A 72,089-nucleotide genomic window follows, 5' to 3' on the forward strand; every position below is an offset into this window, starting at 1 on the left:
TTTGGAGAAAAGTCTCCAGCCATTGCCCTGTGCCACACAGCCTCAATCAACAATGGGAAAATATCCGCCTGGTGCCAGGCATTGCAAATTGCCATGATTGACATCCCCCTTTAATGACAGCTACCAAGGAAGGTCAACATGGGCCATGGGCCGGAGCCGTTAATTAGTGCTCCCACCCAAGGAGCAGCACTGCTTTACTCAGTTGAATTCCTGCAGCTGTGCAGGACTTTGGATCCTGCGTGAGCTTTCTCGGGTTGTACAGGGTGCTCTTCTTGACAAGGAGGAATTTCACATCACTCCTGTGATCTAGCGTAAGCTCCCACGGGCAAGCTCAAAGACACCCAGCAAACAATCGGTGGGCTTTTCCCACCCCTAGCAGCCACACAAGCTCCATAATGGACAGACCTACCGGAGCAGCATGCTGGGCTCTTCTCAGTCGCTCTCCAGCAGGTCCCGGGACTGAAGACGGGGGTCAGAGTGATGGGGACCAAAACTCCCAGCCGTCCATCACTTCTGTTGTGCCGTAACGGAGGGTTAGGACTGAGTGTGTTGTGTTCCAGTGCGTTGCTTTCTGATTTGTCTCTGCACCGCTTTGGCTGAGCTGGTAACGGAAGAGTTAGACCTGAAGCCATATTGATTTCCTGGAGTCTACATAAATCATCGCAACAAAAGCAATTTCTGCATAGCAGGAAAACCCCCAAACAGATCCTGCACTTCTCCTGACAGTCTTTGCCCTGCAGAATACGGCATTCTGCTGCATAATAAAAACCCATTAAGTGACTTGTTAGCAAGGCCTGTAGGAACTTTCTTCGGGCTCACTTTAGAGTAATAATGAATCAGGAATGAAGCAAAGTAGTGATGTTTATTTGCTATGAGCTCAGACAGTGCTAGGTGTTCTGGAAGGGCTCGCAGTTCAGTCTGTAACGCTGCCCGCTGAAGGGCCAGGGACAGCGTTTCGTGGCAGCAGTAGGACATGTGGTGGCTTTTCCTGCTGAGTCCTTGTGCAGAGCCGACAGTGTCTGTACAACACCCTGCACCAGGTTCTGCTGTCTCTCGTTGCTCTGCACTCCTCAGGAGCAACGGCACCGGGGCGGCCCCAGAGCGTACCGAGCTGTGTATGCTGGAGCGACAGTATGGCTCCTGGCCCTGTGTGATGGGACGTCTCCAGGGTGTGGGGCTGCCAAGAATCGTGGGCACTGGGCACATCGCTGCTGAGGCCACTTCTGGCTTTCGCCATGGAGCCCACTAGTACGGGGGGGGCGGGAGGGGGGACTGGCTAGTGCTTATCACATGACCATGACCCAATTAGAAGGTTTCTAGCCCTCAGAGGAGTGAGGTTCTGCAGCAGCCTCCCAGTAGGAGAAGTGAGGGCAACAAAGGAACTCCGGAGTTCATCGCTGGGTTGACACGCACGGGGCACCGTCAGAAGCAGGGGACTCAACTGCATGTCCCGGGACGTACCGTTCACACCTACGCCCTGTTCCCTCGCTGCCTGCCCGGACCTGCTGCACACAGACCTGATGACAAGCAGTGGCGGTGTGCGTGCTTCACGCCGGATGAGCTGGGATGAGCCCAGCCCGTTCGATACTGGAAACAAAGGGGCCTTCACATGCCTCGCAGCGTAACACGGCAGTCCCTGAATGCTGCTCTCACATTCAGAGAGGTTCACAGAAGTGGAGAGGAAGAGCCGTGGAGTGAGTTTCCCGTCAGTCAGCTGAGTGCTCCCATTGACCAGTCTCGGCCTGGGCAAGCGGGCACTGAGCTGGGTTCCCATGAACTCACCTAGGAGCCCCCTCGAGGGGGAGGAATTGCGAACCTCTTTTCAATTCTTTTCTAGCCTTTAGTTTTTCTTCAAGGATACTACGGTGTATAAACAGTATTTCCAGGGAACGGGAATTCTGAAATATTCTGAGTGGGAGAGAGAGGGCAGACCGTGTACCAGGTTGTGTGAATATTTTTCTCTGCTCCACTTTTCACAAGCTCCCCCTGTTGGTTTTTGCACCTCCACGACTTTATTTTTCACCCTCTTGTTTCACTGGAACTTTTCACTCTGCTCCTACCCCACCCTCTGCAAAGTCCCTTGAAAAGCTTAAAACTCAAGTGGAATTTCTAAGACATGGAGCCAGATTCAGCCCCCTCACTTGCTCTGAGCAGAGCCCAATCCCATTCCATAGGAATGTGGCAGGAGGGGAGGGGGACAGGATCTGCCCCATGGTATCCCACTGGATTAAAAAATGAGGCAAAGCAGTCCACCCATCCAAGAGCCGGTTCAATTCAACACACGTTAGCAGAGGAGAGTAGGGGAGTCAGCTCCCACGTGGCCACAGCATGCGGTTCGGAAGAAAAGTCTATATTTCTTTCACTGGGATGAATCAAGCATTATAGGTTTTTCTTTCCCAATCAAAGATAAGAACAGAGCTTTAAAACAATGGCATTTGATGAATTCTCCGAATATTTCCTTGTATTTTTCTTCATCCAGATGTAAAGCCTGGGTTGGCTTCTTTTTTTATGTTATGCCATTTTTCAGCTTTATTTTTCCTCACACTTCTCCTTGATCATTTCAGGGCAAAGAACTGACCCCTAAATTATGTCTTTGTCGCTTCAGTGTTTAAATTCCTGATACAGATAAAGAGAGAAGCAATGATGGAAAAGAGCTATTTTTGTCCCATATGACTGCTTCATTCTTACTTTACTTACTGTAGGAATTACTACTAGTAAATTAGTGTCATAGATCAGGGTGTATTAATATAGCAGAACAGGAAAAATATAGTGGAACTGGAAAAGGTTCAGAGAAAGGCAATAAAGATGATCAAGGATATAGAATGGCTTCCATATGAGGAGAGACTACAAAGATTAAGACTGTTCAGATTACAAAAGAGATGACTAAACTGGGAGGAGTGGTAGATACGCTGGAGGGGAGGGATAGGATACAGAAGGACCTAGACAAATTGGAGGATTGGGCGAAAAGAAATCTGATGAGGTTCAGTAAGGATAAGTGCAGGGTCCTGCACTTAGGACGGAAGAACCCAATGCACAGCTACAGACTAGGGACCGAATGGCTAGGCAGCAGTTCTGCAGAAAAGGACCTAGGGGTGACAGTGGACGAGAAGCTGGATATGAGTCAGCAGTGTGCCCTTGTTGCCAAGAAGGCCAATGGCATTTTGGGATGTATAAGTAGGGGCATAGCGAGGAGATCGAGGGACGTGATCGTTCCCCTCTATTCGACATTGGTGAGGCCTCATCTGGAGTACTGTGTCCAGTTTTGGGCCCCACACTTCAAGAAGGATGTGGATAAATTGGAGAGAGTCCAGCGAAGGGCAACAAAAATGATTAGGGGTCTGGAACACATGAGTTATGAGGAGAGGCTGAGGGAGCTGGGATTGTTTAGCCTGCAGAAGAGAAGAATGAGGGGGGATTTGATAGCTGCTTTCAACTACCTGAAAGGGGGTTCCAAAGAGGATGGCTCTAGACTGTTCTCAATGGTAGCAGATGACAGAACGAGGAGTAATGGTCTCAAGTTGCAGTGGGGGAGGTTTAGATTGGATATTAGGAAAAACTTTTTCACTAAGAGGGTGGTGAAACACTGGAATGCGTTACCTAGGGAGGTGGTAGAATCTCCTTCCTTAGAGGTTTTTAAGGTCAGGCTTGACAAAGCCCTGGCTGGGATGATTTAACTGGGAATTGGTCCTGCTTCGAGCAGGGGGTTGGACTAGATGACCTTCTGGGGTCCCTTCCAACCCTTATATTCTATGATTCTATGATTCTATGACTAAGGGAGGATATGATAGAGGACTATAAAATCAGGAATCGTGTGGGAAAAGTCAATAGAGAAGTGGTATTTACCTGTTCACACACTACAAAAACCAGGGATCACCTGGTGAAATCAACTGGCAGCAGGTTTCTTATATACAAGAGGAAGTGCTTCTTCACAAAATGCACAAATAACTTGTGGAACTCATTACCATGGGAATGTTGTGATTGCCAAAAGTAAAACTGGGTTCAAAAAAGAATTAGATAGCCATTGATGGACCTATCCTCCATCAACCTATTAGCCAAGAGAGTCAGGGACTCACCTTCATGTTCGGGGTGACTCTAAGCTCTGACTACCCAAAGCTGGGAGTGGAAGATAGAGGTTGATCACTCCATAATTTCCCTGTTCTGTATATTACTCCTGAAGCTCTGATACAGGTCATTGTTGGAGACAGGATACTGGGGTAGATGTATCATGGTCTGTCCCAGGATGGCTGCTCTTATGTTCTAACTAGTGAGGATTCTAATAGACAAATGGATTTGTACGGAATGGTACATGAACAAATTACTTGCTGATGAATGGCCCTCTGCTTCCTAGGCTGCATATATTGTGTGCTCAGTGTATGGACCTGACTGCTGGGTGAATGGGTGTGTTCTTCATTCTTCAGATGCTGAGTACAGTTGATGTTCCAGAACACCTTATGTCAGCATGCTTCACAAGGATACTAACTGACCCATAGGTAATAAGGTTCTTTAATTCAGTCATTCTTCTTCATATATATACAGCAAGAGATTACTGCTGCCAAAAAGATATGAGCAGCATGCAAAGAAAAGAATTCTTTAAAGGATTTTAAAATGATAACCTGGGGAAATTATGATGAGAAAACTATAAACCAGCCCCAACAATGCTATGATGCACATTGTCAATAACCCAACAATATTTGGGATGGTTTTAAAAAGCTACCATGAACAATAGTAATGGAGAAGTTCCATCAGACCTCTGGTATGGGCACTTCTTACAATGTTGTCTTGTCTCAAAGAGGGGGTTTACAAGAAACGATCTGTATCTTCCTGGAACTAGGTGAATGCTGACTTGCTCTTTATAGGGACAGTGTTCTAGACATTACAACCCAAAGGCCTAAATGAAGATCTAGGGCCTGTGCTAGCTCGAAGGGTGGCCGAAAGATGTGTTGGGACCAGGTTGTGGAGCTTCACTTATTTGGTGGCTTGGCTTACAGTAGTTACTGGGAGAAAATGGGGATGTGGCCAGGAAATGGTTGAAGCAATCACCCTCCACGTTGCCCAGGATGTGCGCCCTGTTAATCGGTGTGTCTCTTGCAAGCACGTACAATCTGCTTTCATGCCAGCTGCAGTTTCATCCTTCTCTGCAGAGAATCCCTCCCCATTGAAACCAATGGGTTTGAGTCCCATCTTTGGCTGAGGCAAACATTGCTCATCTTGTGCAACTGTTAATCTCCCATTGCAACTACCCATGGAGGAAACTAAACCTGACAATAAGCACCAAGACCACAACAGAAGACATAGACATAAATGGTCCCTTTCAGGGCCTCAGCCAAAGACAACACTCAGAACCATCAGTTTCAACATGGAGGGATTCTTTGCAGAGAAGGGTGAAATTTTGTCTTGCATGAAAGCAGATATTATGTGCTTGCAAGAGACAATAGCACCAAATATCCCTGTCATGCATATGGCTATAAACGTCAAAAGTAACATCTGTGGTAGCATGATACTTGTACATGACTAAAGACGGCTGTGAAACACCATGGTACAATGGAAGATGTTATCATGGTGGAACTCAATCAACTAACAGTAGTTTCTATTTAAAAACCACCGGGTGAACAGTTTGCATGGGCAACTTAATTTCCCCTGTCAGAAAAACCATGACTTCTCAAAGCTGATTTCAACAGTCACAACACCATCTGGGGATACCCCAACAATGACAGCAATAGGGAAGAAGTAGAGACATGGATGGCAACAAACAACTTGACCTTGATCTATGATTTCAAGGACAAATAGACCTTCCAAAGCACACAGTGGAACTAGGGGTACTAAATTCAGGCAACGTCAGAAGGGAGGCCATGGCAGTGATCCCAAGTGACAGTGACAACAGAGGCTTCAGTAAAACCCAGGAAAACAAAGTATCTGATGAGATTCAACTTCAGAAAGGCTGCCTGGGAAGGATTTACTTCTGAATTTGGTGAAACTATCTGTAATATTTCTCTAACACAAAGCACTAAGGAGAATTTGTCTCCCTGGTGTGGCAGACTGCCCAAAAGCACATCCCTAGGGAAGGTCGAACACCGTATGTACCTGGGCTTTCAGAACAGACACACTAACAACATAAGAGATATTCAGAACTGCTAGAAGCAGATCCTTTTAGTGAAAAACCCTCTGGGCTTAGGGAAAGGCTTATGAGAGACATCAGAATGGAGTGACATGACTGCTGGAAGGAGCTGATTGAAACAACAAACCTGTGCCATAATAGCAAAAAAAAAAAAAAAAAGCATATTCACAACCCTGGTGGACAACAGCCAAAGCGCACCACTGCACCATGTCCCAACTAAGTTGCACACCAACTCTTCCTAAATAGTAAAACAACCATGCAGCAAAGAGCAGGAAGAAACAAGGGAAACAGGAAATTTGCTCACTCCTCAGAGGCAGCAAAATCCACAACGAGCAACTCAACACTCAGGAATGACAATAGACGTGAAAACCCTGAGATGTGGAAAGGCAACTGGACTTGATGATCTATCTAATGAACTGTTACTGCACTTCAAAACAAGCATACCAAAGTGACTGCTTGACTTCTTTAACTCTTGCATGGAGACAATCAGACAATTCCTAGGTTGTGGAGACAGGCCGAAATGGTTGCACTACTCAAATCACCTAAAGAACCTAACTCTGCAAAGAGTTACCACCCAATATTCTTACTGTGCGTAGCCTGTTCCCTATATGAATAGATGGTAAATGGTAGAATAGCACGAATAGTGGAAGGGCAGCTGCCTGATGACCACCCAGGATGTTCATACTCGGACTGTGTTGAAAACATAACTCAGTTCAATGACCATGGCTTTGAACCTGCAAAATGACAGGCGTGTGCTGCTCTGTCGCTGCTTGCAACACTGCGAACCATTGTGCACTTCTTCAGGAACTGGCAAGATTTCCATCTTCCATCTATGAATCTACTCCCCTAAGAAAATAGGCCACACGTGGTGGTTTTAATATAAACCAGAGATCATTGTTCAAGAAGTTCAATGAGTTCACTAGGTTGTGTCAGCACAGATGAGTAACCATTCTGCAGAGAAATACAATGAGATATCCCGACACCGCTTTCCACCTACAGCCCTGTTAACTTTGGGGATGCATGGGTACAAGTGAGGGCAGCATTAGCCTTGTATCTTCAGTAAAACATATTCATACAAGCAATAACAGGTAGAGACTGAAACAATGTTCTACTGCCTTTGAGATTCATTGATGTGGCCAAAAGCCAGCTACTCACCCACCCTGTACACATGGAATAGGCTCCATATTCTAGTCTTTCAAGCCGCTAACCTCTCTTTGCTCAGATACCCCCAAAGACTCACCATTGCTGCAATTCCCACCAGAAATGATCAGCAATAGCATGAATAATCATTTATATCTAGCTATTCCTGCCCGGTAATCTCGGCAGATCAGAGATTGTCTACACAGTGCCAAGTATTCTATTCTGCTCTGTCCTAGCTAGGTTCTTGTATTGTGCACCTCTCCATAGCACCTGAGTGCCTTCCAGATGTGCATGAAGCAGCATGACCAACATCTGTCACGTCTCTGTTCTCTCAGCCCCCTGCCCCACAAGGGCACAAAGTGTGTACAGGGGAGTGTCTTCTTTGGCACACTTTTATTATATTATTTTATTTTAAAGTATCTTGTTGGTGCTTTCCAGACAATAATCCTGATCTCTCTAAGCCACTCTCTCCACCTACAACATGCTGTCTGGTATGATGCCATAATTATTGTTTTCCCTGGGTTTTGTTTGCCATTGTCTTCATTTCTTATTTTACGTACCTGCAGGAGCAACCACTTCTGACACCATCTTCTTTGTGCAAGCCTAAAAAAGAGAGCCTAGCCAGTGCAACGTTCAGGCTTTGTTCTCTCCTCCACATGCACCTCCTTTATTCCTCAGGCACTTCCGGAAAGTAAAATTATCCATGTTCCTAGATGTGACTTTATTCCTCATCACACCTGGCCCCTCCTTCCCGTAGTCACAACACGGCTTGGTGTCTGCCACAAAGTCAGCAGAGTAGCATGATAGCACCAGACACAGGTCTTTAAATGAAGCTGGTTCTGACTGAGCCTTGCACCAGTAGCTAAGAGAAGCTCTAAATCAGCTACGTGAATCCCTTCCAGGCACCCAGCTCTCCCAGATGACCAGAAGTTGGATGTCATGGGCCTGCTGAGCACAAGCAGAGCATAAAGGCAATGGTGTAAAGGCAATGCAAGCACCACCCCGAGCTTCCCTCAGCCCCGTAGGTGGCTAGAACAAGTAAATATCTGTGTCTGTTGCATTCTGCGGGGTGGGACCCCACCCGGTTACACATGTCTGTGTTTAAACCTGAGCCTCGTGTGAACTTTCTCTCTCTAGCTGCTCCCTGGCTGTCCATCAGCACATTTGTTTTTACACTGAAACAACCATTGATAAATTGGGCTTTAGGTATGTGATGCATGCAAGAGACTAAATATCTACACAGAAACAAACTGCCTTGCTCAGTATCTTTCCTTTTCCATTTCTGCATGCTGATACAGTTGTTTTAGTGACTGCCAAGTACCTCCTATGATATCCAATTCTGTGATTAGGGAAGATTGTTCTGCAACATTGTTATTTACGAAGCCTTGCTTCAAACCAGCAATCTGTATATACATTGCTGAAGAAGGCTACGGTGACTCCATGACTAGGGTAAGCTTCAGAAGCTGATAGAAAAATCTATGTATGTCAGATTTAATTCAATAAATCTTGTGCCAATTGGTTGCTGATGCCAGCATGAGGTCTTGGCCTCTTGGTGACCACTGAAGATGTAAGTTATCCTGATTCATCAAAGGGGTGGAAAGGTAGCTGTGTTTCTGACATTTCCATTCCAGGCCAGGCCACCAGTTCAGCTAAATGAGAGAGGAGTCAAACTTTCCCCCAGATGACTGGCCCAACCCTAAAGTGAAGCTGTTGACCAATGTTTCCTATTATTTTTTAATTTTTATATGGCCTGCACAACTTGGTTCCAGGCCAGGATCAGAATGAACATGTGTCATAAATATAAAGGGAAGGGTAAACCCCTTTGAAATCCCTCCTGGCCAGGAGAAAGCTCCTCTCACCTGTAAAGGGTTAAGAAGCTAAAGGTAACCTCGCTGGCACCTGACCAAAATGACCAATGAGGAGACAAGATACTTTCAAAAGCTGGGAGGAGGGAGAGAAACAAAGGGTCTGTGTGTCTGTCTATATTCTGTCTTGGCCGGGGACAGACCAGGAATGGAGTCTTAGAACTTTTAGTAAGTAATCTAGCTAGGTATGTGTTAGATTATGATTTCTTTAAATGGCTGAGAAAAGGATTGTGCTGAATAGAATAACTATTTCTGTCTGTGTATCTTTTTTGTAACTTAAGGTTTTGCCTAGAGGGGTTCTCTATGTTTTTTTTAATCTAATTACCCTGTAAGATATCTACCATCCTGATTTTACAGGGGGGATTTCTTTATTTCTATTTACTTCTATTTTTATTAAAAGTCTTCTTGTAAGAAACTGAATGCTTTTTCATTGTTCTCAGATCCAAGGGTTTGGGTCTGTGGTCACCTATGCAAATTGGTGAGGCTTTTTATCCAACATTTCCCAGGAAAGGGGGGGTGCAAGTGTTGGGAGGATTGTTCATTGTTCTTAAGATCCAAGGGTCTGGGTCTGTAGTCACCTAGGCAAATTGGTGAGGCGTTTTACCAAACCTTGTCCAGGAAGTGGGGTGCAAGGTTTTGGGAAGTATTTTGGGGGGAAGGACGCGTCCAAACAGCTCTTCCCCAGTAACCAGTATTAGTTTGGTGGTGGTAGCGGCCAGTCCAAGGACAACGGGTGGAATATTTTGTACCTTGGGGAAGTTTTGACCTAAGCTGGTAAAGATAAGCTTAGGAGGTTTTTCATGCAGGTCCCCACATCTGTACCCTAGAGTTCAGAGTGGGGGAGGAACCTTGACAACATGCCAAAGCACAATGCTAGCAGATGTTACAGTGGTTCCCGAGGCTTTCCTCTGGAAGCAGTCGTATGGTAGGAATCCCATAATAAAGCAGCCTGCTGTCATAACGCCAGTCTCATCTTGCAGATCCAAATGGTTTGGTGGTTTGGATGTGCGTCTGATAAGCCCATCAACACTTGGATAATTATTGAAATTAAAATGAACTTTTAAAATGCGTTGAGATTCAGCCATCCCTCAGAATGAAAGGTGAAAGCTAGCAGCTGGGCAGTGAGACAGGTCTATGAATTACTATGTGTAAACAATCTCATTTAATTTTTTTTTAAAGATGAAAAAATGGGAAATTAGTTGGTTCAGCAAAAAAAAAAAAAAAAAAAACAACCACCAAACCCACCCCAGAAACAAACAAAACCAAAAAACCACCCCAAGTAGCGGAACACTTGTGGGAAGGAGAAACCTCTCAGTGTGCTAGGATTGCAATGGAACCTGCCCCCCCTTGCAGCCAGTGTGAGCAATGGCTATCACTGATGCTCTAGAGAGCTGCACTCATACATTTTCACCTGGCAGTAAGTGTGGAGATAGTAAGACAAAGATCTGGAAACACAAATCAAACCTCTTCTCTCTGTCCCCATCTCACATCTCCTCACATAGCACACGCCACGTCCCAGGGTCAGTGACACGCTGAAATTGAAAGTCTGATGAGGCCAATTCATCCAGCTTTTAGACTAGCTCACCCTAAAATCAATAAATATGAATAAATGCACTTGTAGCCCACTAACCACTGATTACACAAGTACCCACTAAAATTTCAAAGTAAGCGGGATCAGTCAGTTCTGAGAGCGGAACTGTCCCCTGTGGATAAGAACACAGAAGATACGTAGGTAAATGTGGACAGCGTGCGTGCCCTACCCTGCGTTGCTCCAGGCTGCTTTTAGTCTGAGCAGCTTTACTACATTGTGGTGCCTTTATTCCAAAGAAACCCAGAAAAACTCTTTATGTTTATAAGAAGACAAACTAAGGGTTAACTAAGGGGCCTTATAAATCTAAATGCAATCTTCTCATTACAGGCCACATGTTAATATCACCTCACCATCCTGAGCTGAACACGCAGGGAGTGCCCAGTTCTCTGCAGAGGCTGGTATCCTTCTCTTTGGGGCTACCTTCTTGCTGCAGCTGGGAAAAGCAGGCCCGTGAGCATCAGTCCTCAGGGCAGAGACCCTCACCTGCCCTCCGGTGCGGCTCTCTCCCTCTGGGGCTGGCTGAACTAACTCACTGAAGAGTTTTGAGCAGCAGCTCCCCCATCTCTCATATAAAACATACATCACAACCACTCATAATGCGATATTCCTGAACAGTCGACAACAGCAGCTGCTCACAGGGAACATATCACACCAACAATCCCTAGCTAAGCATGGCTGCAGCACACCCTGCAGTAAGTGAAAGCAGGCCTGGTATCCTCACCAGCCCTCCCTTCTCCCTCTGGGGCTGGCTGAACTAACTGACGAGTTTGGTGCCTTTTTCCCCACTTGGGAGTGGAATTGGCCCCACCTTTGGAGATGCCCTACTGAGCATGCTCCAGGGGTTCTCCCCCGCCCCACCCTCCGCTAGTCCCGGACTAGCAGAAGTTAATGGAGGCTGCTCCATTCTTCTGGCAAAAAACCGGACTCCTACTACTTAGAGGAGCAAGTGGCAGAGGCATGGGCTAGACTCTGATGAGCCAATGTCCTCTGAACTGCATGTTGGGCCCAGAAGGTAAATATCTGACACAAACTGTCCTATACCCACTGTGCTTTGCTAATCCAATGCACTGTTCAGAGGTGTGTCTCCCTGACTCCACTGAATCAATCCCAGCATTGCAGTATGGCCTTTTGTTGGTGATAGACCGTCCTAACATCCGGAGCTTGAAGCGATGGGGGTGACAGGGCATGAGTGGCAGGACTTTCCTGAGCGCCATGCAACTGAGGTTCTCCTATGTCCTTCGCATGACTGGGTGAGCACTGTGCAGTACAGTAGAGAAATGTCAGTGTTCAACTTCCAGGCTAGACCCTGAGTAGAAGTGAAGTGGAGCCAGTTCACACCTCTTCAGGCTGTATTTTCAGGCTGCCAGAATACTGCACAGCTCTCACTCGAGTCATTTACACCCATTTCACATTTTGAAGTTACCCTTCCAACCTTAATGCTAAAGACTTATTTTTAAATTGAAAGCTTAGGTTAGGGCGGTAGGATTTGAGCCTCCAGAAAAGGCATGGATTTGCTCAGCCAGCCCTGTCTGACTCTTGGAGATTCTATTTTTCCAGCACCGGCTACCTGGCTTCAGACACAGTGCTCCAAGCCTACCAGAAGACACGTGATTTGATGTGTTTCTGAAGATGGTGGCATGCCTGTGAAGTGATACAGTGCAATACAGTAGCATTTGATGCAATTAGCCATTGCTACAAGATTCTACAGTTCCATGCCACTTCATGTACAGGAGAAAGAATCTGAAAGACAGTCCTTGAAGTAACATATCTTCTGTGCCTTGCCCTATGTGGAACTAAATGCTGCAACAGACAGAAAGTGGACCAGCCAGTGACATCCACCAGAAGGAAAGAGAACTTCAAAGAAAACCTTTTAGTATTTCTTAAATGTGTTTTATGTCATTGAAAACCTCAGGCCCAGGTTACGATGTGCAGTTATGCCATTCTAACACTGCAGGAGAGTTTTCAGCAGGTCTTAGAAAGATTTCATTCAGAAATTGTTTTATATGTTCCCTGTATGAATGGAACAACAGTGAACAAAATTAATGTAGTTGAACGTGGAAGCTGGTTGAACCTTCCTTGTTCTTATTTTTCGCATAGACCATGGCAGTCAATCTATAACCATGGTGTATGCTGGACAACTAGTGTGAAAGGCACTGCGTGCTGGCCAGCCACTGACTGCTGTAAATAAATGTAGAAACCAAATCAAAATTCCATTCAGCTCTAATTCCTATGTGCTGTATAACAATAGTAATATGCGCTTGGATCTCAAGGAAATCAAATGTCTTTGTTTTCAACTCTTGGCCTGGTTTGCCGCTGTCTTACTCCAGTTTTATAAGGGCATAACTCCACTGAAAAGTCAGCATTAAACTGGAGTAGAACAGTAGTGAGTCAGGCCCCTTATTTTTGGCCATACATATTCCAGAGCACAACATTTCCATTCCTCTGTGTGTGAACTACGTGCATGCTATTTTGAGCTAGTTGCTAACACTGTTTGATACTGAGGCTACGTCGTCGCTTTCACACTTTTCAGTTGCAATACTCCATTGTGACCTTTCGAGAAGGCCTTTAGAAACTTGAAGAAATGAAGGAATAACTACTTTCCAGGAGCAATAATTATATTTTTCTTTTATAGTTTTCCCCCTAACCTTTAGAACGCTGCAGGTACATTCTCAGTGACACTCAGGCTAAATTCATATTTGCTCTGTCCATCTGCTTAAGCCCAGGTTTGTCCTGTAATTAATTGAATGGCACACACAGTCGTGCTGGCCACCTGAAGCCTTCTGAGGGCTGCTGGTCTATTGATCTGGCACGACAGCAGGAGGAAGGCTATTATAACCACTGGGAGAGTCATATCTATGCACCCAGGCCTTTCTGCACTCAACAGCTCATTTCTTTGTCTGGTGGCTTGAATGGAAATGGAAGAACATGAGCTGAATATTTCCTGCTGTGATAGAATGTATAATTCATGATCAAACTCTTCAGAAAGGAAGAGATAAGGAGCAGTGAGAGCTTTAAATGAAGTATTTTCTATAGTTAGCAGAGAGAATGCTGAAATATCATTTACCCCTTTTCTCCTGGTATTATAAAGAGAATTAGAAAATAGCATGAGATAGCAGTAAAAACAGAAATATTCCAAGCGGATTTGGGAAATTCTTTGTTCACACGCAGTGTAGACAGATGCAATTCATTGTTTATACATGTTGCTCTGAAGGAACGCTGTTCCTCCGATGTTTCACCCACACCTCACACCCTTCCTTGAAAACAAGATGTGTTGGCCTCATCTTGTAAATAGCCCCATACCTTGTCCATTTCTTCTGTTCTGTGCACAGCCCAGTAAGTCCCAGGGCTATTTAAGAGTAAAGCCCTCACAGAAATAGGCTCTCCTCCATTGAAAGCTATGTGATCGTTCCTGCAGGACTGTGCTGTTCATAGGATAATATTCCATAGGTTGGGAAAGCAGCCACACTTCCCAGTGCTTCCTACAGCCAGCACATTGCACAGCACAGCCTGGCCACCATACCGTGTGGCACAATGCTGCAGCATAGATGGGGGGGATACGGATTAGGCTCCATCTCCCAAGAAGTCTGCATCATCTAACTTACCATTTCTGTTGGGGTCAGTCTACACGGGGAAATTTTCCAGCAGAACGATAGGGCTACAGTGATGTGCCCTCCCCCCCTCCCGCCCCCCCAGGTGACCACTCCTATTCATCAGGCAAAGCACCGTGTTGTGGGTTAGTTTACACAGTTTGCAGAGCAACAGGGGAGTTGTACCAACGCCAGCGTACAAAGCTGGTGCAGTTCTGCTGGCATATTTCCCTGTGTAGGCAAGTCCTTAGTCATCTATCCCTACTGAAGAGCAAAGCGCCATTAAGTCTGTCTCCCGCCATGCACTCTCGTGGTCGTTATTGAACAGTAATGCTGCAGAGACACCCAGTTGACACTGATGGCTCCCTGCATTGCCACAGGCCCAAAGCACAGGGACACGCCCCGAGGAGAGAGCAAGCAGAGCACTGCCTGGTGGGGCTGAGAGCTTGGGGCAGGCACAATGGCCCCCCGGGGCAGGATGGCTCCCACCTGCCCCTTGGCTGCAGGCCCCAGCTTGCTCTGAGCACTTCCAGGGCAGAAGCAGGAATCAGACAAGTGCCTGTGACTGATAGTGAATTCTCTGGCATCTCCCCACTGGGGAGGTGGACGGGGGAGGACCCTCACTTGGCTGTTGATGTGGCAGAAATCCTCCAGGAGCCCTCTCCCCGCTCTCGATGGGGATGTGGAGTTTGCTTTTATTTCATTTTCAAGCAATGGCAAGTCCAAGGCCCTTGTCTCTGGCTGCAGTTGAGAGGAGGAAAAGGGATTTTATCCCTTATTGTCGATTATCAGCCTGCGAGCGGAAGAACATATGTTCTCCATTTGCTATGAACTTTTGGCCATTTTCTCTCCGTTCAGCAGTTTCATCCTATGCCTGAGAATGGCTCTTCCAACCACACTTCCCCTATTATTGGAAAAGTTGCCATCCTCACCAAGGGCCAAACTGGTGACAGAGGCTGAGGACAGGAAGCTTTACTCAATGCTATATGTCACAGCAGGGAGCTTGAAATAAACACGTGTTCATTGCAGCAGGGACTGGAAGGCAGCTGTGCCCCCCCCCCCCCGGGGTGAGTGTCCTAACCACTAGGCAATCGAGTCATTCTCACTTGCTCTTCAAGAACTAAAATGGAGATATTGAGCGAGCCCGACTCCAGAATACCCCGCAGCCCAGTGCTCAGGGCACTTGTGTGGGAGGTGGGAGACCCTGGTTCACATCCGTGCTTGGACTCAGGTCCAGTGGGGACTTGATCCTGGATCTCCTGCATCCCTGTCCCTGGTGAGTGTGCTGACCACAGGGCTAGCAGGTATAAAGGGGCACCACCATCACTCATTTTGCAGAGAAAATGGAAAATCTTTTTCTGTTCAACCAGCAAACTGAAAAATCAATGATTTGAACAGCTCTACTGGGAATGAAAGAACAGAAATCCCGGCAACGCGCTCTGCTGTTACACAATGTCTGGCCTTATGGGGAGCAGAAATTACCAGAAACCTCTGGAAAAAAATTCTGTTTCATCAGACTCCCAGGCAACGTATGCAACAAGAAGTGATTCAGAAAATTGCTTTCAGCTTCAAAGCAGAGGGGGGCTATCCAAACTTCGGCGAGGTTCATCGAACTTTTGCACTGCCACTAGTCCCAGAGCTGGGTCTTAATGCGTAAACGCAGCCCCACAGCTCCCAGGTGGTTTGTGTGAAGTGAGAGCAGACTCAGGCCATTGTCTTGTCTGGATAATGCTACAACAGTGTAACTCAGCTGGAGAGCGTTTGTGTCTCACTGAACCATGGCATCCGCCGCCTGAGGGCCCGGGGTTGTTTATCTGCATTTCATGTCCACCCTGTTCGGCGGTAAGCGGGAAGGGTGAGCTAAGGACAGAACAGCAGCTACAACTCCTGCTTCCCCAGCCTCTCGCTGCTTTGTTCCGAACTTTTAACAATTTATATTCTTAACTTTCCCTCTCTCGCATCGAGGTCCCAAGAGGCTGCTTCTGGCAGATCCTGGGGCTTATCTCGACTAGGGAAATAACTTCATCTCTGTAGGAGGGAACAGTGCTGCAGTTACAATGGGGAGACCCCCCAGCATCGACACCCTGACGCCAGATGGCTCATCTCCAAGGGGACTTGCACCTGTTTAGCTAGATCTGTGTTCCCCAGCTCCTGGCCGGATGGCTGCAGGTGTCTCTATCTGAACTGCAGGGCATCCTTCTTATCTGCAGTGGCCGTGGTTCCCATACTGGGTTCACCTCCGGAGCAGCGTGCAGGCCTGATAGAGGAGAGCAGCTGGAGGCTCACTGAAAATCCATTGGAGCAATGAGCATCCCTGGCAAGCTGGCTCCATCTCCTCCTGGAGGGCCCTGCCCACTCCTTTGGGCTGAGCTGGCTGACTCCAGGCCCCAAGAGAGCAGTGGTTGCAAGAGGGCAGCAGTGTGCCAGCAGCTCCGGGACTCAGCCTGCTGCAATTAGCGTCATTACTGTGCCTGCTCACCCAGGTACCCCGCTGCCCTCTGCGCGTGTGTGTGTTGGGGGTGGAGGTACAGGAACTGGAGTCCCTGGGAAGGAGAGGGACAGGGACACTCTGAAGGGGGGCCCAGCCGCACACACAAAACTGGAGGCCCAGTTGTGTGAAGGGCTGAACAGCGCCTGGGACATGCCAAGTGCCACCAGCCCCACGAGAGCGAAAGGCAGTTGAGGGCACTCAGCACGACAGAGGATCAAGCCGAATGCATCAGTGTATCACTCGTAATGGCTGAAAAACGTAGGGATGCCCTTTGCTTTCCGAAGAGCCGGAGTCCAACTAGTCATGGGGGGTTGGTTCAACCACAAACAGGGTAACCATATTTTCCCAAAACGGGACACCGCACAAGGCCTGCCCGAGGCCCCCCGTCCTCTGCCCGCCCCCCGCGTGGGGCTGGCCCGGTCCTGCCCTGCCCAAGCCGCTCTCCCTTCCGCTCATGGCTGGCATTGCTGCTTTCCCGCTCCGCCCACACATTCCTCCGTGCCCCACTAGGGGTCGCACCTCACTTTGTGATAAAGCTGGGCATTTGTCCTGTTTGCTCTTGCCCACTGATCAACACATGCCCAGTTTTGCCAAAAAAGTCGGGATGTCTGGGACAGGGCTTAAAAAAGGGACCATCCCAGCCAAAATGGGACATAATGTCACCCTTGCTACAAAGCTTCATGCAATCCCTTGGCTTTCTTGTCGCTACCATCGGGGCAGAGCAGAGATCATGGAGAAGCTATCTCCTGCTTTTAAACTCGGGAGTCAACCAACTTCCAGATTCGTGAGACTTCTGACACACTTCTCTGGAGAAAGTCTCAATGGGGTCAATTTACTTTTGGAAAATTGGAAATATACCTATAAGAATTTGAGCTTCCGCTCCCCTTCCACCCCAAGCACACAGGGCTGGAGCCATGCTCACATTCTTAAATACTCTGTATACCCTGACTCTTGTTTGGCTTAACAAAAGAGCGTTGTTTGGGGGGGTGGGGAGTGTTATTATAAAAGAGCCAATTTGTCCACTAGTGTCCTTATTTCTAGCTGCGTGAGAAGCAAGTTAATGCTGCACTCCATCCAGTCTCACAGAAAATAATTACAGCTCTCTGACAACCCAGCATTCATCAATTTCTTTTTTTTTCCTTTGGGCTTTCTTTGGAGAAATCTGTACCAAAAAAAAATCAACATAACTGTCATATACAGTTAATCAGTCCCGTAAAACATGATCAAAGTTTTAAAAATTGAAGGGGTTTAGCTAGTTCCTGCTTTGAGCAGGGGGTTGGACGAGATGTCCTCCTGAGGTCCCTCCCAACCCTGATATTCTATGATTCTGTGATTCTATGATAGTTTGGCTTTGATTGTGCTACCATGGTAACAGACGTGTGCAGCATACTGTAAATAACAAATTACAGGGCAGCCTTTGTCAATGCACAAAATAAGGGAGAGCATCCGTGATGAATTCACTGACTAGGGTGCATTTATCTAAGCTACTAAACAGTGAACTATGTGAAACTTGAAAGCAAAACCTTAGAAATGGGGTTTGTATCTCTTCCCACAAAGTCATTTGGATGGGTGACATTTCTTATTGTGACAGGATCCCTGGGGTACAACCTGGAACTGGAGTACCGCCATGCCCCCTTAACTCTCCAGCCTGGGCTGTCTCTCTCAGTGCTTTGCTAGTGAGCAAACCCTTCCAGGCACGGTTATCCAAGAAGGAGGAGTGCTAGGCAGAGAAGGGCTCCACCTAATGAAGAGAGGGAAGAGCATCTTCACAAGCAGGCGGGCTAACCTAGTGAGGAGGGCTTTAAACTAGGTTCACCGGGGGAAGGAGACCAAAGCCCTGAGGTAAGTGGGGAAGTGGGATACCGGGAGGAAGCATGAGCAGGAGAGCGCAAGAGGGGAGGACTCCTGCCTTATACTGAGAATTATAAATCCCTTGATTACAATGCCCCCGCTGACTAACAGTTGCTGAACACCCTCCTGGGTGGGGTACTTTATATGTACTAGCAAATTTACAGCATATTTCAGTAACAACCATACAGCAAAATCCTTTAACTTGATATACACCAACAGTATACATATTTTAACAGAAAGACAGGTTTCAGCAGCTCATGACCTTTCATATGATATCTTATTGCTTGCTCTGTATGAAATATATCATAATTATATGACAGTGATGCTTCGGGGTGCTGCTTTGAGGTACAGAGTGCCACATACCCCCCAAAATTCACTGCAATAGGGTTAGTCACTGACTAACTTGACAGCAATGTGTGTTATGGTACTTTCAAGTTTTAACAACATAATTTCCAATTGTTGCTAGAAAGCCTCTCCTTGCACTTTTGCATCACTGTTAACACTTATGCTTTCCTAACTGGTGTTAACTCAGTGTAGAAGTGCAGTCAGGAATATAGCTGAAATACTTTCCACATGGACTGTATTTTCTACCTGGACAACCTATTTCATTCTCAATTACTGAAGGACAATCTCCACTCCTTGATAGATTTTGCTTTCCACAACCAAATCTCTGTACAACTTGTCATGAGTGATGTACCCGAGTATTCGGATTCTAATATCTAAACTGTATTGTTAAATTTATTCATCTAAATGTGGGTTATTGCTGATTATGTACTCTATGTATGACTTTTAAAAGCTAACTTTACATTTGTGGATAATCTGAGCAATATACCCAGATGTACAGACACTCTTTTCCCAACCTATGTATTATATATAATATATTTTTTTAACATTAGCTTTATTAAAGATTTCCAGTGTGTAGGTATCTTGGCATCCAGCCATAAAAGCCAAGAAAGAGTGTGCCTCAGTTTCTCCTTCCACACAGTAGTCCACATTCATTATGGTTTCTCTACTGTGATAAGCTTTAAGTCTCTTTACAGGTAAGAGCTGAGAAGCAGGATTATCTGAAGGTTTTTTAACATAACATGTGATCCCAATTACCACTCCTAGCATGTTCAAAGGCTTTTCCCCCAAATTGTGCATAATCTATTTAATCACAAGATTTCACGTTAGTATCAAAATCCTTATCACAAGGTTTAACAGTAACTGCAGATCTTTCATACCATGCCTTCTGTTTAGACAGTCTGGCCTGAATTCCTCATTTTATTTATTGATTTTTTTTCATACATGAGAATGACATTAAATGGATGCCATCATTGCTCGCTCTGGCTTTGAGAGACCAATCCATTGGCTTTATTTATCCAAAGAGTGGTTATGTTCCATGAGCCAAGATTGTAGGTCATTTAGTCTCTTACCTGGCAAAAATATGCCCTGTTTAGTTTACATTGGTCTTGTGGTAGTGAAGCTACAGGGAAGTTGAAGGATGTGTTAAGGTACGATCAAAGACTCCAGCCTGGCATGGTGTAACATTAATTCCCCGCTTCACCCCCTCACCCCCCATCAGTGTTCTGTATTAAAATACCTAAGTGTGTATTCTACAATATGTCTATCTTGAGTACCTATGTAGTCTCTAAATGCTTCACAACACCCCTGGGGGTAGGCCAGGACTCTCATCCCTGTTTTACAGATAGGGAGCTGAGACACAGAAAGGCTAAATGACTTGCCCAAGGTCACACAGAATCTGTGTGCTGGGACAAGGATTAAGCCCAGGTCCCCAAGTCCCAGATGCAGTGGGGTGGAAAAGGGGTTTCCCATCACAGGAACGTTTTTGAGATTTAAAAAAAAAAAATCCATTCTGAATCAAGACAAAAAGTTAAAATCTCAAACATTTTCATGGACCAACAATCCCTGCCCTCCACCCCCAAATTTCAGTTGAGGTCAATTGAAACATTTCCTTTCCACTTAGACCTTTAACATTTGTAAATATAGTTAGCTGAAATTCTTAATGAAAATTCAAATCAAAATCCGGATTGTTTTGAAAATATTGAAACTGATCATGGATGCAAAAACATCTCATGGAAGAATTCCCAACCCACTCTCATCCCAGGCCAGTGGCCAAGCCAGGGAGTCATACCCCTTCTTTGTCATCTGTTGTGCCAGCCACTCGTAACTTCTACATACCTCATTAGCTCACATCCCATGTCAGTACTGAAGAAATGGCTGTGGTATTTGTTCCTTTCAGTTAAGTAACCTTTATACACAGCTGGGATTCCCGCCGTCAGTGGTAACATGCCCTGCCGACGTGCAGTGAGCGGTGAGCTGGAAGAAATGCCCACACTTCCCATCATCTTACCATAAGGCAGCATGACACTGTAGGCAAAAGAACGAAGGGACCACTCCAGGGTTCTGTGTGGGCGGAAAGACCCAGCTGGCGCCCCATTGCCATCTCTCAGCTAGAGATGGGGCACTGCGGTGGGGCACTAGCTGCATGGGGTGCACATTGACGAACGGGTGCGAAGTCACTGGGCATCAAGTTTGTTCAACAGGACACTGCATCAGGAAGGTGATTGGGACAAGCCCTGATGGCATGTGAGAGCAGACTGCACTGAACACTCTAACACACATACTGAGGTAATGAAAATGGTGGCATAAGTAACACCATGCTGGTAACTTTTCCAGTTTTATCATGAGTCTCAGGATATTTGGTGTTTTTTTCTTAAGGCCCCAGCACCTGGAGTCATGTGATTATGAGAGAATCTCAGCTTTAATTTTTTTACATACTTAAGTTCCTAGCTCCTGCTGCTAATGAACTGAGGTGCAGAGAAAAGCTTCAAAATGTGAATCTAAAGTCTCAAAACCCAGAAGTGCAAGCACAAGGATCCCCAGGCAGAGTACGTTTGACCATCCCATGACTTGGGGGACTGGCCCATGGTTTGTGATGCAGGATTGCCATGCTGGTAACATCCCAGTAATGGGCTGGACCAAGGTGTAACACATGGGCTCTTGTTCTTCTGTAATGACAGTACAAGTGGCTGCTCTAATAGGGGATGTGGAAAATTCCTGTACCAAGAGGCACCTTTGCTGGCCATGCCCGCTGGAGCCTCCAGCAGCTCCTTTTCCTGTAGCTGTCTCCTGCCTCCATCATTTGTCTCCCCTGCCCACCGAGGGCTTGTCTCTTGCCTGAAGCTCATTGCCCACCCCCTGTGCTGGTGTGGCCACATTGCGGGGACATATCTGATCATCCTTCCTGCCCTCCCCCCACCCTGAGCAGAGAACCCAGAGCTCTTCACTGATGGCACTAGGACAACCCAGCCCGCCAAGTGAACACCTTTGATGCGGCTAAGGATATGTGGTGTGACGGGGCAAGGCCAGATGGCTATAGTAAAGTAACAGGAGACAGACATATTAGCCACAGACTAAACAAATCCCTGTTACCAGGATAAGGAAATGGCAGCTGCTCCAGGTCAGTTAAGACACCTGGGGCCAATTAAGATCTTTCCAGAAGGCAGGGAAGATAGCTGGATTGATTGGGACACCTGAAGCCAATCAGGGGCTGGCTGAAACTAGTTAAAAGCCTCCCAGTTAGCCAGGTGAGCGTGCAAGTCAGGAGCTATAGGAGGAAGCTATGCTGTTGGAGAGACTGAGCAGTACTCACCATATCAGAGACAAGGAAGGAGGCCCTGAGATAACAGTGAAGTAGATATTGAGGAACTGAGGGCTGCTGTGGGAAAGTAGCCCAGGGAATTGTACGTGTCCTGTTTCTAAAAGGTCAGCTACCATAGTTGATACTATTAGGGTCCCTGGGCTGGAGTCTAGAGTAGAAGGAGGGTCTGGGGTTCCCCCTTCCCCCCCTGATTAATCATTGAGACTGGGAGACAACAGAGACTGTGCAAGGGAGGATACATTCTCCTCACCTCCCTTGCTGGCTTATGATGAAAATGGCTCAGTAAGCTGTGACCCTTGCCTCTAGAGATAGAAGGGCTACGTGGAGGGTCACAGTGAGCCTCTGAGGCTAGCAAAATCTGCCAGGAAACGTGGGACCCACAGAGAGAAGGACAGAACTTTGTCACAGTGGGAACTGGAAAATGAGAACTTTTGTGCATAGCGAGCCCATAACTCTGTGTCTGACTCTCAGAACAGCATATTGCTTCCCTTTAATAAGTGTCTCAAGCTTAGGGGTTCTGCCCCTCAGTATTCACCCCTCCCCGAGGTGCTGGTGGGAGTTATGGACATGCACTGAGGGTAGATTCTCCACCACACCTGCATGCTACACAGCGCCAGCCAGGGTTTAATGAATGTGCTTTTATAAGATTCTGGATTAAGGGGGAATGGTGCACCAGTTGATTGCAGATCCCAGTGAACTGCATCTAGCTGGCAGCATACAAAAATGAGCCTCAAGTGGCTCAAGCCAGCACAAAATGTTAATATTTTCTCCTAAAGCCACAGCTCTATGGTGGTGGGGGATTTGCTAATGTTAATAAATATTTATATTGCAGTATTGCCAAAGTCCCAATGTGGATTGGGACCCCACTAAGGGTCAGGCACTGTACAAGCACAGCTAAGTACACAGCCCATGCCCAGGACATCTTACAATCTACAAAGACAACTAAGATTTCTGCGTAAACTTAAAAAAACAATGCTCTCTCCAGAAGCTGATGCTAAAGGGTATTTTAATTTTGATATGAAACTAGGTTTAGCAGAGCACTAGAAACTACACCCAGAGAAAAATCCTGCTTTCTAGGGATGGCAAGATGTCCTGCTAAGCCTCTTGTGTTCTGGACATCTCTCAGGCTTGGTCTACAGTTGCAACTTATGTCAGTATAACTTCTCCCATCGACATAGCTACCGTCTCTCGGGGAGGTGGAGTCCATACACTGGTGGGAGAAGCTCTCCTGTCGGTGTCAGTAGCATCTTCATTGAAGTGCACCCCTGCAGTATTGTAAGTGTAGACAAGCAGTCAGTCTGATTCCTGAGCAGCACTGTGATATAGGCAGAGTCTTTGCATGTTTTGAGAAACCCACATTTCAATTGTTTCTAAAGAGCAGCTGGTGAAAATGTTTTCAAGATGTGTTTTTCACGTTTCCTGTAACTAGTTATCATTCATCCTCTAAGGCCAAGAGTTTCCCTTCATTTCATTTGTTTCCTCCAAGGTATCAGAATTACAAACATGCTTTCTGTAAATATTCATGCTCAGTGATTATATTTGCATAATATAACTAATATATTGTAAGTGTGAAGTGAATGCACTTGATTCAGCTAGTAAAGCTGGAATTGCACTGGATCTGACCATAAAACCTTCCTTACAATGGAGACAAATATGCATCTGTTATAATGGCATTAAGCTGTTGTTGTGTAGATAGAATTAGAGGACTCCAAGGTTTACAACGTGGGTGGTTCAGCAGTCTCCGCTTCTCCACGGTCATTGCAATATGAGCGTCACAGGCATGAATTCATTCTGGATCATCTAATGCTTTCATTCCTCACCATGAGACTATCCGAATGGGAACGGTAATGGCTAGTGTGGCAAGCAGCCGCACTCTGTGTCTGCATGGCCAATGCACAGCACCTTGCGTTCCAGCGAGGCCAAGCGTGATGAGGCGTTAACAGTCTAGTGCTGCCTCCTGAGACAGAGCCTGTGACTGGAACAGACACTGACAGGACCGAAATCCAATCGCAGCGTGACAAAGGTGGTAATGAAAAAGAGAGCTAATAAAAACGTCAGCTATCACCATTGGAAACACAAGGCCGTCCCAGAGACCCTGGTACTTGGATGTCCCACTTCTCCCGGGCTGGGCTCCTTAGGGAACTTATTAAAATATGAAATCTCTGGGCAGCCATTTTCTTAATCATCAAATATAACCCAGCATGGTCAATGCGCTCTGAGTACATGTCTCACGCCCATGCATAAGGACACCCCTTTGTAGGTGCTTAACCTTGTCAGGTGGGCAAAATTCCCTCCAAAATACAAGTAGACTGGAGTCTATGCAGCGCGGGAGCGGTGTCCTGGGCACTGTGGGACTGAGGACGGCGGGAGGCGCAGCAGCGGCAGGAGGCAGGGGGTGGAGGATGGCGTGAGGTGCAGCGGGGGCGGGGGGCAGCGTGAGGTGCAGCGGGGGCGGGGGATGGGGGGCAGCGTGAGGTGCAGTGGGGGCAGTGGGGGCAGGGAACGGGGCACGGCGTGAGGTGCAGTGGGGGCGGGGGGCGGGGGGGGCGGCGTGAGGTGCAGTGGGGGCGGGGGATGGGGGGCAGCGTGAGGTGCAGCGGGGGTGGGGGGTGGCGTGAGGTGGAGTGGGGGCGGGGGGCGGGGGGCAGTGAGGTGCTGCGGGGGCAGTGGGGGATGGGGGGCAGGGGGCGGCGTGAGGTGCAGCGGGGGCGGGGGGCAGTGAGGTGCAGCGGGGGCGGGGGCAGTGGGGGCGGGGGGCGGCGTGAGGTGCAGCGGGGGCGGGGGGCAGTGAGGTGCTGCGGGGGCAGTGGGGGATGGGGGGCGGGGGGCAGTGAGGTGCTGCGGGGGCAGTGGGGGATGGGGGGCAGGGGGCGGCGTGAGGTGCAGCGGGGGCGGGGGGCAGTGAGGTGCAGCGGGGGCAGTGGGGGATGGGGGGCGGGGGGCAGTGAGGTGCAGCGGGGGCGGGGGCAGTGGGGGCGGGGGGCGGCGTGAGGTGCAGCGGGGGCGGGGGGCAGTGAGGTGCTGCGGGGGCAGTGGGGGATGGGGGGCGGGGGGCAGTGAGGTGGGGCGGGGGGCAGTGAGGTGCTGCGGGGGCAGTGGGGGATGGGGGGCGGGGGGCAGTGAGGTGCTGCGGGGGCAGTGGGGGATGGGGGGCGGGGGGCAGTGAGGTGCTGCGGGGGCAGTGGGGTGGGGCGGGGGGCAGTGAGGTGCTGCGGGGGCAGTGGGGGATGGGGGCGGGGGGCGGCGTGAGGTGCAGTGGGGGCGGGGGGCAGTGAGGTGCTGTGGGGGCAGTGGGGGATGGGGGGCAGGGAGCAGTGAGGTGCTGCGGGGGCAGTGAGGTGGGGCGGGGGGCAGTGAGGGGCTGCGGGGGCAGTGGGGGATGGGGGGCAGGGAGCAGTGAGGTGCTGCGGGGGCAGTGGGGGATGGGGGGCGGGGGGCAGTGAGGTGGGGCGGGGGGCAGTGAGGTGCTGCGGCGGCAGTGGGGGATGGGGGGCAGGGAGCAGTGAGGTGCTGCGGGGGCAGTGGGGGATGGGGGGCGGGGGGCAGTGAGGTGCTGCGGGGGCAGTGGGGGATGGGGGGCGGAGTGAGGTGCAGCAGGGGCGGGGGGCAGTGAGGTGCTGCGGGGGCAGTGGGGGATGGGGGGCGGGGGGCAGTGAGGTGCAGCGGGGGCGGGGGCAGTGGGGGCAGGGGCGGCGTGAGGTGCAGCGGGGGCGGGGGGCAGTGAGGTGCTGCGGGGGCAGTGGGGGATGGGGGGCGGCGTGAGGTGCAGCGGGGGCGGGGGGCAGTGAGGTGCTGCGGGGGCAGTGGGGGATGGGGGGCGGGGGGCGGTGTGAGGTGCAGCGGGGGCGGGGGCAGTGGGGGCGGGGGGGCGGCGTGAGGTGCAGTGGGGGCGGGGGATGGGGGGCAGCGTGAGGTGCAGCGGGGGCAGTGGGGGTGGGGGTGGCGTGAGGTGGAGTGGGGGCGGGGGGCGTGGGGCAGTGAGGTGCTGCGGGGGCAGTGGGGGATGGGGGGCGGGGGGCAGTGAGGTGCTGCGGGGGCAGTGGGGGATGGGGGCGGGGGGCAGTGAGGTGCTGCGGGGGCAGTGGGGGATGGGGGGCAGGGGGCGGCGTGAGGTGCAGCGGGGGCGGGGGGCAGTGAGGTGCAGCGGGGGCGGGGGCAGTGGGGGCGGGGGGCGGTGTGAGGTGCAGCGGGGGTGGGGGGCGGGGGGGCGGCGTGAGGTGCAGCGGGGGCAGTGGGGGTGGGGGTGGCGTGAGGTGGAGTGGGGGCGGGGGGCGTGGGGCAGTGAGGTGCTGCGGGGGCAGTGGGGGATGGGGGGCGGGGGGCAGTGAGGTGCTGCGGGGGCAGTGGGGATGGGGGGTGGGGGGCAGTGAGGTGGGGCGGGGGGCAGTGGGGTGCTGCGGGGGCAGTGAGGTGGGGTGGGGGGCAGTGAGGTGCTGCGGGGGCAGTGGGGGATGGGGGGCGGCGTGAGGTGCAGCGGGGGCAGTGGGGGATGGGGGGCGGGGGGCAGTGAGGTGCTGCGGAGGCAGTGGGGATGGGGGGCGGGGGGCAGTGAGGTGCTGCGGGGGCAGTGAGGTGGGGCGGGGGGCAGTGGGGTGCTGCGGGGGCAGTGGGGTGGGGCGGGGGGCAGTGAGGTGCTGCGGGGGCAGTGGGGGATGGGGGCGGGGGGCAGTGGGGTGGGGCGGGGGGCAGTGAGGTGCTGCGGGGGCAGTGGGAGATGGGGGCGGGGGGCAGTGAGGTGCTGCGGGGGCAGTGGGGGATGGGGGGCGGGGGGCGGCGTGAGGTGCAGCGGGGGCGGGGGGCAGTGAGGTGCTGCGGGGCAGTGGGGGATGGGGGGCAGGGAGCAGTGAGGTGCTGCGGGGGCAGTGGGGGATGGGGGGCAGTGGGGCGGCGTGAGGTGCAGCGGGGGCGGGGGGCAGTGAGGTGCTGCGGGGGCAGTGGGGGATGGGGGGCGGGGGGCGGCGTGAGGTGCAGCGGGGGCGGGGGGCAGTGAGGTGCTGCGGGGTCAGTGGGGGATGGGGGGCAGGGAGCAGTGAGGTGCTGCGGGGGCAGTGGGGTGGGGCGGGGGGCAGTGAGGTGCTGCGGGGGCAGTGAGGTGGGGCGGGGGGCAGTGAGGTGCTGCGGGGGCAGTGGGGGATGGGGGGCGGGGGGAGTGAGGTGGGGCGGGGGGCAGTGAGGTGCTGCGGGGGCAGTGGGGTGGGGCGGGGGGCAGTGAGGTGCTGCGGGGCAGTGGGGGATGGGGGGCGGGGGGCAGTGAGGTGCTGCGGGGGCAGTGGGGTGGGGTGGGGGGCAGTGAGGTGCTGCGGGGGCAGTGGGGGATGGGGGATGGGGGGCAGTGAGGTGGGGCGGGGGGCAGTGAGGTGCTGTGGGGGCAGTGGGGGATGGGGGGCGGGGGGCGGCGTGAGGTGCAGCGGGGGCGGGGGGCAGTGAGGTGCTGCGGGGGCAGTGGGGGATGGGGGGCGGGGGGCAGTGGGGTGGGGCGGGGGGCAGTGAGGTGCTGCGGGGGCAGTGGGGGATGGGGGGCGGGGGGCAGTGAGGTGGGGCGTGGGGCAGTGAGGTGCTGCGGGGGCAGTGGGGGATGGGGGGCAGTGGGGCGGCGTGAGGTGCAGCGGGGGCGGGGGGCAGTGAGGTGCTGCGGGGGCGGGGGGCGGGGGGGCGGCGTGAGGTGCAGTGGGGGCGGGGGATGGGGGGCAGCGTGAGGTGCAGCGGGGGCAGTGGGGGTGGGGGGCGGCGTGAGGTGGAGTGGGGGCGGAGGGCGTGGGGCAGTGAGGTGCTGCGGGGGCAGTGGGGGATGGGGGGCGGAGTGAGGTGCAGCAGGGGCGGGGGGCAGTGAGGTGCTGCGGGGGCAGTGGGGGATGGGGGGCAGGGGGCGGCGTGAGGTGCAGCGGGGGCGGGGGCAGTGGGGGCAGGGGGCGGCGTGAGGTGCAGCGGGGGCGGGGGGCAGTGAGGTGCTGCGGGGGCAGTGGGGGATGGGGGGCGGGGGGCAGTGGGGTGGGGTGGGGGGCAGTGAGGTGCTGCGGGGGCAGTGGGGTGGGGTGGGGGGCAGTGAGGTGCTGCGGGGGCAGTGGGGTGGGGCGGGGGGCAGTGAGGTGCTGCGGGGGCAGTGGGGGATGGGGGGCAGTGGGGCGGCGTGAGGTGCAGCGGGGGCGGGGGGCAGTGAGGTGCTGCGGGGGCAGTGGGGGATGGGGGGCGGCGTGAGGTGCAGCGGGGGCGGGGGGCAGTGAGGTGCTGCGGGGGCAGTGGGGGATGGGGGGCGGGGGGCAGTGGGGTGGGGTGGGGGCAGTGAGGTGCTGCGGGGGCAGTGGGGGATGGGGGGCGGGGGGCAGTGAGGTGGGGCGGGGGGCAGTGAGGTGCTGCGGGGGCAGTGGGGGATGGGGGGCAGTGGGGCGGCGTGAGGTGCAGCGGGGGCGGGGGGCAGTGAGGTGCTGCGGGGGCAGTGGGGTGGGGCGGGGGGCAGTGAGGTGCTGCGGGGGCAGTGGGGGATGGGGGGCGGGGGGCAGTGAGGTGGGGCGGGGGGCAGTGAGGTGCTGCGGGGGCAGTGGGGGATGGGGGGCGGGGGGCGGCGTGAGGTGCAGCGGGGGCGGGGGGCAGTGAGGTGCTGCGGGGCAGTGGGGGATGGGGGGCGGCGTGAGGTGCAGCGGGGGCGGGGGGCAGTGAGGTGCAGCGGGGGCGGGGGCAGTGGGGGCAGGGGGCGGCGTGAGGTGCAGCGGGGGCGGGGGGCAGTGAGGTGCTGCGGGGGCAGTGGGGGGCGGGGGGCAGTGGGGTGGGGTGGGGGGCAGTGAGGTGCTGCGGGGGCAGTGGGGGGCGGGGGGCAGTGGGGTGGGGTGGGGGGCAGTGAGGTGCTGCGGGGGGCAGTGGGGTGGGGCGGGGGGCAGTGAGGTGCTGCGGGGGCAGTGGGGGATGGGGGGCAGTGGGGCGGCGTGAGGTGCAGCGGGGGCGGGGGGCAGTGAGGTGCTGCGGGGGCAGTGGGGGATGGGGGGCGGGGGGCGGCGTGAGGTGCTGCGGGGGCAGTGGGGGATGGGGGATGGGGGGCAGTGAGGTGGGGCGGGGGGCAGTGAGGTGCTGTGGGGGCAGTGGGGGATGGGGGGCGGGGGGCGGCGTGAGGTGCAGCGGGGGCGGGGGGCAGTGAGGTGCTGCGGGGGCAGTGGGGGATGGGGGGCGGGGGGCAGTGGGGTGGGGCGGGGGGCAGTGAGGTGCTGCGGGGGCAGTGGGAGATGGGGGGCGGGGGGCAGTGAGGTGGGGCGGGGGGCAGTGAGGTGCTGCGGGGGCAGTGGGGTGGGGTGGGGGGCAGTGAGGTGCTGCGGGGGCAGTGGGGGATGGGGGGCGGGGGGCAGTGAGGTGGGGCGGGGGCAGTGGGGGATGGGGGGCGGGGGGCAGTGAGGTGCTGCGGGGGGCAGTGGGGTGGGGCGGGGGGCAGTGAGGTGCTGCGGGGGCAGTGGGGGATGGGGGGCAGTGGGGCGGCGTGAGGTGCAGCGGGGGCGGGGGGCAGTGAGGTGCTGCGGGGGCAGTGGGGGATGGGGGGCGGGGGGCGGCGTGAGGTGCAGCGGGGGCGGGGGGCAGTGAGGTGCTGCGGGGCAGTGGGGGATGGGGGGCGGCGTGAGGTGCTGTGGGGGGGGCGGGGGGCTGCAGCTGTGTATCCCACACCAGTTCCCGTGTCGGGGAGCGAGCAGCGTTGGCACTTTTCTCATGGCCCAAACCGAACAGCCTGGCCCTGCCCCTTTCTTGAGGCCCCTCCCCCTTCCCCACCCCCACTCTCTACATTCGCCCGCCCTCGGTGGCTCGCTCTCCCCAGCCCTCACTCACTTTCCCTGGGCTAGGGTCGGGGTTCGGTGCATGGGGGGGTGCGGGCTCTAACTCGGGTGCGGGCTCTGAGGTGGGGCCAGGAATGAGGGGTTCAGGGTGCAGGAGGGGGCTCTGGGCTGGGGCAGGGGGTTGGGGTGAGGGCTCCGGCTGGGGATGAGGGGTTTGGGGTGCGGCATGCAACCTAGTGTCCCCTTTGTAAATCCTCTTAGCAGCCGTGTGCAGTCATTGGGCGCACAATGGATAAAATGAGCTGGGACGATGCTCCAGTAGTTACAGGTGTTCGAAAAGGATCGTTTGGCAACAGCCAGCAATGGGCTAATTGTCTGCAGACGCTGTGTCCTGTGACTATGGCTGTTACAGGAAAATGGCTGCTATGCTACAAATATCCCAGTAAAGGTCTTGGCAGGTGGATAGTCCTCACCCATGGCTTGCTACAGCTCAGACAGCACTGGTGACAGAGCGGAGTTATACGCAGGGCAGGCTGGGTGTCTCTCAATAACCATTCTCCATGCTGGAATATATGGGGACAGTGCTGGGTCTCAGAGAGGATATGATTTCAGGAGCTTCATGGACAACTAGTATCTTGTGAATTAACGAATGTAAAGCAGATGAACTCTGGCTTTTCAGGGGAAGTCTCCTTACGAGTGTATTCCTCAAGCTTTTGTTATAGTGTGAGAGCTAAAGACAATTTCTATAATATTGTCCTTGAGGAGGACTTCCCCTCTTGGTGAATTCAATGTGGTGGTGGGTTTTCCAGTGAAGAACTGCTGGTTGCAAAGCAGTTCCCATGGAAAGTTTGAAGCTTGTTGGTGAGTACGCACCCAGGGCCTGTTCTGCTTTACACATAACATTAATGCTGTTTGATTGTGAGTGGACGTGAAAGGATCCTTGTCCTGCAGATCTATTAAAAACAGTGCAAATCAGCACTGAAGGGAGGTGCAGCAGGTCAGCACCTTTGAAAAGCCAGACCCCTTTGTTTTAGTGACCTAATGATGGATTCAGATGGATTGAGAATAGCCCCCGTCCCTCTGTTTAGCACCACTAGGAATGAAACATCCCAGCAGCGGCAGGCCCAGTCAGGGAAGATTTATCATAAGGGTCTGAGCAACCTCCCTCCTGGCTGGGCAGAGGGAATGTGCTCCCCCCCCACCCCCAGCAGCACTCCTTGAACTCCCTTGGGAGATTTGATTTGGGGCTCCCACAGAACGTGCACTGGTTTGAACACCAGGTGCTTTCACATAAAGACAGATGTGGACTAGCGGCCCAACTCTGCTCCTTTATCATTTGATGCTCATGGCCTTGGGAATGTTCTAACTTACGCAAGGGGGTGTGTCAGTGCTCGGGTGACCCCAAGACTGGGGCAGATGATGAAGATGGCCTTTGCCACACCTCTGCCTGAGCTGGGCTGAGGTCTGTCAACAATCTAGCCTGAGATTTCTAAAGCACATTACACAGAGAACTTCCGATTTACATTAAGAACATCATCTCACGGCATCATGCAGGGTCTAATACTTCTATTAAATTGGTTCTGCCCAAAGTTGTGGATGTTTTCGCTGGCAGAAATTCTATTGCCTTTTCCACAGCACTGAGTCGATGGAACAAATCTCAAAAGGCCGTAAAGTTAACCTTCCGACTGGTGTCATCTAAACTTTAAATTATGGACTGAGTCATGCATTGGAGGATGCCCCCACTGTAGTTATTCATGACATTATGTTATTGCAGGGATGTTTTCCCTATTTGGTTTGAAGTAGGGTGATTTCCCTGAATAGCGGATTGTTCTATGTGCCTCAAGGAGGCACACCACCAAGGCTTTGACACGGCCCGTCAGCGGACCTGTGCACTCAGCAGAATAGGCAACAGACATATCCCACATAGGAACACACAGTCTCCCTGTATCTGCAGCTGCAAACAAAGGCACCAGCCCCTCTTTCTTCCCAAATAAAGAAACTAAATGCGTTTATTAATACAAGGCATTAATGCAATACCAGTGCTGACATCTTAAAAACCCAAGCCAGGGCCCTTGAAGAAAGGATGTGAGTGCCATCCCCTGTGTCCTGATAAGGGCATGTATCTGAGTGTAGAATGTTATATACAAAAGGGACCACTTTCACACTGCAGTTGTTATATCTGAGTTGATATAGACAAGGGCCCACTTCCGTGCCCATCCATTGGATTCAATGGATCTGTGCCATTTTACACCAGCAGAGAGGATGGCCCATGATCCTGTCACTATGTAAAACCTGCTACTGCTCATGTAGTATTCACATGTCATTTCATGTACTAAAGTTTGGGCCTTTCATAGGATAATCCTCATCCCATAACTCAACATCACTGCACAGACAAATTGCTCTTTATAACAATGACGCAAACCACTGTCTATGTGTATATGCCATGCAGTGAGTTCCCGTAATGACTGAACTGCAACTTTAAATCTCTTAAATGTATGTGTTTAAAAACTCAGCCATAATGTTACTTAAAGTTTTTTTCCCCCACTCTATATATTTTAGTTCTCAGAATACACTAGAAATGTGTATTTTGGTTACATTATATCTGTGATAATATAAGAGGATGAGAAAGTTGTTAATAATTTACTATTTATTACACACTTCTTTATTAGATTTAGCTCTCTATTTCTGTGCTTTCTGACTTTGAACCAATTAGCCAGTCAATTCTGAAAATTGTCTATGCATGTCTTTCAAAACTGAGAACAAAAAATTCCCCTTATCAAGTTAAGCAAACAAGATGTATTCTATATTCAAATATGAATTGCTCTGCCCTTGTCTCCAACTCTGGCGACCTGGCCTCACATTTGCCTAAGATTATAGGGTAAATGAATTTTGTCATCTTATTTGAGTCCCAAACACACATTTTCATACATCTCAAAGCCTCCATATATATATATATTTGTAATTTACTTCTGGAAAAGCCCAGAACTAAAATACCAGGGGACTGAGAGTGTTGATCCACCCGGGACTTGTTAGTTTCTTACATCTATAAATACTGAAGTACATAGTTTGTCAAAAACATTGAAATAAATATTAAGAGCATAATTTTTGAAAGGGCCTGTCAAGGGTTCCCTCGCCACTCTGAACTCTAGGGTACAGATGTGGGGACCCACATGAAAGACCCCCTAAGCCTATTTCTACCAGCTTAGGTTAAAAACTTCCCCAAAGCACAAATCCTTCCTTGTCTTTGGATGAGTACCTCTGCGATCACCAAGTGAGTTAGACAAAGATTCAGGAAAAGGACCACTTGGAGTTCCTGTTTCTCAAATATTCCCTCAAGCGCCTTCACCCCCTTTCCTGGGGAGGCTTGAGAGTAAACAAGGCGAGCACAGACCAGCCCCTTGGGTTTTTAGGACACTAAAAAACAATCAGGTTCTTAAAAGCAGAACTTTATTATAAAGAAAAAGTAAAAGAAGCACCTCTGTAAAATAAGAATGGAAGGTAATTTTACAGGGTAATAACATTCAAAACAGAGAGGATTCCCCTCTAGGCAAAACTTTAAAGTTACAAAAAAGAAAAACAGGAATAAACCTGCTTCTTAGCCTAGGGAAAATTCACAGGCTAAAACGAAAGATAATCTAACACATTCCCTTGCTGTTACTTACTACTTCTGTAATTTTAGATGGATCATTCAGTAGGAGCTGGATTACTTGCTTGGCCTCTCTTTTTGTCTCCGGAGAGAACACAAAGAAACACAAAACAAAACCTTCCCCCACAGATTTGAAAGAATCTTCTCCCCTTATTGGTCCTTTTGGTCAGGTGACAACCAGGTTATCTGAGCTTCTTAACGCTTTACATGTAAAGGAGGGATTTTATGCTACCCTTAGCTGTATGTTTATGACAAGGCCACACTCTGAGTAAACTGTGCAATGGGTCCCTAGGCACATTTACAACCCCCTATTTTCCTCTATTCCAGCAGCAGTTTGTACAGGCAGATTTGGTGATTGCACATGGAAATACCTCTTAGATGCGATTATCATGCATTACTGTGGCCAAATGTTGGGTTTGGCAGGAACAGTGGAACCTTAACTTTAAGGGCTCTAAAACACAAAGGTGTATGCTTTGTTCCCTTCAGGATACACACAGTTTGTACTGAGAACAGCTGCCCTGTCTATAACAATCCCATTTTTCACCTCATCCTGTATAACTCAATTAAGGCTTGTGGGGGATTCTTTCAGTTTTGAAGTTGGCTCCAGACCTTTGATGCTTCATAGAGTGATTCCATAACTGGCTCATGCTCTTAGTTATTCACTGAACTTGCCCCTTTTCAGGTTAAGAAATGCGGAGAGCTGGTGTAACCCGCTCAGTACATTTTGGGACCATCAAGACCCCCTGGGCCATATCACGAGGCTGGGGGAGGGTGAAGGGTTGTCAGGGAGAGCCACTCCACAGCAGTGCATTGTCTCCATGTGCTGTCACTCTCCGAGAAACGGGCCACTGCACATAGCCCTTCCCAGGGCTTGCTTCGCTCTCATGGAAACAACGATATTCGTAAGTGAAAATAAAGGTTTGCAATCCACTCAAGGGCTGCAGGAGACGCCGATAGCACGTTTGCCAGATCTCCTGGGGATGAAATAGGGGGCACTTGTTCACAATGTGCTCAGTGGTTTGGAGGTCTCCACATTCACAGGGTAGCAAATCCTTGATTCTCCATCTGTGCCTGGGGTGCACACATCTCCCGCGTAGCACCCTAATACCACTGATGGTCATCAGCAGAGCAAGAAATCAGGCAGTTTGACGGTGGGACCATGTATGAGGTACTTGTTCACAGCAGAGTCTGCCCGTTGTATCTGCTCGGGGTCTGGTGGGTTGAAGGTGGATGACAGAACAGCTTGTCCAGCCCCCCAGAATGGTCGGCAGGACTTAAGGCGAGTGCAAGGCAGGTGAGCGAGTTTCTCATGGAGCAGGAACTGTTGGCTAGTGAGAGCTTTCTTGTACTCGTGCAATGTAGCCATCTCTCACTGCATGGTTGGGAAGGATGTTTGCGAGGATGGGAAGCCAAGGCAGTAGAGTGAACATCAGGGTGCTAGTTACAAGTCTCATAGCCACTTTTAGCTGGATATCAGAGTTCTGTGTGCGAGATTCTTCCCCAGACAGGTGTGTAATACTTTGACGTGGAACAAACTAAAGCCCAGCATTGCTCTTCGTAGCGTTCGAGCAACCCAAGCCCAGTGAGAACCTGCTTGTTTTTGGATGTGACTGATGCATTTCTTCCCTTTGTGGCTCGCCTGCTTCGGTTGTTGTTGACAGGTTGAGGCTGCACTGAGAGAGACCCCCAGGTAGCGGGGCTTAGGGTTGTGAGCGGCTGCCTTGCCTTGCGACAGACGTTTGTTTAGCATCCTCTTTGCTTCAGAACTGCTGAGACGAGGAGCTGGCAGCACCGGTTTTGATGGATTGGGTTTGAACTACCAGTACCAAAACTAGGTTTCCGTTCTCTTCAGACCAGAGCTAAGGGTTTCTTCCGCTTCCTGGAGTGTCACGGCTCGGGTCATTAGTGCCCGTTGTCGGCATAAATGAACTGCCATTTTGGGCACGTCACTGACATATACGTATAACAGGTCTGGCGCTGATATGGATCCCTGCGGGAGGCCATCGTGCACATTCTGCTTTTGGCTACACTGATTTCTGAGATGGGCATGGAGGGTTTGGTCTGAAAGCGCTTGTAACCCACACACCGCCTGGCTGCGGGCTTCTGTCCCAGCTACTGGAACTGAGACCACTGAGCGAGATTAGGGAGTCTGCTCGGCAGCCTTCACTAAGGGCCAGGTGGCTTTTAGCTCCTGCATTTAGCTCCAGCGGTCCTAGGTTTGATCCCACCCATCGACAACCAGTCTGTCAGTGTTACAAGTGGGGGCTCATCTGGGATTTCAACTGGGAAGTCTCTGAAGCCCAGGACGTACTTCCTCAGCTAGGGGAAATATGTCACCCACACACCTTCTGGGTGTGGTGTTGGGGCCCATATAGTGGCACTGAGAGAGATTGCTGAGTCTGCTCTACAGCCTTAGCTAACAGCCGCGTGGCTTTAAAAAGTCACGTGACTTTTAGCTCATGCAGTAGAGTCTGATGCACTTAGCTCCAGAGGTCCCAGGTTCGACCCCGCCTGCCGACAACCAGGGTCTGTCAGGGTGACACACTGACCTAATGAGTGGAAGACATCTGGCTGCATTGAAACAGGTTGGATGGATTTAGCAGGAGGCGTCATAGGCTGACAACAAGGCAATAAAAGCTGAAGCCATTTAAAGCTGCCAATGTGTGCAGGCCGTGCAAGCACTTGGTCTCTGGAGTGATGGTGGCAACCGTCACACGGGCCACCCTGTTATGTGCACTTTACTCTATTGTACAAACAAATGCACCCAGGTCGGAGACCGAAGATCATTTGTTGACCTCCTGGTCAAAATAGCAACTTTCCCTTGGTTTGGAACTCCCGTTCCATTTAGCAAAATGGGGTGGCGGGGGAACACACATAGCAGGAAGGAGATTTTGCTCAAATACTGTTCTACTGAGAAACTACCCAAGTCCAGAATGATTCCTCTGATAGCAAAGCGGGGCTGTGATCCTGATGCCCCTGGACTGATGAATGAGTAGCCCACCACCTTGTAAGGTAAGGTCCTTGAGGCTCCATCTGTTGAGAGATTTCTCCCAATGTAACTCAAGTGAGAGGTAAATCACACGCCCGGCTGTCTGCTGTGCCTGCCTGTCAGGATGCCAGTGTAATCTCTGTGTCCAGCGAGCTGAGTCCTTGATGCTGAGCTTGTTTTGCCTTAGCGTTTCAGAGTTAGCCCTTGGGGATCTAGGGAGAAAAGCTGTTCGGCACTTTTCATGTCTCTTTGTAAAAGAGTGCTCAACAATGGCGAAAGGGTTTAGATTTAAGGCTGGGTCATCGGTCCCCTCACCCCCACCCAGAGAATTGGGCCTAGGAGAGCAGGAAAAAGAGCAGGAAGGCCCACAGCTTCCCCTGGCACAGTGTCTGATGAACTGTCCCCTCAGGTGTGACTCTGAGACAGCCCCGGTTTCAGACCCACCCTCGTTAGCTCAAGCCGTAGAGACTTCTGCTTTTAGTGCACTACCTGGTAAGGTGGCCAGGATGGTGCCTGTCACATATACACAGGATCAGTCCCACATGAGTGACAAAATTAGAGCATCATTCGTCTAGAGAATAATTAGTATGCGAAGAGCAAATGACAGCAACTCTAGTGAGGAGATATATCTATAGAGAGAGATAGAGATATCTCCTTCCTAGTGTTCTGATATATATCAGAACTCAAGCGTGCTGGTTTTTAAAGAGCACAGGAGAAGATGGAGATCACTTCTCAGTTATAAATTCAACTTCCTAATATAAATTGTGTAGCAAAAGCGTTCTGTATGGTACTAGACTAGCAGAGCCAATAAAGAGGCAAAATTTAAAAGCAGTTTATCTTTAATACCAAGAGTTGATCATATAGTAACTATTGCTAATTTTATGAGCTTTAATAACCTATATACAGAGAGAAGCTACGGAAAGCATAAACATTTAATAATCAAGATACGGAGGGGCTAATAGCAGAAGCAAAATTTGCATCTTTTACCTGAAGCTAGACAGGAAGTTATAATATCAAAAAGTAATGTCAGGTTTGACTTAAAATAATGCTCTCTAATGGTTTTTGGTCCATTCAGTTCAAGTTTCATATGTTAGTCTGAAATATATAATGATTTTTATATAAATATAAACTCTATTGATTTACACCAACAAAGAATTTGCCTCATGGTGTTTCATGGTATATTGTGGATTATCATCAATCAGATACAATAGTATAAATGCATTGTAACATTGCTGGCTTTGGAGGGACACTTCTGAGAGTATCAATTCAGGACAAATTGCTTAGAGCAGGGCACTTACAGCACAAGGCTGGGTTTTTTCCACTTTTAAGGCAAACCAAACCAGCCAGACAGAGAGGACTTTGGTTTTACCCCACTGACTAACCATAAGTCATACAGGCAATTCCTTTAGACATTTCAGTTTCCCAGTATCACACCAGTGCAACTCGTTATGGGGACAAATGGTCATGAAAACCAATACCCCAGGTTCTCGTGATCCCAAAAGACCAAGCCCCAGACCCAGGTCAATACACAAGTCACATCTTACCCACAAATCACGCTGTTGCCAATCCTTTGGAATTTAAAATCTAAAGATTTATTCATAAAAGGAAAAGATATAGATGAGAGCTAGAATTGATTAAATGGAATCAATTACATACAGTAATGGCAAAGTCCTTGGTTCAGGCTTGTAGCAGTGATGGAATAAACTTCAGGTTTAAATCAAGTCTCTGGAGTACATCCCCAGCTGGGATGGTCATTCAGTCCTTTGTTCAGAGCTTCAGTTTGCAGCAAGGTTCTTCCAGAAGTAAGAAGCAGGACTGAAGACAAAATGGAGGGGTTTCCAGGGCCTTTTATATTCTCTGCCCTGTGGAAGATCACAGCAGCAAGATGGCATTTGGAGTCACATGGGCAAGTCACATGTCTATGCATGACTCAGTTCTTTACAGGCTGGGACGCCATTGTTTACATGTTAGCTTGAATGTTCCCAGGAAAGCTCAGATGTGGATTGGCTCTCAAAGTCCATTGTCAGTTAAGTGTTTTTTGATTGGGCACTGACTGAGAAGATGCATCCGATGAAGTGGGTTTTAGTCCATGAAAGCTTATGCCAAAATAAATGTGTTAGTCTTTAAGGTGCCACAAGTACTCCTTGTTTTTTTTACTGAGAATAGTCCTTTCTCAAGAAGCTGACCAAATGCTTCACTGAGGCTCCTTAGAATCGAAACACATTGCGATACAAGTATATAGCCAATATTCATAACTTCAACTACACAAATGATGCACACATACAGATAGCATAATCATAACCAGCAACTCATAACCTTTCCATGACAACCTTCATACAATATTTGCTGCAAATATATAACAGTGGTTGCAACCATGATCTATATTGTCACAGGTTATGTCAGTAATGTCACATGCATATAACTGACTTTCCTGTACTTGGAGCAGGAGGAATATAAAAGGAATGGGGAAGTGCTGGCAGTTTTCTTTACTAAGATTGCAAGTCTTGGTTTTGCCTATTTTAAGAAGAAAATACAGATACTCTTTTACTGAGGAAAAATGGAGAAAACAGTATATGAATGAGAATGGAAGCTATTTTATGTCACCTTAATTAATATATTATATGAAACAAGATTTGTCAAGCCTGACCTTAAAAACCTCTAAGGATGGAGATTCCACCACCTCCCTAGGTAACGCATTCCAGTGCTTCACCATCTGGCATTGCTGGCAGATAAATGGGACTTTTGGACTCTTTTGAAGGCCAATAGGTAGTCTTTGAGAGCTCTGGTCCCTTTGGAAATATACAAAGTATGCTTCCTACTTTTCTATGGGGAAAGGAACTATTTTCAAACTTTCAGCACAGAGAAAATGCAATGTCCTGTTGAATTGAATGTCAATGACAGCTTTTAGCCCATTGATTTACAGTTACCACAGTATGCTAGCTGCTCCAGAGTCTATCTGCTTGTCAGGATGGGTAGCTGGCATGTCCGTACACAGCGCCTTTTCATTATGCATTTGTACAGCTACGGGTAGGGCATGACCAGATACCCATTAAGTCCCATTGACCGCCAACCACTGTTGAATGATGGTGAGATCCCAGCTGTGTTAAAGTCAATGTCAAAACTCCCATTGACTTCACTCGGGCTATCATTTCACCAAGAATGTTGGTCTCACTTTTGCTTCAGGCTAATTGGGGTCCAACCTTGTTATGGCAGGACAGCTCACCCCAGTAATGCAGGCTGGTGGAGACAGTGGCCAGCACCCTCCTAATGGACGTCCTGCCACGTCTGCTCTTCTGCCCCCTCATGCTTTCTCTGTACTGAGCAAGCAGCCAAGCAAGCGTCTCTAAGTCCGCCCCCCAGCACCCGTGGGCCCCTCTGATCTGCCACCCAGGCTGGATGGTTATGCTTGTGTTACCGTGTCAGGGTCTGTGACAGCATGTCTAACAGGAAAGCTGGCAGCCTCTGAAATTGTGCTTTATGTTTGAAAGTGGTGCTAGACCAACACAATTCATGCTGCACTATCAGTTTTGCCACGGTAACCTGCCATTGTGCCATGTGGTTGTGATTGCTACAGCTTTCATTAACGAGCCATCATTGTCAGAGAGCATCAGTGTGCTCCTGTGGCCAGTAGGGATTTGCTGAGAGAGTTTTGCACTGTATCACATGATCATTATGAAGTATGGTGCCTAGAGGGGATTCAAGGCTAGGGCCCAGTTCTCCTCTCCCACAGGTTTTACACTGGTCTGACTCCATTTACACCATGTGACTGAGGTGAGACTCATGCCTAGAAACTGTATAATGGCAACTAAGGGTGGTGACCCAGTTCTGACCTCACTGAACCTCCTCTCATTTCCCAACAGAAGAGGTCCCTGTCCCGCACCAGAGTTTAGGAACGGTATGGGGAAGAAGAACCCCACAGTGCACCAGCTGCCTACCAATTCCCAGTTGTCTCCAGAGACTTTGCCAAGACCCCAACACACTGTTGGCTTCCCCATGGCTCATAGAACCAAGCTTGTAGAGCCAGAAGGGACCAGTGTCATCATCTAGTCTGACTCCAACATAGCACCGGCCAGAGAACCTCACCCTCATTCCTGTACTTTGGGGTGAGGTAGAATAGACCTGTTAATCCAATCTGGACTTACACTTCAAGTGATACAGAATCCCCTGCATCCTGTTCCAGTGATTAATTACCCTCTTTGCTCCCTCAAAGATAGGCAGATCCTTTCCTCTAGCACCCATAACACCCTGCTGACTGACATTGGAAGAGGCATGGTCTTGTTTGATCACAGGACTTTGAGTCAGGATCCCCAAAAGCTAATTTCAGCTCTGACCTGATTGCTCTCCTCTGGCACAGCCCTGATTCACTTTCTGACTAGAGGCAAGTCACTACTCTGTCTCTCTCCACTGGTCAACAGATAGTTAATGATTGCAGAGCACCCCGAGGATGTCAAATGACAAATGGTGCTGCTATTTCAGGGACCCAGATGCTTCTTTTCTGGATCCCGAGTACGTCCCCTTTAAGTGCCTGACTCTGACTCATGCCAGGGTATCAGGGGCCAGTGGATGCACCGAGCTCATCCATGCCTGGGAAAGTCTGACTTGGGAGCAAACGGTGCAGCAGGAAGGGAGAACTGGAGGCCCAGGCCCTGTGGTGAAAGCAGGCGACAGCCCCATATTGAAGGAAGATGAAAGTACGCAAGGGGCTGTAAACAATGGAAGACCAGTGGCCACAGTTCTGGTGGCTGTGAGAGAAGAGGGACCTGTTAAGACCTGGCACCCAAAGGTTTACAACTGTGGATGTCTAGGGGCAGATCCTCATCTGAGGTAAAGAGTCACAGCTCCACTGACTGCAGGTAGCTATGACAATTAACACCAGCTGAGGATCTGCCCCTAAATTCTTACCCCGCATGGACTTCTGAGCCTCCCTTGTTGGTGTATCCCTGAGGATCTAGTTTGCCATGGCCTGGGGCTGGGAGGAGAGGGGTAATTTCCACTGATGAGTCCTGCTCTGGGGGCACGGCCTGGAACACAGTGGGCAGCATTCGCCATTACTCAGTGCTGGTCCCACAAGTGACATACCAGTGATCCGTCACTCCCAGAGCACAGCTGGCCTGAGAGTCATGCTCCAGGGAACTTGGACAGGGTGCCTCCCTCACCTTTAATGGAAGATGTGTCTAAATCCTCCAAGCTGCTCTGGACATCTCAACCCAGGAAGAGAGCATGTGATTTGGAGAGTCACCATGGTCCATACTGAACATTCCTGCTATGGCACCTGCTACACTGACTGCCCCATGCCTCTTCCCAAGGCTGTTTGGAAAGCAGGGGAAATTAACCAGTGACAGCTCAGAGAAAGGGTCCTAGAAACAGTTACCCCCTACTTTTATTTGGGTCATTTGTCTATGAACTCAACGGCTGCACAAGAACAGTTCAGAAGATTTTCTGTTTCTTTTCCAACAAAACGGCTTCAAAAATATCCGTTGTGCACTTGAAAGAACACTTTCAATTGTGATTGCCTTTTGGCCTGTTCAGCTGATAACTATACCACCGCTGGCTTCAGAACGAAGCTAGACAATTGTAGCTTCAGTACCTCCTGAGTTAGGCCGTGGCTTAGTATTTGTGATGGGAGCTCTCGGAGTCTAGTACAGTTTCTCCTAAACTTACCGTGTAACTCCTAGTTACTGGCATTGGGATACTCCCTTTGTGAAGAAGGAGAAGAAGAAGAAGAAGAAGCACCTGTATCCGGAGGGGACAGGCAGGCTGGGGATTTCCTGACTGCTCCTGTGGGAGCACTGCACTGACTCTGCATTACCTTCCCGCTCGCCTGGTCTCCCGTTGGAGGTTCACTGTTTGCTCTCCTCTGGCACAGCCAGTACATGGTCTCCGAGGGGTGTCCCAGGTGACTTCTTGGTTGGCAGCAACACCACTGCTCAGTCGGCCTGAAACAAGCCTTGAGACAAAGGGGAAAGACAACCTGCAGGGCTTGTCCTGGAAGCCATGCTGATGGCAGAAATCCCACTACAAGAGCTCTGAATGGCTCAGCTGGGTCGCAGGTGCAAACATATACAGGAGCGTGGCCATCCCTGACAAAGGACTTGATATTGGACGTTCCATTCTTCTATTTCACAGATTCTCAGGCTAAAGGGGCCCAGCAGCGGCAGCAGCTGGTGTGACCTCCTGCCTAGCACAGGCCAGAGAACCTACCCTGGTAAACAGAACAGGGATGTGAACTTTCTCCTGCAGGACCCAGTGTGTAGCGCCCCGGCTGATGGTTGCCCATTAACAACTGCATGCTAAGATCTATCACTTAGCCAGTTCCAGTCCATTTAATACATACCATTACTGTATGTACGTACTCTGCTCCTTTTTAATTGAAACATCATACGGTAGGGATTTATTAACTGTAGGGTGGTAGGACCTAAAGGTCCCAAGTCAGGTCCGGGCCCCGTTGTGCTAGGCACTGTTCAGAGACAGTCCCTGCCCCGGGTGCTTATGACAGCTTTACAAACAGAGAGTGGGGCAGCGCAGCATTACTGCCTTCGCTCTCTCGTCATGTGCAGAGCTGAACATTGGCTTGAACTCCCAACCGGGCTCATCCCTGCGTGTTGCACTCCTTCGTTTTGCTTTTCCATAAACATGCAAATGGAGTTTTGTTCTGGGGAACGCCTCTTCTGCAGGCAAATCCCCATTTGTCTTATGTCCGGTCTATGCTTTGCTCACTACTAGTGCTGGAATTGCTCCTCTGCTCTGCTTACGGTGCTTCAGTGGCCCTGTCAGAGCATGCTGAGGAAATAATATCCATGGATAATAAATAGTCAGAGCCAAAATCAGACCACATGAATACTATGAGGAAAACCCTTTGCCTCAAATACGTTCACACAAGTGTTAAACAAACGAGTTAATACAAATTAAATGGTGTGTATGAATAATGTCTGAATAGAAAAAAGCAGGAAATCAGCCAGAAAAATCTTTTCATGAAAGGAGTAGAAAAACGCATAGAATCCATTATAGGGGAATTGCCAGGTGACCCCATACAGCAATGTGATGAGATTATAAGTCTATGTGCCGTGTTACAGGTTGTTTTTCCTTTTTTTATTCCGATGTAAATGATTAATCAAAGTCACTTTCCCTGGCACTCTAAGTCAAGAACCTAAAATCTATGCTCAGATATTCCAGTGATGGGCACCAACATCAGAACGTGGAATAATGGACAGAAATTGTATGACAGTGCCTGGAGCTTCGGGTGCAGAGCTGAGGAACATATTGGATGCCTCTTATAATAATTACCTACAGCTTCTGGAGTGTCAGCTAAGACACTCCCAGCTCAGATCACTTTCAGCCTATAACCCCCACGACATGAAATGCAGAGATTATTAACTTTGCTCAATGATCTTTGATGCACAGTCACCTTTCTCCTGTGCTCAAACAGCTCTCCTGGATAACATTAACAAGTGCTGTCTACATGGTTTTTCCAGTGTCCTCATTGACCTTTGCTGCTGACTTTAATAAATATAGGGCTGAAGCTCTCCCTGATATTGAGTAACTTTCTGCAGCCAAGGGGAGTAGTGCATTAGAGCAGTCAGACTGTGAAATGGACATCACTCTTCATTTCATTATAAACAAAAATCTGATTTCATTTCCAGACATGAACAAGTTTAAAATATTTCAGTTCAGACAGACAGGTTTAGTTTTCACCTCTGGGCTCCTAAGTGTAACAAGAGAAAACATAGTCAGTTGTTTTTCAAACCCAGCTTGCTGAAAAGGTGGCGTGGCTGAATTGTACTGCTGGGTTCTCATAGACTCATTGATTTAAGGTCAGAAGGGACCATCCAGATCATCTTATCTGACCTCCTGCGCATTGCAGGCCACAGAACCTCACCCACTCTCTTTATTTGCTGTCTTCTAAACAAAATAGAAACTAGAAGAACTACTGCGACAAGAGAAAGAAGTCCTTGTTGGTGCTTCACATCCTTCTGTGGTAGGAAATGAGGCCTCTGGACTTTTATGGGTTTTATTAGCAGGACCTGAACTGAAAATACAGATCTGTATGGCAATTTTCCCAAAGTTTGGGGGCCAGCAGAAGTGGGGTGGGATCAGTTGTTTCATTTTTGGCAGGTGTGCTTCTCTTGGTATGCCAACACCCATGCTATAGGAAGAGAACCGATCAGCCCACCGTCAGAGCTAGAACTAATCCACTGGACAGATGCCATCCTACATGGTCTACCTAGTAAGCCCCAGGCAGAATGAGCTGTGATCCCCTAATCTAGAGATGAGCAAAGCCTGGCTCTCTGTGGTTAGGACAGTGATTATCCAGGTCACTTTCCTAGCTTGTTAATAAAGTTCCAACCCATTTAAAATGCAAACAGAATGTACATCTTGACGGCCTTTTGAGGCAGTGAGTAACACCAGGGAAAGAGGCCTATCTAAAACCAATGGCACACTCATCAAACCTGTATGCATTCAGTGCGGGCCCGGGCACCATCCCAGCATCGTTACGTTATGGCTCATCCTAAAAAACATTGCATGTTGAGCTGCCTCATGGGGCGTGCCCCCCGACAGGCAGTGAAAGGCTTCCTGTGGGCCTGAGGCCAGTTACTTCCCCTGACGGCAGCAGGAGGGGGGGCCAAACTGACTTAGAGATGGCGTCCAGCTGGTGGAGGAGGTGGCTGGTGACTACGAAGGCTGGAAGTGTGGAACAGAAGGGGGCTGCAGGGAGCAGAGGAACAAACTCTCTGGGACTGGAATGGAGAGACTGGGAGGGTCAAGGAGGAAGTTGGCCCTGGTAGCCTCTCTTAGACAGGGAAGTCTGGCCAAAGGCCTGGAAAGATTCACAGGCACCACGGGGTGAAGCAGGCTCTAGCGGTGAGGGGCTCTGATAACAGAGCAGGATCTGGACTTCCAGGGAGAGAGCCCTCGGAGGGTCTAACTGAGGAACAGAAGGGAACGAAAGGCCAAGTCCAAGGAGGGCAGAAGGAGGTTTACATTTGTACTCTGAGTTGGGATTTTTATTTTTTTTTTTTTTGCGGGGGGGTGAGGGGGGAGAGAATTCCCAGGGAGAGTCCTGTGACTCCTGACCCTGGAAGAAGGGTGAGCCTCAAGAGGTGAGGAAAAGGTGTTGGAAATCATTTTCCTCGTACATGTATTAAAGTTTACCAAAATTCATTTCCACACAAGCATTCCTTTATTACTCCAAAGGCCATTTGGTGTTGGTTACATCAAAAGGACAAATATAAGCCTACACGCACTGTATCCTAGCGACAATACAGGCCGAGATATTGGCCAAATATTCGGAATGGGACTGGGATGGGGAGATACCTTTCCACCATGGCTCCCGAGCTCGAAGAAAGAAACCCCTAGAAATCTTGCCTTTTTATACCTTACAATAAAAAAGTGATGCCATTTCTGGAATGAGGCCTTACTTCAGGCCAGATGAGGCATTTTAAAAAACGCATTAAACCAATCTGTGCAGCCCGTAATTTACAGCAAACCGTGTTTTCCTTAATCTACTACCTCAGCCCAAATCTTAAGTAAGATAATGCAAGTATGTCACAAGTCACTACAAGTTAAACACAAACAGCTCTTATTTCTCATGATCTCTTTAATCTTTCTGGGCACATGATTTGGGCCTATTGCTCATGCTAACATCCAAACTCAATTTAAAATCATTGTTCACCCAGATCTACTGTGGGACTATATCTCCACAGAGGGTCTGGTTAAAAGGCTATGGTACGAAAAAGTCTAGAGCGGTGGCAGGGGTGGGCAGGGCTTGCCTGCTCACTAGATGGCCCTTTGGAGTGGGTGGGCATGAATTTCCCTATCAGCCACTGGAGAAGGTGGCATGAAGCAGGGGATAAGGACATGGGAATGCCCAGCAAAGAAGGTGTGATGACCAGGGGGCCCAGAGTTGGGGCCAAAGACCTTTTTGCAAGGACGTCTGGACTTTTATTGGTTGGACTTTGTCATCCCAAAATGGGTGGGGACTAAATCGTGGCCTGGCTGGAGGGCCAAGTTATGGAAAGGGAGATTGTCACTGTCCTGGAGCAATTGTTAGCAGGGGGTGCTGCACATGACAGCAGCTGCACCACACCCAGCCACAAGGAGGTGCTCTCCTGGGGAGGCTGCACTTCTTCAGGCTGGGTGGAATTTTTCTGTTTAAACTGTTTTTTTACAGAAAATTGTTTGTTTGTTGTTGTTGTTTTTTAACCAAATGTGGTTTTGGGGGGGAATGTCTGCCGGCTGTGGAAAAATTTACTTGTCAAGGAAGAATTGAAAACCAAAAGCTTTTCCGACAAAAACTTTCAAGACTTTCAGTTTTGTTTTGTTTTTTGACAAAAAAATTGAAATTTTCAACATTTTTCCAGCTAGCACTAATTCAATATAATGGGTAAGAAAATGTTTTAGCATCAGCACAAATAACATGTGAGCATGTGACAAAGCAAAATTGCTTGAATGATTTTGTGCAGAAAGCAAACCCAACAATATTTGCTAATACACCAGTTGGCTGGTCAAACCCAGACTCTCGGACCTATTTGTACTTTCTTATAGGAGGCGGTAAATAGGTTGTAGGAATTGCTCCAGAACCAGGAGAGACAGAGTCGGTGAGGTAATATCTTTTACTGGACCGACTTCTCTTGGTGAGAAAGGCAAGCGTTTGAGCCACACAGAGCTCTTCCAGAACCATGGGCACGCAGGGTGCACATCTGTCCAGGTACTATTTTGGGAGGTGAATTTTTTTAGCTTTCAGCACATAATGCCACTAAGTCTGCCAGGGGGAACCAGGTTCTAAATTATTAAGCAGCCTAAACGTTCCCCCAAATTTAAATATTTTAGGGAAACAGAATTAAGTTATAAAAACAAGTGGCATTTTAATAAATCAGAACTGTAAATGAGATGAATGACTTTTGTGTACTATGGCATGAGAAACCCCTTCAAAGCACTTTCTCTGCCAGAATGGGTGCTCACGATACACCAGTAGTGCTCTGCATTAACTAGCCTGCACGCTTCAATTTACAACCCCGTTCTGCTCTTGCTTCTCATTTCATTTGTTCTCGCTGTGCTTCTCGATCCTGGGTTTCATCTCATTTCATGACGGGCTCCTGACAGCCCCTTGGTAGTGCAGTTTTTAATACGTTGACAGTCTCTGTGACCTCATTTCCCCAGCCCACTGCCAGAGACTGTTTAATCTGAAGCACAGTCCAGCTGGGATTCAAGTACAATGTAGTAGAAGAGCAGAAACTCGGAACACCACGCAGTCAGGGCTGACACTCAGCCCAGGAAAACCAGTAATTATCTTCTCCTCCTCCCCGGCACATGGTTATAGGTCTAGATCTGTGGTAGGCTAAATGCGATCACAGGAACGCATAACACCTGCTCTTGGGCGTGGGAGCTGAGAAGTGCTGTATCGATCTCATTTCCACAGGAATAATTTCCTCCTTAGTCATTGTTAAGAGGACAGAAGGCCGGATTCCCTACTGCCCTGCACCTTGTGCCGTCATTTCCTTCCCTGCAGACTGAGTGTAAGCATGTGACCATTCTGGCCTTTTACAACCACTTTGCTCTCATTGCACAGTTGCCAGTGAAGACACATGATGCAGGGCAGGGAGGATCATAACAGTGACTCAGTCAGGGTAACAGCTGCCCTGGCTCAAGCAACAAATATTTTTGGAGGAGAATTAATGCCAAAGAGGCACATGGCCTTTGTGCAGGGTCCCTGGAGTGAGAGAAAAGCTGAGAAATCTTTGCTCTTCTTTGCTGGTGATTACAAGCTTGTGTGTCCCTGCCGATAAGTCCACAGCTGCGGATAAGCCATCCAGCTGTGGCATCACAAAGGGATCCATTAAGCAGGGAAGGCTCACAACACAATTAAGAGAGTTTTTTTGTGTCTTTTGTCTATTTACCTTTTTCTCATTCTGTGTTTGAATTTCTTTTCTCCTTCCTTCTCTGGCAGAAAAATGCAAAAGACACAATAATTTCCACTGGTACTGAGGGATTACAAAACCTCCCTGCTGCCAGGGACTGGCCCAATGGGCTGCTGTCATAAATATAAAGGGAAGGGTAAACCCCCTTTAAAATCCCTCCTGGCCAGAGGAAAAATCCTCTCACCTGTAAAGGGTTAAGAAGCTAAAGGTAACCTCGCAGGCACCTGACCAAAATGACCAATGAGGAGACAAGATACTTTCAAAAGCTGGGAGGAGGGAGAGAAACAAAGGATCGCTGTCTGTCTGCCTGCCTGCCTGCGTGCGTGATGCTTTTGCCAGAGACAGAACAGGAATGGAGTCTTAGAACTTTTAGTAAGTAATCTAGCGAGGTATGTGTTAGATTATGATTTCTTTAAATGGCTGAGAAAAGAACTGTGCTGAACAGAATGACTATTTCTGTCTGTGTGTCTTTTTTGTAACTTAAGGTTTTGCCTAGAGGGATTCTCTATGTTTTGAATCTAATTACCCTGTAAGGTATCTACCATCCTGATTTTACAGCAGTGATTCTTTTCTTTTTACTTCTATTAAAAGTCTTCTTGTAAGGAAACTGAATGCTTTTTCATTGTTCTAAGATCCAAGGGTTTGGGTCTGTGGTCACCTGTGCAAACTGATGAGGATTTTTACCAAACCTTCCCCAGGAAGTGGGGTGCAAGAGTTGGGAGGATTTTGGGAGGAAAGACGTGTCCAAACTCTGTTTTTTCAGGAACCCAGATAAAGTTTGGTGGTAGCAGTGGAAATCCAAGGGCAAAGTGTAAAATTAATTTGTACCTTGGGGAAGTTTTAACCTAAGCTGGTAAAAGTAAGCTTAGGAGGTTTTCATGCAGGTCCCCACATCTGTACCCTAGAATTCAGAGTGGGGAAGGAACCTGGACAGCTGCTAACTAACCATTGTTATTTTTATTCTAGCTCATACTCCATCTATCGTCATAGAGATCAGGAAATGAGTATTGACCAGAGCAGTGGAAAACATGTAATTTTCCCTTCACAGGAGTTTATGCAAATGTTTCCCTTGATTTCAATCCCCCAAAGGAAGTCTTTTCATTGAAGTTTGCTTTCAGATAAACCCAACATTCACAACTGAAGTCCCCCATGGAACCTAAAGCAATAGAACTGCAGACTTTGCACGGTTTAATGAGAAGCCATAAACTGGGACCAAGCTTGCTTGAAAAGCTGATGAACCCTAGAGACTCTTTCCCCAGACCTGCACTGATTTGCGAATCTGTAACAAATCCCACAGCCAGGTGAGCTGCTCATAGTGTCAGGTTCCACACAGACGTAGGGTTGGCTACAAGTGCTGGAGTCTGCAGGACAGTTTCACTGGGACACTGGACTGTCTGCAGTACCCTCTGCCACATGGCTGGAAACTGAAGAGACAGCAGTAGATCAAAACAGATTTAAATATAGGTGGAAATAAAATAGAGTAGCAGAGACAAGTCAGTTGTAGTGTGACTATTTCCTTCTCTCCATATGAATTATGGGCACCAGAACTGGGCTCTGTATTTCACCAACAGGAGCACCAGTACCAAATACAGAGTAAAATAACCTCCCTCCTTCTACTCAAGATTGCCATTTATGCACCCCAGGATCACATTAGCCCTTTTGGCCCCAGGTCTAATAGGTCTAAAAAAATGCATAGGTCTAATAAAAATTCTAATTGGCAACTAAGTTTATAGCCATAGAGTTACTTTGGGGAGAGAGGACAATACACTGCCCAAGGGGAAGAGCAATGTTCTTTCCTGCTCCCTGGGCCAGGTGTGAGCTCGTTGGTTTTTTTTCTAGTTTTACCCTGATGTTTTTCAAATGGTTCAGGTTTTCAGTTGTGCCAAAGTTCTCTTTCATTAGTGTCTCAAAGACAAGCCAGCAAATCCAAAGGCATAGCTGTCTCTACACAATCAATAGCATCTCAGAGTGCTTTGTCCTCAAGTAGCACACTGACCTTCCAAAGCTGTAAATCATTTATTCAGAATTCAATAACCGATGGGGAAGTCAGCAGTTCCTTCGGAGCTGTCAGTTTCTCATCGTCATACTCAGAGAATTATAACGTTGTAATATCAGATCGTCTGGGGTCTGTTTGAAACTGGACTGTTTCTTTAATCAGCAGTGGCTCAATACCTGCTGCAGGTTTCCAGCCCCTATAGACTGCACGGGTCCAGCCAGCCTCACCCGTGAGGCGCCAGACTAGACAAGAATTTGCCGTTTCCATCGAACTTTCCATTTTGATGGAAACCACTGGCAGGGCCGTCCTTAGGCGTACGCAGCTCATGCAGCTGCGTCGGGCACCATGACCTTTGGGGTACCAAATTGCCCCGAATTTCATGGTGCCCTAGGCAGCTGCGTGCTGCATACACGGCAGCACCAGCCCCGGCAACCAGCCCTATCCCCCGGCCGCACCCCCTCGGGCTGTGCCCACTGCAAGGGGCAGGCCCATCCTTGGGGGGGGCCCGGACAACTCCCTCCACCCGACCTCTTTCCCTTCCCCCCTGCTCCGCCCCTGGCCCGCCCCCATCCCACCTCCTCCCCCAGCCACCCCGCGCTCAGCGGCAGCGGTGGGAAGCGGAGTGCCGCGGCTGGGAGCTGGTGGAGTAGAGCGGGCTGGGGCTGGACTGCTCCGCTTCCCACCACTGCTGGTGAGTGCGTGGGGATCCCTTCCCCCAAGCCCCCTCCTCCGACTGACAGGGCTGGGGCCGGGGCAAGAGAAGAGGAGCAGGCTGCTGCCAGCCCCCCGCTGATCCCCGGGGCCACTCTGGGCCGGTGGAGCCCCCAAAATTGCCCCCCAGAGCTCCTGCCTCCCAGACCCTGGTGGGGGGGGGCAGGGGGAGACCTGGGGCTCCCCACAGCTGCCCCACGGTGGGGGCTGCATAGGACACCCAAATGGTTAGGGATGCCCTGACCACTGGCATCAAAGGGAACAGTTATTGTCTTCAATGGAGCTCAGACAAACTACTGCAGATGCCTGGCCCCATCTCTGAACTACCCAAGAAAGGTCTAGACTTTCTGAGGGAAGATGGGGCAGAGGTGGCTCTGTGGGATAGAATCGTAGGATTGGAAGGGACCAGTCGAGAGGTTATCTAGTTCAGTCCCCTGCACTCATGGCAGGACTCAGTATTATCTAGACCATCCCTGACAGGTGTTTGTCTAACCTGCTCTTAAAAATCCCCAATGATGGAGATTCCACAACCTCCCAAGGCAATTTATTCCAGTGCTTAACCACGCAGACAGTCAGGAAGTTTTTCCTAATGTCCATCTTAAACTGCCCTGGCTGCAATTTAAGTCCATTGCTTCTTGTCCTAGCCTCAGAGGGTAAGAAAAAAAAATTCTCCCTCCTCCTTGTAACAACCTTTTACGTACTTGTAAACTCTTATCCTGTCCCCCCTCAGTCTTCTGCAGACTAAACAAACCCAGTTTTTCAATCTTCCCTCAGAGGTCGTGTTTTCTAGACCTTTAATCATTTGTGTTGCTCTTCTCTGGACTTTCTCCAATTTGTCCACATCCTTCCTGAAATGTGGCACCCAGAACTGGACACAATACTGCAGTTGAGGCCTAATCAGAGAGGAGCAGAGCGGAAGAATCACTTCTCATGTCTTGCTTACAACACTCCTGTCAATACATCCCAGAATATTTTCTTTTTTTTGCAACAGCGTTACACTGATGACTCATATTTAGCTGGTGATCCACTTTGACCCCCAGATCCCTTTCTGCAGTGCTGCTTCCTAGGCAGTCATTTCCCATTTTGTATGAGTGCAACTGATTGTTCCTTCCTAAGTGGGGTACTTTGCATTTGTCCTTACTGAATTTCATCCTATTTTCTTCAGACCATTTCTCCAGACCACCTTCCACATCCCTTTCAAAGTTCATTCATGGAGCTGGACCACCCTCCCAGTAAATAAGGGAGTAAATTGTTCCCTGTGAAATTTGTCCCAGGTGTTCCTGGGTCAGCCACAGGGAACCACTGGGTACCAATGCCAAGGACTCCCTAGGTTGGTCCTTCCAGTCCTTCCCAGGTCAGGGCCACTCCCATGTATGTAATGGCCCAGACCTCCTCTCTGAGCAGGAGATTAGCAGTGTCTTATGAGGACATGTCCATTGTACATGTCACAAGGGTTGTCTCTGCTGCTTTGGACAAACAGATCTGAGTCCTGCTTTCCCTGCATCACTTTTCAGGGGAGATTTTTAACAACAGAAACAGACCTACATAGGCACCTGACTTCCATCAACTTTCAATAACATTGAAACAGATCCATACAAATAGTACGATCGGAATAATTCCCTATTTCCAGAGATGTGTCCCTTGGTAATAACTACCCACTCTTCCAAATGAAGGTAAGCCCATTGCAATTCGGGTAGCACTTGAATGGATCACAGGGACTGGAGGCTCAAGAGGTTATTTTACCTCTGTATTTGACGCTGGTGCAAGCTCTGCCGGAAGCAGTTCTGGTGCCCACAATTCAGTAAGGATGTTGATTAATTGGGAGAGCTCAGAGAAGAGCCAGAGAATGACTAAATGATTAGAAAACATGCCGTAGAGTCATAGCCTCAAGGAGCTCCATCTACTAAGTTTAACAAAGAGAAGGTTAAGAGGTGACTAGATTACAGTTTATAAGTAGCGACGTAAGGAAAAAATATTTGGTAATGGGCTCTTCAATCTAACAGCGAACGGTGTAACATGATCCAATAGCTGGAAGTTGAAGCTAGACAAATTCAGACTGGACATAAAGAGTACATTTTGAACAGTGAGGGTAATTAGCCATTGGGACACCTTACCAAGGGTCATGGTGGATTCCCCATCACTGGCAATTTTTAAATGAAGATTGGATGTTTGACACAAACAAGTCACAATTATTCTGCTGACTTGGTGCGTCATTATTCATTGCTCCTTACTTTGTTTCAATGTCGTAATATCTTTTTATTAGCAGCAAGGTGAAGAACGCATTTCTGAGTACAGCATGGAATCCCTACCCGCATCTGCAACTGGCAGCATCTCATTCCACCTGCAACCTGCCTCTGCAGTCTGACTGGCACAATACCCCTGGGGAAGAGCATCTCCTCCATCCATAATCCAGCCAAGATGTTTCTGGAGGGTTCAGAGAGAGACATGGATGCAGCTTCAGAGAGGTTATCAACAGATACCCGTCGTGGTACCAGATGGAAGCACTAGGGGACCTTTCTCTATCCTATAGCAAATGTGGGTGTCAAGAAAGCTTTGGAGTCTTGATATCAAGCACATCTTTACAAGGGTTTACACATAACTTGTAGGGATTTCTCAAGAGCTGCCTTCTTTGCAAAACCCTTCCATATCCCAGACTTTGGGGATCTGGATAAAATAGAGCTTAGACTTTCACCACCTCTGTGTTTGGTTTGTAAAGCCAAAGCCATGCTGTTTTTCTCATCACAGAGGCTGGGGAAAGCACACACATGCACAAAGAAGAGCTTATATCTAGTCCCCCTGGGCATTGCTGGCTGGACGAATGGGGAAGGTTATAGAACTCATTGCAGTGGCGTAAATACTGGACTGGTATAGAGGAAACTCCCACGGCCCTTCCAGAACTCTGCGTCTCAGGGAACATACAGCTCAGCAGATGCTTTCACTCTGCTCAGATCTTTCACTAGCCTGTTCCTAGAACTTTGAAAGTTTGCAGGGTCCTTCATGTCTCATAAGTTGAGCATTTTCTGCTATTGTTTAGGTGTGTGTCTGTCTGTGTCTGTGTGCTCACATCCCCCCCAAAAGGCTTGAGGAGCGTTTGCATCGAACATTTTGTGGAAATATGTTGGGAAAGATCACTAGCAGATTCACCTTCTCCCTCTATAATGCTAAATATCACCAGTTACTGCAGGGGCCATGACTCAATCTAGTGGTTAATCAGGCCAGCCACTCTGACCCTGAGCTGGGAGGAATTCCGGGCAGACAGGAACTCTCTCTCCAGAAGGCTAGATGCAGGTAGAGCGGAAATAATCACTCACTCTTCCTCTTCAGCCAGCACTGCAGCAGCTCTCCCTGTCCATGCCTCCATCTCCTGTCCACCTGACTGCTCCCACAGCCGCACTCTCAGACGACGCCCGCCTCTCCCTCTGCCTCATGACCCCCATCCCCAGCAACCCACCATCCCCACTGCTAACAACAACAGACACGGCGCTTGTAAGTGAGCTGCTCAGGGCTGGCAGGGCCTGGGAAGTGCCCAGGACAATACCCAGGCCCGGGAAGGAGCACCCGGCCAGAGGAGCGCCCGGGGCAGTACCCAGGCCCGGGAAGGAGCACCCGGCCAGAGGAGCGCCCGGGGGAGTACCCAGGCCCGGGAAGGAGCACCCGGCCAGAGGAGCGCCCGGGGGAGTACCCAGGCCCGGGAAGGAGCACCCGGCCAGAGGAGCGCCCGGGGGAGTACCCAGGCCCGGGAAGGAGCACCCGGCCAGAGCAGCGCCCGGGGGAGTACCCAGGCCCGGGAAGGAGCACCCGGCCAGAGGAGCGCCCGGGGGAGTACCCAGGCCCGGGAAGGAGCACCCGGCCAGAGGAGCGCCCGGGGGAGTACCCAGGCCCGGGAAGGAGCACCCGGCCAGAGGAGCGCCCGGGGCAGTACCCAGGCCCGGGAAGGAGCACCCGGCCAGAGGAGCGCCCGGGGCAGTACCCAGGCCCGGGAAGGAGCACCCGGCCAGAGGAGCGCCCGGGGCAGTACCCAGGCCCGGGAAGGAGCACCCGGCCAGAGGAGCGCCCGGGGGAGTACCCAGGCCCGGGAAGGAGCACCCGGCCAGAGGAGCGCCCGGGGGAGTACCCAGGCCCGGGAAGGAGCACCCGGCCAGAGGAGCGCCCGGGGGAGTACCCAGGCCCGGGAAGGAGCACCCGGCCAGAGGAGACTGACTCTAGGTTCCTGCACACAAATATCATAGCAGCTGCTTAGCTGGTACCCACCAAAAAACACCAGTCCTGTCTGCACTGGCTCCTTGCTGCAGCCAGCCCAACGGTGCAGCCCTTTGGCCCCGTTCCACAGAGCTGGTACCATAAAGTCTGGGGTAGACTGGCCACAGGAAAGCATATTTGTGCATGAAATTTGCTAAAAATGGCTAGCGGTCTGTGCTAGCTTTCTCACCTATGCTGACCCCAAAACCCAAACAACAAATGATTTGCCTAGCCCACTGGCTTGCAGTTAAGCACGTTCTGGCTGTTTGAGACTTATTGTCAATTTTGAATACTTTTATAATTGACTTGTGACTGGAAACAGATCTTTGCCTATGTTCAGTTACTGTTTCTTTAAAACTGTCAGCCTTATTTTTTTCTTCTCTGTCTCTGACACTCCTAAAATACCATTATACCTATCTTCAAAATTACACGCAAATAAAGCACTCCAGCACACGTGGCCGCAAAGAGAGAAAACCATTTCCTCAGGTCGCTGAAAGCGCTTGTCTGAGCCTTCTGCTTCAGCTTGTTCCCTGGAGCAAACTGTTTTCTCAGCAAGGCTGTGTGCCCTGGAGTGTTCTCTGTGACTCGTTCGGATGGCAGTGACTTTACTGACAGCAAAATTCTCTTGGGTCACTGGCCCTTCAATGGCATTAGTGTCAGTGGGAATAATGGGAGGTGGACAAAATTAAATAATAGCAACCCTGTTCATCTTCACTGTTCAAAAATTAAATGAAAATTAATGGCTTTGTGGGTAATTAACTTCCAAAGCAGTTCCCTGTAATGTCAGACCAGCTCTCAGCCTCTTTACTGTCAGCCAGGTTAGGTCAAACTCTATTACTCCCTCCACAGTAATGTGCTGGATTTGGACCTAGATTGCATGGCATTGTTTCTAAGGACTGCACCGGCACCCAGACTATATCAGGGAAGCAGCAAGCCCTGAGGACAAAATAATTAGTAGATTAGCAGAGCAGAGCAGAAGCAATCTACACTGAGACTGCTACCGTCTAAGCTAGTGGAATAGAGGAATCAAGCGAGTCTCTTTCACCAGCTGAAGTTGGCCCAGTAGCAGATATTATCTCACCCACCTGGTCTCTCTAATATCGGGGACTCACGTGGCTACAACAGCCCTGCAGCAACCAACTCCGGTGTGAACTCACATCTGTATCGGAGCCGGATGGAAAGGCAGGTTTGAGCACTCAACATTTCCTTTTCAGATGACCAAAGATCTGTGCACGAGTTGCTTCCCTTGGCGTGTTGTGCTTCCTGGTGTGTGAAACACTCCCAGCCCGCACCAAACCCCCAGGAACCCCACCTGCCTTCAGACTCCACTCCGTACTTCAGCCAGGCTTGTGAAATGTGCTTCGTAACGTCCCTTTTTCACACCTCCTCCTCTTGTGCCTCAGATGTCCTTCCACCTTCTTCATCTAGACGCTCTCTCCTCTAAGGGCCTGGCCCATTGGAGTTAAATGGACGTTTTCCCTTTGACGTCAATGGACTTGGATCAGAACCTAACCCCCCTGCAAAAACTCACCTCTTGTGTGAGACCCAGAAGAAATGATTCAATAATAATAACAACGTTTAAAAAATACCCCCAACCTTTTAGTCCAACCCTCAGGATGTAGGTAGGTGTATCAGGCCTGGTCTACACTACAAGTTTAGGTTGAATTTAGCAGCGTTATCTCGATTTAACCCTGCACCCGTCCACACGACGAAGCCCCTTCTTTTGACTTAAAAGGCTCTTAAAATCGATTTCTTTATTCCACCCCCGACAAGAGGATTAGCACTGAAATCGGCCTTGCAGGGTCGAATTTTGGGTACTGTGGACACAATTCGACTGTATTGTCCTCCATGAACTATCCCAGAGTGCTCAGTTGTGATTGCGCTGGACAGCGCTCTCAACTCAGATGCACTGGCCAGGTAGACAGGAAAAGGCCTGCAAACTTTTGAATCTCATTTCCTGTTTGGCCAGCGTGGCGAGTTCACCTGCACAGGTCACCATGCAGAGCCCATCATCACAGGAGACCATGCAGTCCCAGAATCGCCAAAGAGCTCCAGCATGGACTGAACGGAAGGTACGGGATCTGATCGCTGTGTGGGGAGATGAATCTGTGCTGGCAGAACTCTGTTCAAAAAGACAAAATGCCAAAATATTTGAAAAAATCTCCAATGGCACGAAGGACAGAGGCTATAACAGGTACCCGCAGCAGTGCTTCATGAAAATTAAGGAGCTCAGGAAGCCTACCAAAAAACCAGAGAGGCAAACGGCTGCTCTGGTTCAGAGCCCAGACATGCCGCTTCTATGATGAGCTGCATGCCATCCTAGGGGGTGCAGCCACCCCTACCCGAACCCTGCGCTTTGACTCAATCCAAGGAGTGGGAGGCAACATGGAAGCAGGTTTTGGGGGCGAGGAAGAGGATGATGATGAGGAGATTGTAGATAGCTCACAGCAAGGAAGTGGAGAAACCGGTTTCCCCAACAGCCAGAATCTGTTTCTCACCCTAGACCTGGACCCAGTTCCCCCCGAACCCACACAAGGCAGGCTCGCGGACCCTAAAGGCAGAGAAGGGACCTCTAGTGAGTGTACCTTTGTAAATATTATACATGGTTAAAAGCAAGCGTGTTTAATGATTAATTTGCCCTGGCATTTGCCGCCAGTACAGCTACTGGAAAAATGTGTTAGCGTGTCTGGGGATGGAGCGGAAATCCTCCAGGGACATCTCCATAAAGCTCTCCTGGATGTACTCCCAAAGCCTTTGCAAAAGGTTTCTGGGGAGGGCAGCCTTATTCCGTCCACCATGGTAGGACACTTTACCACACTAGGCCAATAGCACAGAGTCGGGAATCACAGCAGAACAAAGCATCGCAGCGTATGGTCCTGGTGTTTACTGGCATTCAAACAACATCTGTTCTTTATCTCTTTGCGTTACCCTCAGGAGAGTGATCTCATTCGTGGTCACCTGGTTGAAATAGGGTGGTTTTAGTAAGCGGACATTCAGAGGTGCCCGTTCCTGCTGGGCTGTTTGCCTGTGGCTGAACAGAAATGTTCCCCGCTGTTAGCCATGGGGAAGGGGAGGGGTGAAGCCATCATCCCAGAGACTTGTGTGTGTGGGGGGGGGTTAGTTGGGTTTCTGCTGCACATGAACCCGGAAACCGCAGCTCCTCCTTTTAAATTGCCAACCCATTTTTAATGGCCAACCCAACGGCTGCTTGGTATGGGAAATGAGGGCCCTGCTGTTTGAAACCATTCCCACATGTTATGAAGGTTAAAGACTGTGGATTACCATGGCTGCCTGCAAGCCGAATTCTGCTGCCCTCTCCCACCAAACCTGCAGACCCTCAATAAGAGGCAAAATGCGACCTTGTTCAGAAAGCACATGTGCTATGTAATGTTAACAGCAAGGTTTACTGTGAAAGAGTGTACCCATTGTTCTATAAAATGTGTCTTTTTAACTACCACTCTCCCCCTTTTTTTCCTCCACCAGCTGCATCTGTTTCTCCTTCCCAGAGGCTAGCGAAGATTAGAAGGCGAAAAAAATGCACTCGCGATGAAATGTTCTCTGAGCTCATGCTGTCCTCCCACACTGACAGAGCCCAGACGAATGCGTGGAGGCAGACAATCTCAGAGTGCAGGAAAGCACAATATGACCGCGAGGAGAGGTGGCGGGCTGAAGATGATAGGTGGCGTCAGCTTGCTGAAAGAAGTCCGGAGTCAATGCTCAGGCTGCTGGAGGATCAAACACATATGCTCCAGGTCCTTGTGTATGGCTTCATGAGCCAGGGCATTAAGGGGTAGGCTGGGTCCCCAAGGAGAACTATAGGCATTTCAACATCCCCAATGGTTATTTTCTGGGCTGGGAATAAAGTCCCTTCCTGCAGCTGTTGAAACAGACCAGAGTTCCTGAAGATGCGAGAGTCATGTACCTTTCCAGGCCATCCCACGCTGAAGTTGGTGAAACGTCCCTTGTGATCCACCAGAGTTTGCAGCACTATTGAAAAGTACCCCTTGCGGTTTATGTACTCGCCGGCTTGGTGCTCCAGTGCCAAGATAGGGATATGGGTTCCGTCTACGGCCCCACCACAGTTAGGGAATCCCATTGCAGCAAAGCCATCCACTATGACCTTCACATTTCCCAGGGTCACTACCCTTGATATCAGCAGATCTTTGATTGCGTGGGCTACTTGCATCACAGCAGCCCCCACAGTAGATTTGCCCACTCCAAATTGATTCCCGACTGACCGGTAGCTGTCTGGCGTTGCAAGCTTCCACAGGGCTATTGCCACTCACTTCTCAACTGTGAGGGCTGCTCTCATCTTGGTATTCTTGTGCCTCAGGGCAGGGGAAAGCAAGTCACAAAGTTCCATGAAAGTGCCCTTACGCATGCGAAAATTTCGCAACCACTGGGAATCGTCCCAGACCTGCAACACTATGCGGTCCCACCAGTCTGTGCTTGTTTCCCGAGCCCAGAATCGGTGTTCCACCGCATGAACCTGCCCCATTAGCACCATGATGCATGCATTGCCAGGGCCCCTGCTTTCAGAGAAGTCTGTGTCCATGTCCTCATCACTCTTGTCACCGCACTGACATCGCCTACTCGCCTGGTTTCGCTTTGCCAGGTTCTGGTGCTGCATATACTGCTGGATAAGGCGTGTGGTGTTTAATGTGCTCCTAATTGCCAAAGTGATCTGAGTGGGCTCCACGCTTGCCATGGTATGGCATCTGCACAGAAAAAAGGTTCGGAACGATTGTCTGCCGTTGCCCTGATGGAGGCAGGGGCGACTGACGACATGGCTTACAGGGAATTAAAATCCACAAAGGGGGTGGCTTTGCATCAAGGAGAAACTGAATGGCCCCCTCAAGGATAGAACTCAAACCCCTGGGTTTAGCAGGCCGTTGATTTCACAGAGGGAGGGAGGAAGGGAGGAGAAAATGAATACAAAACAGATCTGGTCTATTTCTTGTTTTGATCCACTTCATCTATCTTTATACAACTTGCTGGCAGCAGACTGTGAAGTACAACTGCTGGCCGTCGTCATGTCCTGGGTGCTCGGCAGAAGACGTGCAGTAGGACTGCTGGCCATCGTCGTCTCCTGGCTGCTCATCAGAAGACGGTGCAGTAGGACTGCTGGCAGGACTGAATCACCATGAGACGAAACTTAAAAAGGAAATGACCTGCCTGAGTCACTCCCATGTTTGCCCAGGTGCCCCTGACAGACCTCACTGAGGTTGGCTAAAAGAGCACCCTGGAGCACGGCGACAATGGCTACCAGTCATACTGCACTGTCTGCTGCCAAAAGGCAATGAGCTGCTGCTGCTGTGTAGCAATGCAGTACCGCGTCTGCCAGCACCCAGGAGACATACGGTGACGGTGAGCTGAGCGGGCTCCATGCTTGCTGTGGTATGGCGTCTGCATTGGTAACCCAGGAAAAAAGGCTCAAAACAATTGTCTGCTGTTGCTTTCACAGAAGGAGGGAGGGAAGGGAGGGCCTGGCCAGAACCACCCGTGACTATGTTTTTGCCCCATCAGGCATTGGGATTTCTACCCAGAATTCAAATGGGCGGTGGAGACTATGGGAACTGTGGGATAGCTACCCACAGTGCAACGCTCCAGAAGTCAACGGTTGCCTCGGTACTGTGGACGCACTCCGCCGACTACATGCACTTAGAGCATTTGTGTGGGGACACACACAATCGACTGTATAAAAACGCTTTCTACAAAACTGACTTCTATAAATTCAACCTAATTTCATAATGTAGACATGGCCTCAGAGTAACCCCATCATCTTATTGATGTATCCCTTGTCCTTTCTCATGCTCCTCTACCTCCCTTCCAGTTCTTACTCACACTCTTTGCATCACATCCCTTATTAGACTGTGAGCGCTTTGTGGCATGGACCAGGTCTTTCTATGTGTTCTGTACAGCACCTGGCACTTTTGGGTGCTTACAATATAACATCAAACACTATAACATGATTAGACCAGGTTCTGCATTTACACAGAGATAAATCAAGGGTGACTCCATGGAGGAAGTAGTGGTGCACGTGAGACTGGAATCAGACCCATTAAGCACAGTTAGCAAGCTCTTGTTAGGACGTACAGTGTTTTGGTGTGGATTGGATATATTTTAAAACACCTTCTGAGCGGTCTGTGTTACCGTGACGGCATTTTCTGTTCCTGTTTCTTAATCACCTTTGTGCTGTTGATGAAGCTGACTGACTTTCTGTTCGGTTACGTGCCCCTTCTGTGCGTTTGCAATGGCAGCCCAGGGAAGCAGCACAGACAGGATTGGAGGATGTTCCCATGAAGGATGTGACTTTGCATTTGAGCTGATTGGGAATTTTTCAGTAAAACGTTGTTGTCTTTGTTGTTGGAAAATGCTGGTCAGCAAAGCCGGAACTTTTCACATAAATGTAGCAGTTGTGACAAAACTTTCCTCAGAAGGTTTCTGAGGTTGAAGATGAAGTAGAGAAAGTGAGACCCACCCAGCTCTGGAATAGCCAATAGCCATGTGGTTACGGCACTCCCATGGGATATGCAGCTTCAAGTCACTGCTCTGAGTCAGAGAGCTCCTACCTGGACATTGACTTCCTACATCCCAGGAGAGTGCACTAATCACCAGGCTATAAAGTCAGTCCATCAGTCTTAGTGTCTCGTGCAGGAACTGTCCCACTTTGTACAAATAATTGAATATTCATTGGGCAAGAGAGGGAGACTGACCCTGTAGGCTGGGGTTAGAACACTCAGACGGAGATGCACGTTCAAGGCTCTGCTCAGAATTAGGTATTGCAGGGACTTGAAACTGGCTTTCCCATTTCCCAGCTATTCCGCTCTTTCACTCTCTCTGGTTTTCAAAAGAAATTCAAAATGTCTCAGGTTCACCTTAAAGGGGAACGAGAAAGCTGATTTTCGGATGAAAAAACCATATCCCTCCCTTGACTTTGTATGGATAATGTGACTTGTCAATCAGATAGACCCTGTACATATCTCTAAGAGACTGGCACCTCCTTTGAGGGATGTCCGGGTCAGCAGACAAGCAGATATTGGCTCCAATCATTATAGTTTAGTGCCCATGTCACAACTTCAACTCCAAAAGCTCACAAAGATGGATAAAAAAGTGTTATAGCAATAGAGAAATTCAGGGACAAAAACACAGATCAGATTGCACTTAGCAACCAGTCCAGTGTTTTACAGGACCAGGCTGCTGAAGGTCTGGAAGGATGGTCAGACTGGAAGTAGTTGAGACAGCAGGAGAAGTAGTGGGCCTCCCAAGTGGAACATGGCCAGCAATTGATGAGTGAAAAGTGCTGAAGGCAAAAAAAGAACGGTGAAAGACAAAGGCAGACCCTGTAGATACAGAGAAAAAGACAAAGAAATAAAGGAGAAATGCAGGCCAGATAGAAATGCCTGTGTTCAGAAGAAGGCTGATGAGGCAGAAATAGCAGAGCTGTAGAATAGTGAATGACATTTCAGGGAGAACCAAATGATCACAGTTGACGTCCATCAGGGACTCTCACAGACAGATGTTGAAAACACAAGAAGAACAAGCCAGACAATGGAAAGAACATTTTCACTCCATATTAAACTGTCCAGAGCCGACGATCATGTACATGTTCAAGAGAAATGCCAATACTAAGTTAGAAACAGAAAAGGGACCAATAACCCCAGATGAAATTAAAACAGACATCAAAGGCTTCACACAGAGGGAAAGCACCTGGGGTTGACAGAAATCAAGCAGAGGTACTAAAGGCAGGAGGAGAAATTATGACTGAGCATCTAACAAAACATGGGTGAAAAAGCAGGTGCAACGAGCCTGCAAAGGTGGTCATCATGGCATTGCCCAAAAAGGGGGATCTTAGTGCATGAACTGGAGAGATGTTGTACTGATATCAATCCTGGGCAGAGTATTGGTTACATTATTCTGAACAGAATGGAGAAGGCAGTGGATGAAATATTACAAGAACAGGTGGGTTCTCTCCAGGGAGATCATGTTGTGAACGGATATTCATTATTCGACAGATCACCGAAAAAGCTACTGCTTGGCAAAAAGCCATCTTAATAAACTTTATCAACTTTAAGAAAGCATTTGATAGTTTCCACAGAGAGACCCTGTGGAATATTGCTAGACGCTATCGGCTACCAGACAAGCTGATCAACGTAATAAAGAGTTTATACGATGGAAGTATTTGTGAAGCAAAATCAAATATAGCCCTGGGTGAATGATTTGATATTGTAACTGGAGTGAGACAGGGGTGTGTGTCATCACGAATCCCCTTTGCACTAGAGATAGACTGGGCAATGAAAGGCACCATGGATGGTGTAAAACGAATTAGCAGAGATGAGTAACACAACCTTCAATTTGCCAACAACATGGTTTTACGAAGTGTGATGTGAATGGAGTGATTGCCCTTACAGCAGAAGTAAAACGGGAAGCAGCAAAAATTGGATTGCAGAGAATACCAAGATTATGAAGGTAGGAAACTGAACAACAGATTGAAATGTGTATGTGGCTGGAAAAGAAATTGAACAGGTAGAATTGTTCTGCGTTCTGGGGAAAGTGATGACAGCTGAAGATGGCTGTGATAGAGAGATTCATAGGAGGTTAGGAAAAGCAAACACCATGTTTGGCAGGATGAATAACGTGTGGCCAAACAGAGATCTCCACACCAAACTAAAGGTCAGATTAAACCATGCCCTTGTACTGACCACACTCCTGCGTGGAGCAGAGACTTGGCGAATGACCATGGCTAACAAGAAGAGACTGGAGGCTGCTCATCAGAGATGGCTGGGGCAGATACTACATATGTCATGGAAAGACAAAATAACAGATGTGAGCGTAAGGAGCTGACAAAGCAGGACACATTAGAAAATATAATCAACGAAAGAAGGGCCAGGTGGCTGGGACCCGTTCTCCGTATGGAAGATGGGAGACATGCGAAGCAAGCATTGAACTGGGTACCTGAGGGAGGAAAGACCAAGGAAGGACTGGCAGAAGAGACGGACGTAGGATATTGAATGGACTGGCATTACCTGGGAAGAATTACCGCAACTAGTTAGCAACCATAATCCATGGAGGAACTGGAGTACTACCAGACAGGGACACTAAAATGTAAGGGGTGGACAATGAGCTGAACGTGAGCTCCCAATGTGACACTGTGGACAAAAGAGGTGAAAGAATATTGGTGCAACCATTGCTGGACCACAGTCTCCAGTTGTGGCGTGCACTATTCAAGAAGGGTGTTAACAAGTTGGAGAGAGCTCAGGGGAGATGAGAATGATAAAATGACTGTAAACTCATCTTACAATGATAGACTCAAGGAGCTCCATACATTTTGCTTATCAAAAAGAAGGTTAAGAGGTGACGATCACACTCTTTAAATAAATAAATACACGAGGAACAGAAATTTGATAATAGAGGGCTCTTCAATCTAGCAGACAAACATATAACAATATTCAATAGCTGGAAGTTGAAGTTAGACAAATTCAGACTGGAAATAAGATGCAAATGTTTAACAGAGAGTGTAATTAACCACTGGAAATATTTACCAATGGTCATGGTGGAGTCTCTGTCGCTGGCAATTTTAAAATCCAGATTGAATGTGTTTCTAAGAGATCTGCTCTAGTTCAGACCAGAATTAACTCAGGGAGTTCTATGGCCAGTGCTTGCAGGAGGTCACACTAGGCGATCACAGTGGTGACCATATAGATCATTGTTGCTACCACTGTTATATAATTGCAACAAACCTTGTTCAAAGTATGCCAAGTAAGGTGTCTGTGGAAAGGTTAGGATTGGCTGGTTAGGATGATGCTATCTGGATGCATGTATCATTTTTGTATTGGAAGTTATAAGTATTGGCTCTATACCTGGATTTCAAATGTTTGCTCCGGTGGTAATGACAACAAGGTATTTAGCCTGCACATCTTGAAGAGACTATTCAAGTTGAAGGACCCATCAAGCAACACTTAACTCACAATGTACCATGAGAGATGCCTATCTACACTTAATGGACTTTCTTGTGATGGCTTCTGCTGTGACAAAGCAAAGTCACGCATGGACACATGACTTGCCCATGTAACTCCAAACACCATCTTGCTACCTGTAATTCTCCAGAGTGAGAACAATGGGTTTCTCTTCAATTGAGAGAAGCTATAAAAGGTGCTGGAAACATCTCCATTTTGCCTCTTTCCTGTTCAAACCTCTGAACTATTATGAACTTCTACTAATGGGAGCATCTAACCAAGGGACCGAGTATCTTCCAACGGTTTGGAGAAAAACAGAGACTTAACAAGCAGGCAGTTTATTTCATCACTGCTACAAGCCTGAACCGCGAACCTTGCAATTATTGTATGTATTTGATTCCTTTAACTAATTTTAACTCTCACCTTTCTTCCTTTCCTTTCTTTTATAATAAACCTTTAGATTTTAGATACTGAAGGATTGGCAACAGCATGATTATTGGGTAAGATCTGAGTTATATATTGACCTGGGTATGTGGCTGGTCGTTTGGGATCAGAAGAACCCTTTTGTTTAATGAAATTGGTTTTAAATAACCACTCATCATTAAGTCTAGTGTCTGGGTGTTGAATCCAGGACTTGACTGCATAAGGAGACCGCTTTTCTGATTTCTTGTTAGCCAGCGTGGTGAAACAGAAGTTCACTTTTGTTGCTGGTTTGGTATATCTCATGGAAGAATAACCACCAGTTTTGGGGTATGTCTGCCCTACTTCTCAGCAGTTTGTCCTGAATTGGGTATTCTCAATTGTGACCCACAGAGGCACGGTGACACTGGGGCTATGCAGGAGGTCACACTAGATGATCACAGTGATCCCTTCTGGCCTTGAAATCTCCATATCTGGTGAACAAACCCCTCCCCATTCCCCTAAAAGGGCTAGCGATCGGCCCACCTCGTGGCACTGGATGCGTGAGATCTGACGCTTGTGATCAGTAGATTTGTACTGTTGGCAAAAAAGAAACCCCCCCCAAAAGCTTGAATTCCCTTCACTTTTATTTGTGAAATTATTCAGGGACTAGATTTTTCAATGCTCCACCAGTTGCCTCACATAATTCTCCGTTTGCTATTACCCATAGATAAACTGCAAAAAGTGGGGATTCTCATCCAAAATGGATCTTCCTTTTTTACTACTTGAGGTTCCCCCGGGAGCCTATTTAATGGACCCCTCTCCCATATAGGGCCAGGTGCAGCCATTTAGGCATGATCCTTGATTGGTACCAACCTCCGCCAACACAACCTGCACCTTCACTGCTCACCCCCCACAGCATTCACACACTGCTGTCTGCATCCCAGGAGCTGCTGGTACGGCTGACCGTTGGATTGTCCCTTCCCTCTTTCTGCACACGCTTGATGGACGTACACTATCCGTCCCCCAGAGCTTTACCTGTCTTAACCCATGTATACTGCCAAGGACAAGCTGCTTTGAGGGAATGTCACTGTTTTCTCTCTCTGGTGAAATGAAGATATGTAAAAGCCCCTGGTCATGCCTGGTCAGCAATCACTTAGGGAAACAGTTGTTAGCAAGGCCTGACTGCAACTGTGAGAGAAATGTGAATCTGCTTAATGGGAAATGTTAAGATCAAATGATTTAAGAATAAAAAAGGGGAGGTTTCCATAGCAACAAAGAGCGAGAGGAAAAAACTGTCAATAAAAATTCAAAGAATTACTTCCATGTGAAACTGATTTTCCCCAAATCTAGACCAGCAATAAACTGGTTGGTAACGTAGAATGGGAAATGTTGTCACACTAAATATGTTTTCCTTAATAATTAATTCTGAAGATTCACATGCAGGAAATAAAAATAGGATATTTGCCAACATGGAAAATCAACCAAAATGTACTTTGCTTATTAATAATCCATTGCTTTATGCAGTGCCAGGTAGATGGGGTCTATCATTACTTTTGTGGTGATAGTAGATTATAATTTCCCAAGGAGAGCACAGCGTTAACAAAGAAACATTAATTCACAAACAGCTACAAATTTATCACTTGCTAAAAGCATCTTGTAGAAGGGTATATGTTCTTGTGACTGAAATATTAAAGCTATACCGTGCATAGCTAATCCCTGTCATCTCAGGGAAACCTCAAGCAGTTCAGAGAATGATTTCATTTGATTTCTGAGCTCTCACCTCCATGTTCTAGGCAATAGTGTGTCCAAACCATTTTGGTCCATCTGCATTTAACTGTTAGTGTATTATTAGGAAGCTCAGTGAAGCAAGACCTGAAATAACAATGGAAAACTTGTCTTTGGAAATGAAGACCATAGGATTCCTTCCCTTTCCATTACGTCTGCAGGAAATAACACCCCCCGCCGTCCCCCACCACCACCTTGCCCCCCTACCGAAAGGAATTGATGTAAAAGGAGGCAATAAAGTAATGGGGAGGTGGGAGGGAGATTGAAGAAGAGAAGTGAAAAGGAACACATTCTCTCCTCAGCACTGAAATGCCAACAACCAAGGTTATTAATAGGAGTGCTGGTCCACTCTGAGCTTTCAGCAGCAGGGCAAAGAGGACCTTCTTTACTGACAGTGTCAGTTTCTCCGAGGCAAGTCTTCAGTTTGTGAGACTGTTGATATAAAGGTCAACTAAATCCTCTGGGTGGGATTTTGAAAGGAGGCAAAGGGCCATTATAGGGATGACTGTTTTTGAAAACCAATACCCCAGTAAAAGAAAAAAGGTTCTCTTGATCCCAAAGGACCAAGCACCAGACCCAGGTCAATATACAAGTCAGATCTCACCCACAAATCACCCCGTTGCCAATCGTTTAGAATTGAAAATCTAAAGGTTTATTCATAAAATGAAAATGATTTTGATGAGAGCTAAAATTGGTTAAACGGAATCAATGACATACAGTATCATAGAATCATAGAATATCAGGGTTGGAAGGGACCTCAGGAGGTCATCTAGTCCAACCCCCTGCTCAAAGCAGGACCAATCCCCATCTAAATCATCCCAGCCAGGGCTTTGTCAAGCCTGACCTTAAAAATATCTAAGGAAGGAGATTCCACCCCCTCTCTAGGTAACGCATTCCAGTGTTTCACCACCCTCCTAGTGAAGTGATGGCAAAGTTCGTGGTTCAGACTTGTAGCAATGATGGAATAAACTGCAGGTTCAAATCAAGTCTCTGGAGAACATCCACAGCTGGGATGGGTCATCAGTCCTTTGTTCAGAGCTTCACTTTGTAGCAAGGTTCCTCCAGAGGTCAGAAGCAGGACTGAAGACACGATGGAGGGGTTTCCAGGGCCTTTTATATCCTCTGCCATGTGGAAGGACACCCCTTTGTTCTGACTGTGGAAAATCACAGCCGCAAGATGGAGTTTGGAGTCACATGGGCAAGTCACATGTCCATGCCTGACTCAGGTCTTGTACAGGGAGAGCAGCCATTGCTCACGTTACCTTGAACGTTCCCAGGAACACTTCTCATGTGGATTGGGGTCTCCCAAGGTGCATTGTCAGTTAAGTGTTTCTTCATTGGGCACTTAATCTGCAAATCCCTTTCTCAAGAAGCTGACCAGACGCTTCACTGAGGCTACTTAGAATCAAACATATTGCGATATAAGTACACAGCCAATATTCATAACTTCAACTACAAAATGATACACACAGCATAATCATAACCAGCAAATCATAACCTTTTCATAGACACCTCACATGACAACCTTTGTAGAATATTTGCTGCAAATATATAACATGGTTGCAACAATGATCTACACAGTTACAGTTCATGTCAATAATGTCACAGACGGGTGTTGTGCTGTGTGCCTCATGGGGACCTGTGTTGTGCTTGTCCTCACGCCTTGCCCAGAAATGCCCCAATGTGCTGTAGGAGAGAATTAGGCTGGGGCTAAGCTGTTTGTAGTCTTAGGTTGTGAGTCGGGGCTCATTTGCTGGACTGGGGAGGGAGGCAGGATGGCCTAATGGAGAGAGCACTGGATTTACACAGAGAAAACTTGTGTTCAGTTCTTGGCTCTGACACAGGTCCCTGTGTGACTTCTTGCAAGTCACTTACCCGCCCTGTACCTCAGGCCCCCTCTGTCGGATGTGGGTGGCTCATCCATACCCGGCGGAAGTGTTGGTGGGACAACACATATCAGATATGGTGTGCAGAGACGAGTAGCTAGACAGATCAACAGCGTGTCTGGCTCCGACACCTAAGCTGTCACTGTGATGCGCTCTGCGGAGGTGAAGAAATATGGCTCGGGGTTCCCTGCGGCTGAGTGGAAGCTAACATCCCTCCGACTGGAATGTTGCTGCAGACCAAGAGCAATAATGTCTGCTGGCTAGATCATGGCTCCAAGCCACAGCGCTGTGCGTAAGGGGTGGTGTGGAGACGCAGAGGCGCCGGGGAGGTCTAGAATGCCTCTTTCTCCTATCACAGTCCAAACCCAATCACGATCGTTTTTAAATTATTTTTTTATCTGAAATGATTGGCTGATAAACGTTTTGCCTGAGCACATAGGTCACAGGGCGCGTTTCCGGTCCCCTGACTGGGTAAGCAGCGCCGAGTGACTCCGACGCCTTCAGTTCGACCCTGCTCTGCGCGACTGCCCTGCCGGGGTCACGCGCTTCCTTCTGCCCCGCATTCCAGGCGCTGGCCTGTGTTTGCGAGGCTATTTGCAGCCAAAACAAGCCTCTTGAAAAGTTTAAATGGATATTAATGATTTTTTAAATGATGTGCTGAGCTCTATTCAGAGTAGAGAGTTACCTCCCCCAGCATGGCATTGCTCTTCTCCCAGCCTAGGACATCCGACATGCACTCATGCTGCAGGTGCTGGGAAGGAGCAGATGAGAAAACCATTTTCTTTTTTCTGTCTGACATTTGGGCTGATTTTGTTTAAAATAGTGTAAACCAAGAGCGGGAAGAGATCCTGGCCTCAAATGAGACACTGAGGAGAATGGGGAAAGAGGCTTTTCCTTTGCCACTTGAATGAGTTGCTCTTTTTGCTAAGCAGCGCCAGGTGTTCTCACCTCTATTTGTTGCAACATATGCTCCCATCTCTGACACTGCTCTGAGATCTGTGCTCCTCCAAATAATGCACTTGTGTTTGTGTTCCCAGGGCTGTAACATCAGCATTGCTTAACAAGGCAGCAGCAGCAGGTCCTGTCTGCTGGGCCTCCCTCTGTGCACTGCCTGTGAGCGGCTGCATTGTCTACAGTGGATGGAGGTCTGGAAACGCATCCTCCTCCTGTCAGAACCAGGCTCTGAAGAGCTGGTTTTGTTGAAAAATAAATGTTCCAATGTCCACTCAATCTCAGATCCCCATTTATATTAGTGACCCTGAAACAACTTCCCGCAGCCCACGGCCCACAGTCTTTGCCTCTCCCGTCTCCCTTCCCTCTTGGCGCTTTTTACAGACAGCAGTTGCTGGTAGCAGGCTGGGAAAGGCAGTGCCCCTCCAGCTCTCCTGCTGCTGGGATAGGCCAGGTCCATATATTCTCTGAGAAAAACAGATTCCGCTTACAGCAACATATGCAAACATTCACCAGGTGGCAAGTGTTTCTTTTCCTCATCTCTGAGAAAAATGAGTGAGAAAAACAAAAATGCTTTTATTTCTTATGTGAAAAATACGTACATAGCTAAAAATAGTGCCAGGACTTAGAGACAATTATTAGAATAATATTCTCAGCTATGCACAGGCAACAAAATGCCGAAAATTGTCCATATGCACCCTGAGAAATCCTTCCATTTTCCTGTTTCTGCATGGAGTGTACGTATGTCTCAGGGTTCACTCGCTGTTCGGTACCTCCTTGACGCTGGTTCTGAGGATTAGCTCCACTCAGCTCTGATGCCCCCTTTCCAACCAGTTGCTCTCACCATGTCCCTCCTCGCTCTCCAGGATGCTCTTTGTGACTCAGCCCTCTGGCCAGGTGGCCGTGTCATCCTCCCCTTCTGGGGTGTCATAGCCCAACTGGGTCAGCTGTCCGCATGCCATTCCAGACTGCCGGGTGCTCCAAGGCCAGGTCCTGGGGCTGGTAGGGGAACCTGGCCTGCCCACTACTCTGGATTCCAGTCTAGCAACTGCGGTCTGCTGGCTCCTTGCTGTGGCGTGTTTTTGGAATGGATTACAGAAGGACAGAGGGCTCATGTTAACACTGGATGTGTTTGCTGGACAGCATCACATTATTTGAGGCTCAGTTGTTTCTCTCTCTCAGCTGCCTCTCCAGACATGCTTCCTATTCCTGTTCCTTTCCTTGGGCTGCCTGCTCGGCATGTGATTACACCTCTCTCCTATTGTAGCTGACTGAGCTTCATTGAGGGTGAAGGGAAGATAATATACGATGCACAAAATGCTAATATTCACTCAACGCAGGCCATCCACACCCGTGGTACTAGCCAACATTATTATATGGATGCGGCACAAGGCCTAGGTGCTGTGGAACAGCCAGGCGTTAGGGAACATTATGGAGCCCTTCCAGAGAGAATGAGCGAGATCCTCTTCAGACAATTACATCATCCCTTAGCAGAGCCAAACTACCTTATAAACCAGTGTAACGAGGATGGTTCCAGTGGGACACAACCCAAAGTGCCAGT

The 72,089-nt window shown here is 49.2% G+C and overlaps 1 long non-coding RNA gene across 2 annotated transcripts; it reads left to right on the forward strand.

Annotated features, from left to right (window-relative positions):
* Positions 1-18,222: 18,222 nt before the first annotated feature.
* LOC125638352 (uncharacterized) lies at positions 18,223-59,424 on the forward strand. 2 transcript variants are annotated; one of them, XR_012669133.1, is made up of 3 exons: positions 18,223-18,631; positions 53,573-53,844; positions 59,032-59,424. It is a non-coding gene; the product is annotated as an uncharacterized LOC125638352 (long non-coding RNA). The 2 variants fall into 2 exon arrangements; XR_012669134.1 differs by having other exon boundaries at positions 53,576-53,844.
* The last annotated feature ends 12,665 nt before the right edge of the window (positions 59,425-72,089 follow it).

The sequence above is a fragment of the Caretta caretta genome, chromosome 6 (genome assembly GCF_965140235.1).
Source record: "Caretta caretta isolate rCarCar2 chromosome 6, rCarCar1.hap1, whole genome shotgun sequence".
Taxonomy (NCBI): domain Eukaryota; kingdom Metazoa; phylum Chordata; order Testudines; family Cheloniidae; genus Caretta; species Caretta caretta.